The sequence below is a fragment of the Ostrinia nubilalis genome, chromosome 30 (assembly GCF_963855985.1).
Source record: "Ostrinia nubilalis chromosome 30, ilOstNubi1.1, whole genome shotgun sequence".
In the NCBI taxonomy this organism is placed as follows: domain Eukaryota; kingdom Metazoa; phylum Arthropoda; class Insecta; order Lepidoptera; family Crambidae; genus Ostrinia; species Ostrinia nubilalis.
The window spans coordinates 1,633,417-1,705,505 of record NC_087117.1 but is presented as its reverse complement, the minus strand read 5'-3'; the positions used below and the strand labels follow the sequence as shown (position 1 = coordinate 1,705,505).

Genomic DNA, 72,089 nt, shown 5'->3' with positions numbered 1-72,089 from the left:
ACAGTGGCTCCGATTGGTGAGTGCTGAAGCCTGAAGCGGTTCCTACCGCTTCCTGGTGGGTGCAATGCGATAGTCCTCCTGGACTATCGCATTGCACCCACCAGGGTGACGTCGCTGTAGAGTAGGGTCATGTCAATCACCAGTGGTGCCAATAAAAATAAAAAATATAAAATGCCAGTATAAAATCGATAGTCATTATTCATTATCCTCATCCATTATCATTTCAGCCATAGGACGTCCACTGCTGAATATAGATCTCCCCCAAAACCTTCAATGATTTTCATGTTGACTGATTGGTAGCGGCCTGCATCCAGCGCCTTCATGCTACCTTTATGAGGTCGTCTGACCTTTTAGATGGACGTCTCACGCTGTGTTTTCTAATAAAATCGTGTAAAGGTGCTATTCCGAACATGAGCTGTCAACTGCAACTGCCGACAGCATATGCACACAAATTTTTGTACTGCGTGGGAATCAAACCCGCGACTTCTGGCATACCTAGTAGTTCTTTACGAACTAAAACGGCCGAAAATAAATGACTTGATGGTCTCCTTTCCAGATAAAAGCCCACGGCCTAACAGGCCCGATAGAGTTCAAGAACGGCTCCCGTAGTAAGTTTAACCTCCAGCTGATGAGGCTGGCAGGGGGGGAGGATGGGGGGGCGGTCCTGGCTGGTCACTGGGACTCGGCTGAGGGGCTGACGATCACCGACCCTGCTGCGTATAGGAGGGACCCCCCGCCTAATGTTACACTGACTGTGGTCACTGTTGAGGTGAGATTCTTTATCAAATTACTATTTTTTATCTTGGCCTGCATCTCACTTGATGGAAAGTGATGATCAGGCCAAAGGTGGAAGCGAATTCTTTTTTTTTCACCGAGAAATTCTTTGCGCATACCCACTGTGGGAATATCCTCGCTAGGAGGGCGGAGCCTACCCACTAAAACCCGACGGTGTTCTCCGGGGCCGTTGTAACTATGCCGCGAGTTAGACCTAATATTGGACATTCGTCCGTGACTAATTAGTCTAACTACCTTAATATTGTTCTAAATAGAAATAGATTAAATTAAATTGAATATTGTGTCAAAATCAGCTGTACGTTTAAGTTTCACATTCTGTCAAAGTCCACTTTTGCATGCCGTGGCAGCCTGTAATTAAGATAGCAACTAGTCCTAAGACAAAATTATGTATGTAAACCCCTTTGCTTGAATTTGTGTCTGTCTTGTTGGTTGTCCTAATTAAATAAATAAATAAATATTAGAACTATTCTACTACTAGCTATTGCCCGCGGCGTCGCCCGAGTGAAACTAAGATCGACCTACCTACTTGAAACATGTTAATAATGATGTTGGTTTTTACAATGTTCTCATGTTTAGCAAGATCTACATCAGTATTTTGACCGATTCAATTCGGACATAGTGCGAAATCGCTCTAAAAGTATCCACTTTTTCTTCACGATGAAGCCTAGACTGTAAACTGTTTGTATGCTATGCTATGCTATAGTTATTTTTACCTTTAGACATTGCTATTCCCTTTAGACAGGGTCTACAATGTAAGGTATTGAACTCACCTTCATTCTTCCCACAGGAAAAGCCCTACGTAATGGTGAAAGAAGGCTGGAACCTCCAAGGCAACGCCCGGTTCGAGGGCTTCTGTATAGACCTGTTGGCCCGGGTGGCGGCGAGGGCCGGGTTCCATTACCGGCTGCGACTCGTCCCGGATAACATGTACGGGGCTAGAGACCCGGATACGGGACAGTGGAACGGGATTGTGAGGGAGCTGATGGATAGGGTAAGTTTTAAGCTTTTATTTCGCTTTGACAAACCTCATATAAGCTGGCGCAACTATCATCCGATAAAGAGTCTTTTTTTTTAATCGAAATGTATTTTGTTTATTATTATTGAATGTATATCATTATTGTTAATTAATTATTTTAGTTGAATTTTTATAGTCTTAGAGACTTATTTATTTGGACATAATTGTGTGCTTTCTGTTTCACCGTATGTTGCATGCCAATTGTCGTTGGTTAGATGTGTGAAACGGACATTCATTGTTTATCACTACTTTGTACCACATTTACCGCAATAAAGAAATTCTATTCTATTCTATTCTATTCTATTCTATTCTATTCTATTCTATTCTATTCTATTCTATTCTATTCTATTCTATTCTATTCTATTCTATTCTATTCTATTCTATTCTATTCTATTCTATTATATTCTATTCTATTCTATTCTATTCTATTCTATTCTATTCTATTCTATTCTATTCTATTCTATTCTATTCTATTCTATTCTATTCTATTCTATTCTATTCTATTCTATTCTATTCTATTCTATTCTATTCTATTCTATTCTATTCTATTCTATTCTATTCTATTCTATTCTATTCTATTCTATTCTATTCTATTCTATTCTATTCTATTCTATTCTATTCTATTCTATTCTATTCTATTCTATTCTATTCTATCATATCCTATCCTATCCTATCCTATCCTATCCTATCCTATCCTATCCTATCCTATCATATCCTATCCTATCATATCCTATCCTATCCTATCCTATCCTATCATATCCTATCCTATCCTATCCTATCCTATCCTATCCTATCCTATCCTATCCTATCATATCCTATCCTATCATATCCTATCCTATCATATCCTATCCTATCCTATCCTATCCTATCCTATCCTATCCTATCCTATCCTATCCTATCCTATCCTATCCTATCCTATCCTATCCTATCCTATCCTATCCTATCCTATCCTATCCTATCCTATCCTATCCTATCCTATCCTATCCTATCCTATCCTATCCTATCCTATCCTATCCTATCCTATCCTATCCTATCCTATCCTATCCTATCCTATCCTATCCTATCCTATCCTATCCTATCCTATCCTATCCTATCCTATCCTATCCTATCCTATCCTATTCTATTCTATTCTATTCTATTCTATTCTATTCTATTTTATTCTATTCTATTCTATTCTAATTTGCGAGGGCTCTTATAGGTCTAGCACATAATTCAGTTGCCTGCTGGGAGCGGCACGGGAGGGCGTTTTTTGTGTCTCCAAATGTCATAGAGACTTCTGATTTGTATGCTCTGTTATTGTCTCTGCTCGTTATAATACGTCAAAATCACCCCTCCCGTGCCACACTCATACCTCAAGCACTGACTGAGAAGCGCTAGACCTGCAGTTTACGGGACTATTCCCACCTCTCGTTCCACCGCTGCAACTCCTGTGTAGCCAGGATCTACAGCTTGACCTCCAATACCCCACCAGTGAAGGTCAAGTTTGTCCCGGGGGAAGTTAAACTGCCAGCAACGAAATTAATCAGAAGGACATGCGAGGAGTTCGAAGATAAGGTTCGACTTCGAGGGCTCTTGTTACTAACCAATATTTGATCCCTCGACGACGAGGTAGATCGACGACCTCATAAAGGTAGCAGGAAGGCGCTGGATGCAGGCCGCTACCAACCACGCGATATGGAAATTATTGGGGGGAGGCCTATGTTCAGCAGTGGACATCCTGTGACTGAAATGATGATGATGATGATTTTTGATCTCTTTCAGAAAGCGGATATTGCAGTGGCCTCCATGACAATCAACTACGCCAGGGAAGCCGTCATTGACTTCACCAAGCCTTTCATGAACCTCGGCATCGGGATTCTCTTCAAGGTTAGTAATGATGCCCTTTTTGACGTCACAAAATTGCATATTTTTTTTAATTTTTTTATTTCTGTGTACCCATTCACATGTAAGTAATTTATTTTTTAGTGTAGCAATAAAAAAATTTTCATTTTCATTTTCATTTTCATAACCGCCATCTGGGAGGCCATTGGGTTATTTATGAAAGCATCTTTGATAGAACAGAGTTATCCGTTATCCCACCATACTTTTCCGCTACTGCAATTCCTATACCAGAATCTACCACATGGACTTCAATGAAACGCAACCTAACCCATCTTTGAGAGAACGGAGAGGCAAAACCACTTAAGACTCATCAATAAATAAAGCATATTATGGTAGAGGGGTCTTTTGGTTGGATCCCTATACGTGCCATATTGATTTCCCTGTTTTGCATCCTGGCTTTTTGAATCCAGCATCTGCCAGCGACCTTTCCTTTCTGCTACTTTTTTTTCAGCAAAACGACTGTCTTAACAGCTGTTTATCACAAACCACCCTTTATTTATTGCCATCTAGAGGACACGTGCCCCACTATTTTTCACATAAATCACGTTATAGCAAATTCAAATTCTTTATTATTGTGTAAGTCCCTTTTGAATACTTATACACGTCCCAATATAGCTTGTCCTACTTCTACTTCGGAACAGCTTAAAGTACTGAGAAGTGGCAGAAGAAACTCAGTCACCTCAGTTAGCCTGGCACTGAAAAGTGCAGAAGAAACTTAAACTCAGGTAGCTAAAAATACCATTATCTTCTCTTCCAGGTCCCGACTTCCCAGCCCACCAGACTCTTCAGCTTCCTCAACCCGCTGGCGATAGAGATCTGGCTATACGTCCTTGCTGCGTATGTCCTGGTGTCCTTCACTCTATTCGTGATGGCCAGGTTCTCACCATACGAGTGGTAAGTAGGGTAAATCGACTAGTTACTGGCCACTTAAGCCTCTTGGCCAATTCAAAGCTTTACGGTTTCTTAGTGCGATAACTTATTAACAAAAAACAGACATCAAATTGACCAGGAAATCTTACTTTTTAACCTTATGGCTTTATGAAGTACAATTAAACACTTTTTGAATGTAGATTTTTATTTAATTCAAAAACATACGAATAATCCTAGTTATTGGCCATAAAATTCTGTAACTGGCCATATGCATGCTAGTTACTGGCCACTGAAAAAAATAATATATTACAGCTAAAGAAATCAATATAACATGAAAAACACAATGTTATCTAAAACTGTATGAGATCAGTCGTGAAACAATATAATTTACTCATAGACAAAGTGAATATTTCAAACCTAGGAGCTATAGTTTCAATATAAATCTCAAATAAACAAATAAAAACAAAACTATCTAATCAAACCCTTGTTTTTTGGCTTCTTTATAGACAGCAGCAAATAAATAATCCACTTCATCATCAGATGAATCAGTGTTACTCTAACTTTATCATCATAAATGACACAAAAAGGAATCGTCATCCTGTTCTGGTACATACACTCTATGAGCAATTGGAATACAATTCAAATGATACTTTTCTTGGCATTGATTACATTCTATAATTCTCTTTTTGATAGGGCACAAGCAAAAATCTCTACGAAAACGAATCCGTAAACGAATTAATGTCGCTGACATAGCAGACAATAGGCAGGGCATATAGTACGCAGAACTGACGGCCGATGGGGCAGCAAGGTTCTGGAGTGGAGGCCACGTACTGGAAAGCGCAGCGTAAGCCGTCCAGCCACAAGGTGGAACGATGACCTCATGAAGGTAGCGGGAAGGCGCTGGATGCAGGCCGCCTCTAACCGGCCATTGTGAAAATCATTGCGGGAGGCCTATTTTCAGCAGTGGACGTCCTATGGCTGAAATGATGATACGGAAGTAAGCGCAAACGGTAGTCTTTCTATTTGGCGTTTGTCCTGCCTTTTGGGCGAATTCAGTGTTTTTTGGTACTTCTTGGCACATTGAAAATATTTGCTGCTTGTCGAATGGATCCTTCCTTGTTTTCTATAAACTTCAAGGCCTTGTTAAGATCTTCTTGAGAATACTTTCGTCGCTTTGATGCAATCTTGTTTATTTAATGGATGTCTGTGAAACAAAAAAATGGTTAGTTTAGTTATTGACACTTTGCTTTTAGTTACTGGCCACCTATGCCAGTAACTGAAATTTATGGATAGAAATAAATGATTTGTAGCCAGTAGATACTAAACTTTAAAAACATTACAAATACGGTGTATTTCCGCAGAAATTCGATGAGCATAGAATAATTTAGTTATTGGCCGGTCTGGCCAATAAACAAAAATAAATACAAATTGTCATTCAGTTACTGGCCACCCCTCAAAACTGAGGTTTTATTAGATTAACTCTAAATATGCTACTGTAATATTGAAACTTACCGTTTAAAAAACACAATAGCACTGCAAACCACTGCAAAACACTGAAAACTACTCCATATTACTATTTTTGAAATAAATCCGTCCGTTAACAAATACATTACATAAATACTTCGCCGAGGGCGTCCGGGTACCAACTGTCAAAAAAATGCTGTTAGAATTGGCACTATGGTCAATAACGGGAAAAAAATGAACTAAAATGAAACCTGATTAATAAAGCAGTTCTTTATAAAAAATACAGATGGCCCGACCTGCCCCGTTTCTTATTTTGTGCCGACAAAGTGCAGTATGGCCAATAATTGACGTTGGCCAATAACTGGGTAGTTTACCCTATAGCTACGGGACTATTCCCACCTCTCGTTCCCACCGCTGCAACTCCTGTGTAGCCAGGATCTACAGCTTGACCGCCAATAAAAACCCAACCAGTGAAGGTCAAGTTTGTCTAAGACAGGTATGGCAAAGGTATAGATAGATAGATAGAAGATAAGATTAATATTATAGGCCAGCATCGCAGATCTAGCTTTGTTAATATTATAAATGTGAAAGTTTGTGTGGATGGATGGAATAGAAAAACTAAAATCCATACAGGCAAAACATAACTAGCTGTCATTCCGATGTATTAGCAACCTGAAGTGGCAAAGGCAGGGCACATAACACGCAGAGCTGATGGCCGATGGGGCTGAAGCAAGGTTCCGTAATGGACCACGTACCGGCAAGTGCAGATTGGGACGTCCACATAAAAGGTGGCCTCATAAAGGTACCAGGAAGGTGCTGGATGCAGGACCTACCAACCGGCCAATCTGTAAATCATTGGAGAAGGTTGTTGTTCAGTAGCGGACGTCCTGCCAGTGGCTGAAATGATGACTATTTCAAGATCATCGTCCTCCTTCAAGAATTTCCACAATGATCGGTCCTGCGCTACGAGCCAGGTACTTCCCGTGACCTTTACCAAATCGTCCGTCCACCTAGTGGGGGGAGATCTGCCCAGACTACATTTTCCAGCCTGTGGTCACCACTAAGTTTACGTAAATAGTGTTCCTCCACAGACTGCGGTCATAAGCTGTGTGGACCGCACGATGCAAGCTTCCGTCTACCGATTTCCTTACCGCGTCTGACCATCTCGTCGGTGCCCTATCCCAATAGACTAAGAGCTGGTGAACGCCAGATCTACGTCATTATATAAAAGCTAAAGGTTTAGGATAAAATGTTGTGAATTATGAAGTTTGGGTCATCGTGGCTTTGGCAGCTATTTTAAAAAACTGTCTGGCAAGGAGTTAGAACTGTCAAAACTGTCTGGCTGGTGGTGGGTTGAAGTTCCAACTCCTTGCCAGATAGTTTTTTTAGGATAGCTGCCAAAGCCACGATGACCCAAACTTCATGATTCCCCAACTCATTCTATCCTACATTGGGAGCATACGCTGACAAACTTTCAGCTTTTATAAAATGACGTAGGTCTGGCGTTCACTAGCTCTTAGTCTACAAGATAATTTGTGGCCGATAATACATTATTATTTAATTATTGAACATTGCAGGTCAACCAGTACCCACGTCTGCGGGCACGAGACGAAGCTCCTGACGAACCAGTTCAGCGTCTGCAACTCCTTCTGGTTCATCACTGGCACTTTCTTGAGGCAGGGCTCTGGTTTGAACCCGAAGGTAAGCTTCGTTTGTATTGTGAGCGTCACTGGCCACGGCTCGGCATAGAGAGATATTCTAATATAAGAGTACGAATACGGCAAAGAGAGATTCCTATATTACCTAAGGATTTGGGGCTAGGATTCTTAGGTAAATCCTTTGGCCAGACGGGTTGAAGAGGCCTGATATTCGCATATTTAATTTTGTTTTACGATATTCCCGGGAATAGTGGAGGTGGTCCTTATTCTATTAAGCTAGAACCGGGTGAATATCCCAAGCACGTTTTTTACGCGGCGGAGCTGAGAATCGATGGGAGAAATGTAACTAGAGCGATGATTTTTTTTCTGTATATAGTTTAAACAGCGTTTTACACGATAGCAAAGTCTTCAGGACAATAGGTAGTTATTTTATGTACTAAAAAAAATTTCAAAGACCCAAAATCTAATAGCGGTGGCGTGTCCTAACTCTATTTCTACTCATAAATTGTGTTATTCCTTCTTTCTCGGGGATTCTAGTAATTTAAGAATAGTATAGCCATAAAATACATTAAATAAGACTTCCAAATGATATGAAAGAAATGTGATATTTCATAATTTAAGTGTTTTAAATAGCCTTTCAAAACTGTCCCACGAAAAAAAGCAATTACAGTGGCTCAATTTCGACACTCTCTTACATCTCCAAAGAAGCTTTGAGAGACGTAGAGTTCTTCTTCCCTGCATCACACAGCTGTGTCCTCCTGATCGGGCTATAAAGACTTGCGACTTGTGGTATTGTTTTTCCAGCAGACCCGTAAATATTTGTATCAGCGGCACAGGAATACAAAATTTTTCAATTTCGCTGACAAGTGTATGAGTGAAAGCTACTTACTTAGATGCTAAACGATTCTTTAACATGATTAAAGTTTGGTGTTTTGTTGTATCTGCATACAGAAATTATTGATCAGAATTATAGTTTACTTTATAATTTGAATTTTGTTACAGTTTTTTAATTCCGGTGGCGCAATTTCGGTGGTTCCGGTGGCGAATCTATTGCCAGGATTGGTCTTATTGGCTCTGGAGCATTGTACCTAGGTCTACTAAGGTCTCAGTCATAAATACAATATCGTCAGTTAATCGAAGTTGTGTGATGTACTCGCCGTATCTTGATACTGAGCTCGGTCTAGCTCAGAAGCTTGAAAACCTCTAAGTGGGAGGTAGTGAAGACTTTAAGAGATTATGGTGTCTCCAACTCTGAACCCTCGCAGCAATCAGATAAGTTTCGAGTTGTGATCTTGGGGGAGGGCTGATATGATGAAGTTTTCATACAAATACTTCAGAAGTTGCATGTTCGTTCGTTCGTTTCAGCCAAATGACGTCCACTGCTGGACAAAGGCCTCTGCCAAGGTTTTCCATAATGAACGATCCTGCGCTGCCCGCATCCAGGCTCTTCCCGCGACCTTTACCAGATCATCGGTCCCCAAGTAGGAGGCCTGCCCACGCTACGTCTTCCAGCCCGTGGTCGCCACTCGAGAACTTTCCTGCCCTAACGGCCATCGTCTCTACGAGCTATGTATCCCGCCCACTGGCTCTTGATTTTAGCAATTCTGAGAGCTATGTCGGTTACTTTGGTTCTCCTGCGGATCTCCTCATTTCTGATTCGATCACGCAGGGAAACTCCGAGCATAGCCCGCTCCATCGCCCTTTGGGTGACCGTGAGCCTTCTTATGAGGCCCATAGTAAGCGACCACTGATTTCATAAGCTCAGTTGTGATTTCATTATCTCCTGGTTCATACCTTGTTGTTTTTAATAGGGCATTCTAATCTCGCTCAAGCTTAAGTCTAGGATAGCTTTGCTAAAGTGTCGGGATAATCTCGATCTTCAGCCTAATTACTAGTAGTGCTTCTTAATCTCTCCTAGCAGCTTAGGCATTTACCAAAATGGTTCTGCTATCCTCATTATTCATGTTGGTATATTCAATTTGGTCCTCGCAAATACATACTTTCGATTTATTACAAAAAATCGTCTCTATAATACACTTTGTATCAGCGTGAGGACTTGGATAGCTATTTATACATCGATACTAAGCAGAATCTTAAAAACAGATGAGAATAGTTCTGAAACAGCTAAAATTTCCCTAGACTCGTAGGTAGCAATCTATTCTGCCACTCGAGCTGAAAATTCGTGGGATTTTGGAGCTGCATTGGCACTGGTCGTGGCTTAGACTTCATCAGTCGACATCTTTTGAGCATCTTTTATTCGGCATTCTTCTATTTCGGTGATCACTTCTTCTTCTTCCTCAGTCCCTCACTGATGAGGATCGCGACCGCAGATAGTGTTCTTCCATAGACTGCGGTCATAAGCTGTGTGCTGATCGGAGAATGCACATGTGATTAAATTGCCTGTTCGTCTAAAAATGATTACTACATTTTGATTTTCGCAGTACTATTAGGGTAAGCTCAGTACGCTTTTACAGTTCTGGCATGTTTTTCTAGGCCTTCTCTCTCCATGAGGCTGGCTGGATTTAGTCCTCCGTTTCTTAATTGTACTACTTTCATTTAACTCACAAATATGTAATGTGTTAGTTCAGTAGCTGGTATAGATCTAGAAATATCTTCATACTTAATTTCCAGTTTGCATGGTCTTTAGCGAATAATTAGTTGCGTAATTCTGAGTGTAGGATAGGTATGATACCATCATGAAAACTTGGCTAGCCTGGACCAACATTTTTACTTATGGAAGATAAACCTAACACTAACCTGGGGCAGTTGGTCGCCCTCCCGGGACTAGAGTTGGTTTCTGGGTTTGAGGGTCATGTATGATGTCTTTGTGATGAGTCTAGAATAACGGGGCTGTTGGCGGCTAGAGCCAGAAAGTTTTGGATTTGTTCTCTATGGAGGGATTCTGCCGTTATCACCATGCTTAGCAGGCTGGTTGGTAGTGCCAGTATGGTAGTATAATACCTGGAAAGATGCTGCAGCCCACCCTCCAGTATTTTGATTGCTTAGTCGGCTCTTACGACTCACATGGGAAGATCTGATGCTTTTTTAGGGTCACTACACAGGCCTGAATATTGTTTTTAATTATAAACATCTTTACTGGATAATAATACTTACTTGATTACAAATAAATAAGTAATTTGAAACAATCATCCATAACATTCCGAATTCCACTGTATAAATAAATTTCGGTGGATTGGTTCTTAATTCCCGTGGCTCAAATACAATTTCGGTGGCTCTTGAGAATTTCAAATTAACATATTTCGAGAAGTATTAATAATATTTTGATCTCTACCATATTATTGAATAATACAAGTTATTTACTATTATTTCTGCCACAAAATAGTTTTGGAAAGTGGAAATTAAAATTCGCCACCGGAATTAGGCAAAAATCGAGTTTGTTGATATTCACCCAACCACATGATCAGTAACCTTGCTCACAATTATGTTTTGTAAACACAACGGGAAAGCGCTCGGCCTGAATCTCAATGAAAAACAAGATATTATGTGATGATGAAGCGAGCTTCACTCGCTATCCTCAATAACAAAGGAACATAATTTCTCCAACAGGCGAAATTAAAGGGGGAAGAAAGAATGGTGAAAGACCAGACGGAAAAGAGCTAGACATATACAGGGTGGAAACGATAATTTTAAGTGATGCCGTGTACGAAATTAGAAATACTATGTATTACCAGTATTACTAAATTTCTGGATAGGCCAAATCCTCGATATGCTTTTGGTGAATTGGAGGGGCTAACAATTTGCAGCCTAATGATAATGTTTATGTACATACTGGCGATTTCATAAGCATGTGTTTCCCAGGCGACCTCCACCAGAATAGTGGGCGGGATCTGGTGGTTCTTCACCCTCATCATCCTGTCCTCCTACACGGCGAACCTCGCGGCCTTCCTGACTGTGGAGAGGACAGTCCTCCCCATACAGAGTGCCGCGGACTTGGCCGCCCAGACCAGTATACAGTACGGCACTCTGAATGGGGGCTCGACGATGACGTTTTTTCGGGTGAGTTCATTTATTTATTAACTAGCGGCCGCCCGCGACTTCTTACGCGTGGATCCCGTTTTTAATTGTTCCGTTCCGTTGAAAATTGGAAATCTCGATTACGCTACATTTGAGCCAACCGTGGCGCCCTTAGGCCCGAAATCATTTTGAAGCATATATGGCATAAGAACATCTTTTAAACAAAACCAATACCATGTGAATCAAACATATTTTTACATATTTTATTTCATTTTAAAGTTGTATACCTCTAAATAAAACACCTTAAATAACTATCAAGTGTAAAGTGGACCGGTAAAATTATGCTTTGACGGCGCGGTGGCGGCGCGGCGGCGTCGTGTGCAGGAGCGCTTACACTTGAAAATTTCGACGGGTTCATCCAGTGTCTAAGTAGCTCAGTTGGAAGAGCAGTCGCCCGGCAAGCGAAAGGTCGTGGGTTCAATTCCCGCCTTAGGCAGTTCGATTGTATCAAGTTGTTTATTTAAAACTTTAATTTCTTTTTAGGACTCCAACATCGACATCTACCAGAAGATGTGGCAGCACATGTCCACAGCCTCCCCTCCTGCTCTCGTCTCGTCATACGAGGAGGGGGTGAGGAGGGTGTTAGGAGGGAACTACGCGTTTCTCATGGAGTCGACGATGCTGGACCATAGAGTCCAGAGGGACTGTAACCTGACGCAGATCGGGGGACTGTTGGATTCTAAGGTAAACCAATTAATTAATTTTAGTAATTACTTACTTCACCACCAACACCCGTAATTAGAAAGAAAGAAAGATACATTTATTACAATGGACATCACACAAATACAGGCAATTACATAGACATGACAGTGGCACAAAATAATGGAAGAAGAAAAAATAAAAACAAGAGTAAACTGAGCAGTGCCACCCTTCCACCAACAAGATGCCCACTGCCACGGGACCCCACTCAGCATATGCCGTGGCCCACGGTGACGAAGGCCACGGCGCTGGTTTTCAGTGTGCCCCATGCCGAGTGAGGGTCACAATTCAAACATTCACAGTAATTACAAACGATGGTTGCTTATGTGAAGCAGCAAATCGAATTCACAGTGTTGAATAGAGCTCTGTGATTGGTTTGTATGTGACCCTGTGCGTCCAAGCGCACTGTGAGACCTCATAGTAATCTTTACGTAAGTTGCTGATGGTGAGAGCAGACGTCCGGCAAGCGAAAAGTCTTTGGCTCGATTCCCACCTCAAGCAATTCGATTTCTTCAAGTAAAAGATGCGACTTGCTAGATTTTTTTTATAGAAATTCTATTTCGCAGGGCTACGGCATAGCGACATGGAAAGGCAGTCCATGGCGCGACAAGATTTCCCTGGCCATCCTGGAACTCCAGGAGAAGGGAGTCATCCAGATCCTGTACGACAAGTGGTGGAAGAACACAGGAGACGTGTGCAACAGGGACGGGAAGGACAGTAAAGCGAATCCTTTGGGTGTGCAGAATATAGGTGAGTAATATCTATTTTAGCACATAGCTCGAAGAGCTGGTATGGCCGCTGGGGCAGGAAAGTTCTTGAGTGGCGACCACGAGCCGGGAGACGTAGCGTGGGCAGGCCTCCCACTAGGCGGACCGACGATCTGGTGAAGGTCGCGGGAGGTGCCTGGATGCGAGCGGCGCAGGACCGGTCTTTGTGGAAATCGTTGGGAAAGGCCGTTGTCCAGCAGTGGACGTCTTTCAGCTGAAACGAACGAACGAATATTTATTTATGAATTTAAAAATCTTTATTTGTACAAACACAAAAAAGCTGTACAAAAATATCTTTTAACGGAGAATCTTTTTCTTGGTTGGAACCCCCTTAATACCCTCTTAGCTCTTGGTCTGGTGGAATCCTTTGACCACTCACTCACCCCATCTCACCTGATGGTAAGTGATGATCAGGCCGAAAGGTGAAAGCGAGCTTCATGAATCCTCAACCACGGAGGATAGATTGATTTAAGGCTTGATTGAGAGGACATCCATTGCTGGACTAAAGCCAGTCTTCCCCAAATATTTCCACAAAGACTTTCTTGCGCTGCCCACATCCAGGTGCTTCTCGCGACCTTCACAGTTCGTTCGTCTTATAGGTGGATATATGTAGATCTAAAGCCCGGTCTCTGAGCACGTCGAATTTTGTCCAATGACTCCAAGCTACCCATCCTTATCGCTCGCGCGTAATTATGTTGCTGTCGCGCTCGCACACTCACTGCGGGCGCCCGTCGCACAGTCGCGACAGCAATATAATTACGCGCGAGCGATAGGGATGGGTAGCTTGGGGTCAATAGACAAAATTCTACGTGCTCAGCGACCAGACTATACACGAACATAGCTGTGGCCTGCAGCTTTTTAACAGCAACGAGAAAGCTCTTTTCACCTGAAGGAAAGTGATGATCAGGCCGAAGGTAGAACTAAACTTCACCTCAAACCCTCAACCACAAAACTGGCTTTATAAACCTCCATCTGCAGAAACACAACTATTAATATATTGCTATAGCGGTCTTTTTTTTCTTTTTTTTTTCTCTTTATTTTATTTAGGAGCTTAGATCGATACAGTCGTACATGTCAGCTCCATCATAACAAAAAACTTAGTATCTAAATCAACTTAAGACTAGAAATAGCAAAGTTTATCACTACTCTGGCTGCCTCTGATGACGGCTCTGCTAGGAAGTTAGACAATAAACCAACATCGTGTTTGTTAACATTGAGAATACTATACACAGTGTCTCTAAGGTGCCGATTCCGGTCACACTCCATCAACAAGTGAAACACATCATCTATTACACCGCATATTTCACAGTTCGGGGTGTCTGTAACTTTCATCAAAGTCAAAAGTCAAAGTCAAAATTTCTTTATTTGTTTGGACTAATAAATAGTTCTTACAAATCGTCATTTGCTCTTAAGGAGCCTCTACATGTCTCATAATCTTTTTACCCTACCAGCGCTTCGAGACCAACATTTGGCAAGTGCTGAGAAGAAGCGCCGCAACAAACTCAGTCACCACTGTCTGCCGGTTAATATAAATAAATAGAAATAGTAGTAGTAGGTACATTCGATTCAGGAGCAGTTCACTGAATTTACCATGCATTCTTGTATGGTGTATCTTATAAGAATGGGTATACAAGATTGCGTGGTATATTAAACAAGGTAGTGACGTGCTAATATCTAGACTTACATATTAAGATACTAGTAGAAATGACTCGCATACATAAATTTGAATAACTTGGATTGACCAGTCCCCGAAAGCAGCGCCTGTTCACAGACATGACGAGTGAACCAGCCATCGCTTCACTCGACCATATTAGAGGGAATGTAACGACCCGCCTCACTACGCCACCACCCCAGAGACATTTTAGTGAGAATGACAATTCCAAGTTATCTCTTTAAAATAAAAAAACTAATAATAAAGCTAAGTAACAGTCCAGATTGAGAAGCATGACACTATAACATTTGAGAAATTATTATGAGTTTATACATTACTTTTCATTTTAATTCTTTTTAGTGCGAGCATGAGAGGACCATAATCCTACTCCCAGGATGACTTATCATTAAGAAAATCTCGAGTTGTATAATAGGCTTTTTTAAGCATGTGATCTTTAACTATATCTTTAAATTTATTATACGGTAGCTCTTTATATTTATCAGGGACTTTGTTATAAAAATGGATACCTTGTCCCATAAAAGAGGCAAACACTTTATTAAGTCTAAAAGCGGGTATAGCCAATTTATTTTTATTTCTAGTGTTAATTTGGTGAATATCACTTTTCTTTTTGAATTCAGTAATATTTTTTTGAATAAATAGAATACAGTTTAAGATGTATTTTGAAGCGGCCGTGAGAATGCCAATTTCTTTAAACAATTCTCTAAGGGATGCTCTTGCTTTCATTTTATACAAGTATCTTATCGCACGTTTTTGCAAAATAAATATTGTTTCAAAATCTGCAGCTTTGCCCCATAGCATGATTCCATATGACATTAGGCTATGAAAGTAGCTAAAGTAGACTAAGCGAGCTGTTGAAACATCTGTTAATGACCGTATCCTTTTTATTGCAAAAGCCGCTGAGCTGAGCTTTCCCGCCAGAGTTTCTATATGGGGGCCCCACTGGAGTTTTGAATCCAGGGTAATTCCCAGAAATACAGTAGAGTCTACCAGATCGATTGCATTATTATTAAGTTCTATTTGAGTACTAACTGTTTTTACGTTAGGCAAAGAGAATTTTATACATTTTGTTTTCTTTGCATTGAGTTGTAAATTATTTGTAGTGAACCAACTTAAAACTCTTGTTAGTGCATTATTTACATCGTCAAAGTTATTTTTACTTCTGTCGATATTAAAAATCAAAGATGTGTCATCAGCAAATAACACGATTTCGCAAGAGTCCTTAACAAAATATGGTAGATCATTAATGTATATAAGAAACAAGAATGGACCCAGAATGGACCCCTGCGGAACTCCCATTTTCACAGGTGACCCAGAAGACAAAACACCATTTATGTCAACTTTTTGAACTCTAAAGTTTAAATAGGATTGTATTAAATCCAAAGCTGAGTCCTTTACCCCATAATAGTGCAGTTTGCGAATTAGCGTTTGATGTTCTACGCAGTCAAAAGCTTTTGAGAGATCACAGAAGACCCCTAGTGCATTTTGAGAATTCTCCCAAGCCTCGAAGATATGTTTAAGAAGTGCAACCCCAGCATCGGTGGTGGAACGACCCTTGGTGAAACCATATTGTTCACTATGAAATAGTTTATTAGAGCCAAAGTGAATCATAAGTTGCTCCTGTATGATTTTTTCAAAAATCTTGCTCAGAGTGGGCAAGATAGAAATGGGTCTATAATTGCCAGGGTCGGTTTTGCTACCAGACTTAAATAATGGCATTAGTCTACTATGTTTCATGAGGTCGGGGAAGATTCCCTTCTCTATGCAATTATTGAATATTATCGCTAACTGTGGGGAAATTATATCAATAATGTGTTTGACTATCTTGACAGAGATGCCCCAGATATCAGTTGTACTCTTTACGTTTAAAAGATTAAAAGTTTTAGTGATATCTAATGGAGTAATATGTTTAAAAGAGAAGTGCGAGTCACAGGGTGTCACGTGGGTTTTCAATATTTCTTCGGCCTCGGAGGGAGATGACTTTAAGTTGGCAGTTGTTGCTGAAGCTATATTACCAAAAAAATTGTCAAAAGCTTCCGCTACATCTTTATCTGCAGATATCAAATTATCGTGAACTTTGAGAGAAAAGTCATTATCTTTTGGTTTTAGTTTACCAGTCTCTCGGTTGATAACATTCCAAGTTTCTTTTATTTTATTACTGGCGTTCCCTATCTTGTCCCGAATATAAAAGACTTAGCCATGAAGCAAACTTTCTTAAAAATTTTTGAATACTTTTTTACATGCTCAAGAAAAGATATACTATTATTATACTTTTTCATGCCATAAAGTTCATAATATGAACGTTATATTATAACGTATTTCGACTTTTGTATATTCCCTTGGTAGCCCAGTCACTAAACTTTGATTTGGTATTTGGTTTTAATGGCTTTACCGTAAAAACTTTGTCATGTTCGGTTTTAATACATTCGAAAAGGTTATTGTAAAGAGCATCTGGGTCTCCCTGCACATACGGGACTAAATGCAATTTATTTTCAAGATTATTTTTAAAACGTTCTAGACGACTAATGGTTACAGGTCTACATACGGCATTTTTTTTACTTTTGTTATTCAAATTATTACAAATAAATTCTACTTTAATACCACAGTGATCTGACGTAAGATTGTGTATGACAGCTTTATTGTCAGGGACACAGCTAGAGAAAATATTATCTAGACAAGTAGCTGTGGTTTCCGTAATTCTAGTTGGTTCCTTAAATTGACTAAACAAGTTAAATGACTGAAAAAGGGAAAGTAGTCTTACAGAATATGATGATGAGCTATCTAGTAAATTGACGTTAAAATCTCCACAAACTAAGACCTTTTTGTTGCTGTTACAAGTTTTATTAAGAGCATCCTCAATAGCCGCTTCAAAAATACCAAAGTCCCCAGAAGGGGGTCTATACACACATACAATGATGTAACTCTCAAGCTCGACACAGGATATTTCGACAACACGCTCAACTGATAGCCCTACTACATCTTTGCGTTCTTTATATTTAATATTATTTTTCACAAATATTAAGGAGCCTCCGTGAATGGCAGACTTCCTGAAAAACGCGCTACTTAGCTGATAATTATCTATATAAAAAGAGCTTTCATATTTCTTTAGCCAGTGTTCGGTAATACACATTACATTAATATCAAAACTTTTTAAGAATAGCTCTATTTCTAAGACTTTGCTGGCCAAGCCTTGAATATTTTGATGAACAATCTTGAATGTTCCGGGCTTGGCCTTTGTCGAGTGCCTCAGTTTAAACAACTAGTAGTAGGTACAGTCATAATATTGTTACTATTTACATACTGAGATATCAAATTATTAGTACCCTGACTATGATCAGTTTTATGAATATAATTACATTTAATATTGTATGCAAACAATGAGGCTAATTTATTCTTAAATTTTGTAGAGAGATACATTGTATCTACAGTCAACTTAAAGCTAGAAATAAATTTATTTACGTCAAAAAGTAAAAGTGCGTCGCTATGACGATAAGTCAAGTTATACATAAGTATATTTAAATCAAATATGTTCTTGTTTATCTTATTTAGATTATACCCTGAATTTACATAGGGTAAAGTACACAAAATTATCTTAAATTTTAACCTATTTTGCAAATTTAATAGTTGGTCAATATTTTGAATTATACTCTTTTTATCTACAGAGTAACTATTACCATACATTATAATTACATTGGAGTTCTCATCTAATTCTTGGTTTTTACCAATTTCGTGAATTATCTCTGTCAGAAACCTGCCTGGATAGCAATAATTCAAGACCTGTGTATTCAAGTGCTCCCTGAGCATAGAACCTAACCCCTGACCAAGCTGATCAGAATAAATAAAGGTTTTCCCTCCATTACCGGTATCACTAATTTTTTTAAACAAGGCAGTTTCATTAGTTTGGGATTCAATGAATAATATGTCCTGCGCCGGCTCAGTTTGAATAGACTTTGGTATTATAGTGGGCTGAAGGCCATTAATACAGTTACAAGACTGTTTTTTTGATACGGACTCAAAACGCTCAGTGTTGTAATTGCATAGGTCAACAAGTTTGGAAGTGGCCAGTACATGTTCATTGATTTGTTTCTGTGCAATTTCATATCGAGATTTGAACTGTTTAAGATAAAGTTCCAAGTCATCTATTTTCTCATGTAAGATTAAAGTATTATCATCGTACAACTTTTTGTTTTGTTCTATTTTTAAGTTGTATGATTTAAGCTTTTCTTTTAAAAGATTTTTTTCTTTCATTAGAATTGACTGTTTAGGTAAACTACGTTGAAATTTAATTAATTTTTTGCATTTTTTGATAAATTTCTTGATTTTAATATATTTTTTAAGTTTATTATTACTATTAAATTGATATTTTACTGCTGGACCGGAACAGGACACATCACAGGTCAAGTCTATTATGGGTATAGTTGGATTCTTCGATTCATGATCATTGTTCATCAATTCATTATACAGGCTAACGGTTGAGTTGAATTCTTGAGCCTGTTTTTCTTCCTCCATAGATTTTATGGTTTTATGTGACTCACATAGGCTCTTTTCGAGGTCATGGATGCGATCCAAAGCCTGCTCATGAGTGTTGTTGCATTCACTGAAGGAATTCACCGTTTGTTGCAATTTCAAACATTGTTCCGCGAGGTCCAGATATTTGCCATGAAGCTCGGCAAGCTCATTCTTCAGTTGTGAGTTCCTGTTTACAACTTTTTGAATCTCCTGTTCACTGTCTTCACGTTCCCGGAGAATCCCGTTCATCAGATATTTAAATTTATTAAGTGGAATGTGGCCAGATCGAAGCCTATGAGCAGTTATTGTATGTAATCTATCAAAACAAGTATTGGCAAACCAGGGCACCCGAGGAGGTTCTGACTGTAGCGTTTTGTACCATTGTAGCGGTCTTAGAACGTACCCTACCACCAACCAAACCGACCAGAAAATGCTCTTTTTGGGAATCGAATCCTGAGTCTGAGATTTGTCTTACCACCAGACCCAGGCGGTGTTACAAAATTATTGTTTGTTACAGGTGGCGTATTTGTCACACTTCTGTGTGGACTAGCACTGGCCATAATGGTGGCCATTTTAGAGTTCTGTTGGAATACGAAGAAGAACGCTTCGCAGGGGAGACAGTCTCTGTGCAGTGAAATGGGGCAGGTTAGTTTTAACGTGTGCATTTGTATTTTTTTTTATCCACAACGAGGAAGCTCTTGGCCTGTATCTCACCTGATGGTAAGTGATGATCAGGCCGAAGGTGGAAGCGAGCTTCACCCGGAATCCTCAACCACGGAGGAACTGGCTATCTTACCTCTAACTGCCGGAACACAACAATGCTGTTTACATTGTTGTTATGGTGACAGACTTAGGTAAGATGGTAGTAGCTAGCCAGGCGGACTTAGAACAAGCCAAACCGAACAGAAAAATCTGCCCCCACTGGGAATCGAACCCGGGAGCTCTGCGTCTGAAACAGGTGGTCTTACCACGACCACAGAGGCGGTTGTATGTCTTTTAATACTCGCATCAAATAAATACTTTCTTTCTTTCTTTCTTTGGTATCATACAGCTCTATAAACATCAAAGGAGGTAAACCATAAATCATCATCATCAGGTCATAGTCTCCAATACAGGAGCACGACCGTCTCCAATTTACCAGAGGCAAATGGAGGATTTGGCCTACACTCCCCACACTGGCCGAAAGGTCTTACGAAAACTGCTGAACATGGACCTCCCCCAATGATTTCCACAATCGCTGGTTGGTGGCGGTCTGCATCCAGCGTCTTCCTGCTACCTTTAAGAGCTCGTCGGTCCACCCTGTGGGTGGACGTCCTATGTTGCGCTTTCCGGTACGTAGCCTCCACTCCAGAACCGTGCTGCCCCATCGGCCATCAGTTCTGCGTACTATGTGCGACACTTCAGCTTGCTAATCCGTCGGGATATGTCAGCGACTTTAGTACCTACGTTTACGGATCTCCTCATTTCTGATTCAATCTAGTAAACTGAGCATAGGCCTCTCCATAGCACGCTGTTTGAGCTTATTTATAAGGCCTACATTTCCCTAATACCTAATTAATTTCCAGGAGCTGAGGACGGCCATGCGAGGCGGTTCTTCCAGCAGAACAGTCCTCAGACCTGGATGCTCGAGGTGTTCCCCAGCCACACACGTGCCTCCAGCGCCCAACCGATATGAGGTGCGTTTTGTTGCATGCAGAACTTTTATTTTGTATCTTTCTTCATCATCATCATTTCAGCCATAATATCGCTGTGCAAGCGACAAGTTGAAGTGGCAATGGGTAGTGCACATAGTACGCAGAACTGACGGCTGATGGGGCAGCAAGGTTCTGGAGTAGAGGCCGCGTACCGGAAAACGCAGCGTAACCTACAAGGTGGACCGACGACATCATAAAGGTAGCAGGAAGGTGCAGGCCGCTACCAACCAGGCGCAGTGAAAATCATTGGGGGAGGCCCATGTTCAGCAGCTGTGGACGTCCTGTGTCTGAAATGGTGATAATTTTATGAAGTTTTTATCATTTAATTTATTTTATTTGTATTGTTTTATTTATTTTAAAACAGGTGACATGGAGTCCCGATCATTACTGCCGAACGGAAAGGGTAGAATCTGATTTTGGAGTTTTGGAAGAGGTATACATAAATTAATAATGTATGGTTGCGTTGCTAAGCGTAGCTATTGAAGCAAATGGTTGGTATTTAGATAACTATGTTCACTCTAGATTTCGAAGGGATTATTACAAAAAATTAAACGGGCGTTAAATACTTGTTTAGTATGGAAATTACATTTTAAACACGCGTTTAATGTCAGTTGAATTTTTTGTATAACACTGTACTATGTCTTTAGAGCAGAGACACCTTTATTCACCAAAATAGACTGCTAGTACACAAAAGGTAGGAGTAAATGTACACAATTTTCAAACACTAGGGCTTATATGGTGAGGATTGGTAGAAAAACACAATACACACAGATGTTGATGCTATTTGCTAGATAATCACAAACACCAAATAAAAGTTTATGGTAAATGAGAACTAATCAGTACAAATCAGAACGAATTAGTACAAATCAGTACGCATTAGTATCAATAAGTACTAATAAGTACAAATCACTATCAATTAGTACAAATTACTACGACCGGTAGGAATTAGTACCATTTAGTACCTACTCAGTACTAATTAGTACCGTTTAGTACTAATTGATCTGTCTACCCCCAGATCCAAAACGCGCCGAGCAACACAGTAGAACTAAAGGAGCTGCGGTGGTCGTAGCGGAACACTTATTTCATTGAGAATTAGTACTAATGAGTACCATTTAGTACCAACTCAGTACTAATTAGTACCATTTAGTACCAATCAGTACTAATTAATCTGTCTACCCCCAGATTCAAGACGCGCCGAGCAACACAGTGGAACTAAAGGAGCTGCGGTGGTCGTAGCGGAACGCGCGGCGAGGTCCGGCCTCTGCGCCAGCCTCGCCGGCCCGCTGCGCGCACCATTCGTTCCGGCGCTGCCAGCACTACAGTAAGTTTTTAAGAGCCTTTAAAAGTCATAATAATCTCATAGAACTCATTTATTTTTGCAAATAGGCTTTTAAAAAGCACTTTTACACGTCCCAGTGTTAACCCTACCACTGCTTCGGGACAATAAATGGGCCAGTGCTGAGAAGAAGCAGCGCAAGAAACTCAGTCACTATTATTATTATTTTAAAGGGACTAATTCCACCTCTCGTTCCCACCGCTGCAACTCCTGTGTAGCCAGGATCTACAGCTTGACCGCCGGTATCCTTCCGTTTGGCCAAATTACTTTTCGCCAAATTTCACTTCGCAAACAACTTTTCGCCAAAGTTTCATTTCCCAAATGAACTTTTAGCAACTGTACTTTTTGCAACTAATTCATTTGGTCAAATTATCATTTGGCCAAATTTTACTTGGCAAATGTTTATATAGCAAATGTTTTATGTTGCCAAATATTATATCCCAAATAATTTGTTTGGTCAAATTGACAATTCACATACTTACCCACAAATCAAAGTATAAGGCACATGATCATGGTTTTCACAAGAATTTTATGTAAAACATTGCAGGATTTTATGTAGGTATGGTTGCAAAAAGTAGGTATTACAGAAAAAAGTAGGTTAGGTTAGGTTAGAACAGTGACCCTTAATGCGCGAAGGCGAGCGAAGCGTGCCGCGGCAGCGGCCGCCGAGCGCTAGAATCACCTCTATTGTTAATGAATCGTTTGGAAATTTCGATAAAAAGAATGAAATAAGGAAATTAATGTAGAACAAAAACTTTATATTAACTACCCACTAAACAAAATAATAACCACAAGCTAATTTGTATTCCATTCTATGCACCAATCAAATTGTTTTGTAAATAGTTTATCGTGAAATATTTTTGCCTAATGAAACATTTGGCAAACCATACTTTGCCAAACAATAATTTACTAAACAATAATATGCCAAAAACAACATTTGCGAATTAAAAGTTTGCAATAAGTTGCTTTGCCAAATGAGAATTTGCCAAATGAAAATTTGCAAAACGTTGTTTGCGATGTGATAATTTGGGAAACGTTTTTTGGCCAAACATTAGTAATCCTTGACCGCCAATAACCCAACTAGTGAAGGTCAAGTTTGTCCCGGTGGCGTATTTCGTCCCGGTGGAAAAGTTAAACTGTCAAACTACAGAATATAGACTTTTTGTCCACCGATAGTTGGGTCGGGCTGTTAATCAGAGGGATTAGTGTGAAATAGTGTGAATTTACATCAAACGTCGTCATTATAGAGCGCGTAAAAAAGTGACATTAAAATAATTACTGATTGTACAGCGCCCCTAGCGAAAACATTCAAGAACTAAAATTTTCCTATATTTTTATAACGCAGTCGATATCGAATGCGTTTGACGTAAACTCACACTACGCCCTCAAATCTAAATACAAAATTTTAGACACACATACGAGTAAGTAACCTACATACAGGGTGGAAACGATAAGTCGTGATAATCAATCGATTATTTCTAACTATCGAAAGACTGGTTGTTGATCATGAAAGTGCTTCACGAATCTATCAAACGGTACCAATAATAGGTTACAGAATAAACTGTATCTATCCGAAAATTCAATGTTTCAAGCTTTAGCCTTTTGACTATACTACAGTACTTATTATATTCTGTGATACTACTCAAAAACAGCGACGTTTCCTACAGGACCAATATAATTTTTTCCAATAAAATTAATACCCCTATACTGAATGACCTATTGGGGGAGGCCTATGTTCAGCAGTGGACATCCTGTGGCTGAAAATATGATACTGAATGACCGGTCCTGCGCTGCCCGCATCCAGGCTCTTTCCGCGACCTTCACCAGATCGTCGGTCTACCTAGTGGGAGGCCTGCCCACGCTACGTCTTGAGGGAGGCCTTTGGCTGCGGACGTCAATTTTGGCTGAAACGAACGATACTGAATGACTGATTTATGATGATAATTTGTATGGCAAGGTATTATTTTGTTTCAGATTCCGTTGGTTCCCTAAGGCGGACTACTTCATACGTTCTGAAGGAGCCAAGAGAACCAGTGAAGAAACATGTTCAGATCGTAGCGTAGTATTTACTTCACTTTTAGTTTCCGCAAATGGAGAGATAGATAAAGTTCGGTCGCCGAGCAGATAGAACTTCGTACAATGACCCCAAACTACCCATCCTTATCGCTCGCGCATAATTATATTGCTGTCGCGCTCGCACTCTCACTGCGGCCACCCGTCGAACAGTTGTGACAGCAATATAATTACGCGCGAGCGATAAGGATGGGTAGTTTGGGGTCATTGTACGAAATTCAATCTGCACGGCGACCGGACTTTAGATAGAACACAGAATACTGTACACCACACAAGACAAGAATAACAAAAAGAAAGAAATATACAACGGTACTATTTAGGTCTTATCGTTATAAAGGCGCGATCCCTCACAGACAACCTAAAGATCTTAATTTAAATTAAATGTAAAAAGTCGTCAGTACTTTGAAGATGTTTTAGCATAACCTCCTCCTTTATTTAAGTCGGTTAAAAATGGAATAGACTGGGACGTAATAAGACTCAAAAATTGTGTTTGTATGTTTGTGCTGACAATGCTGTTAATAAATTATGCGGGCTGCGTTCACTTTGACCTGACCGCAGACCGCAGAACGCATCCAATTGTGGCTAATCCTTAAATAATAATATTTGTCAATCTTACTGTGCTTACCATTTATAGCACTTTACAAAAATCTAAAATTAAAAGAAAAAGAAACATTCTCGAATTTTACTATATTCTCCATTTGCATAGTTTTCCCTATAGTCAGTTTAATTTGAAATAAATCTAAGTAACACTAAGGATATACAAAATACATTGTGTTCGAGTAATGTAAATATATTTATATTTAGCTATATTAATATTAAGCCTTAGTTATTTCATGTAAGTGTATTTTATACTAAAATTAGTAGGTTATTCAATATTTTATTAATGTCTAATTTTCCTTTTTTAACAGAATTTTAGATAACTGAGGACTTTTTTCAGTATTTATTATTTAAACAGTCAAGTTTTTTTATTTACTTTTTTGAGGGTTAGTATTGTATTGAAAATAATAATATTAATATTATAATATTATTGAATATAAGGTTTTGATAAAATGATTATGCTAGATAAATATTTATATACTGTAGTGTTCTGTTTTTGTATTTAAAGTTTTATACAAAATTCCAACCCTGTTTGACATTGAAAAGAAGTTTATTGTGCCAAGTAAAAAACTCCAGAGTTAAACTCAAATTTTATAAAGTCTAGAGGCCTACGTTAGAGCCACAGCATACGTGCTAATTTTAGCATCGACTATCAACAATTTAGCTGCTTTTTAGAAGCCGAATGCAGCGACCAGATCACACATTCTACACCACACACTTAAAAATGCCAAACACTGCAATTGAGTCGCCTTTGGGAAGTTAGACGTAGCAACAACACTCCGCAGTCGCTGAAACACGCGACTCCAATACCATGGCCGCGTCCGAACTCCTGTAGTCGCAAAATCGCGATGCTGCATCGATAGAGTCGCTAAAACGCGCGATTCCTACCTTGTCTGATTGCATGAAGTCGCGAAATCGCGATGCTGTATCGATATAAAAGTAGCATGTCTGCTATGGCCTTTTTTGGAAAATTTTCTCTTAGTACAGCTAGGTACATTAAAATGCCATCGTATTATGAGAGACATCGTCTGTATTTCTATAAAGTTTACTTACATTTACATAGTCAATCTCGGAGTATAAAAAAACAAAATCTGTCGTATTTGGAAAGTGTACAAAGCAGGGATATTATTATTATTGAAATATAATATAAAATATATATAAATTACTGTTAATTTATATTTAAAACAATTATAAATGTGTGTATACGTGTGTCAGACTGTTTTTTGCGATTTTTACTGTAAATATTATTGTATTTAATAGTGGAATGTTTATTATTAAGTTTATAATGTTTTGTTATTGTATATTAATGAAAACTTCGATTTTATTAATTACAAACAAGTATGGATTTTGATTATTTTGACTACAAATACCAAAGTTTGTTATAATTGACTTCAGGACTATTCCCACCTCTCATTCCCACCACTGCAACTCCTGTGTAGCCAGGATCTACAGCTTGACCACGATAAAAACCCAACCAATGAAGGTCAAGTTGGTCTCGGGGGAAAGTTAAACTGTCGTTGGATTTTGTTATTATTTTTGTGTTCTTTAAAATTGGCTCATTTAATTAATTATTTTGGTGTAATTAATAAATTCGAAATTTCATTTAAATGTAGCCTTTGTGATGTAATGGTGATATATTGTTTTCGTTTGATGAGAAGAATATTTAAAAGATTTTGAGTGTTTTCTATAAGCATGTATTGTTTCTTATTAAAATAAGCCTTTTATTCTACTGCCATTCTATTGCTCTATTTCTTACTTTAAATGATTTTTAAGAGAACATGAAAAGTAATGGTTTTTGTACATCAAAACAGGGAAAAAGTTTTTTTGGGTAAAAAAATTTTCAACAAAATCATTTTTTGATAATAAAATAAACATTGAATATTCTATTATGGAAAAAGACAGATGAATTAAGTACCTAATGAAAATGGTGGTGAAAACATGTTATAAGAGGGCAATCAGTATAATTCGGTCAACAATAACTTTAAAATTAAATAATGTTATTGGTAGTTATTTTCAAACTAACCTTAATTTTAATTCTCTACTACATTATTTAATTTAGATTCAGTCCAAAAGCCGACACTTTTTTCATAGTTTAAAAATAAATATTGAAATAAAAAGAATGTCCGCCATAACAACAATGTTAACACCATTGTTGTTTAGCCAGTTGGAGGTAAGATAGCCAGTTCCTCTGTGGTTGAGGATTCCAGGTGAAGCTTGCTTGCACCTTCGGCCTGATCATCACTTTCTATCAGGTTATTTTTTACAAACTATGTTGCAGAAAGATTCCATTTTTTTGTTATTGTACCAATAACAAAAATAGTTTTTATATTTTAAATAATTATAATTATTTACCAATGACCAGTTGTTATTGTTGATCGACAATCATCAACGAATTTGTGTGAAGTTTTTTTGTATTTGATGTTTGTGTTTATGTGAGTTTTATATATAGAGTTGTGATTGTATATAAATTCAGAATTTATATAAAATAAAATCGGAACGTTATTATATTTGCTGTTTTATTTCTTACTGACAGTAACAGTTGCTAAAATTACAGGGTATATTTTACGAATAGATTAAAAATATATTGGGCTTGCTATAAAATAAGTTTTTTATTTAATATTTTATTTTTCTGCAAATAATGTTTTAAAGATACAGGGTGTGTGTGGGTCTCAAAATAGCGTATAAGGACTTAAGTCGCTTTTGTACAAATCTTTGAATTGTTTTCGGAACATTCGCTTATTTTTCAATCCTTTTGCCTTCGGGACGAGATTCAGGAGTCTGGCTGGTATGTCCTGTAAAAAGAGAATTATATGATTTAAACTTTCGCGTTCCATTTCAACTAAAATAGTAAGACACGGGTCTTAACGCGACTTGCGGCTCGCGGCGTCGTCCAGTCAGTCTGCTTGTGACCACGGCTGCAGCATCGCAGCCGAAACGTCAAGCCGTGAGTACATAATGTAACTCATTAATAAACGTCGCGTTAAGACCCGTGTCTTACTATTTTTAAAGATAATTAATTGAGTACTAAAATACTACATTATTTAGTACCTACTATTACGATGACATTACACCAATTACCCTAAACATTACGTTATAAGACGAGTAGTTTTTTATCCTATACAGGGTGTCCCAAAAAGTAGTGGCAAGCTGAAACCCAGAGGTAGAGCATCACCAGGGCTACCCGAATTACCCCCATGTATGTTCCGCGATTTTTGATAGTTTTCGAGTTATGATTGTTTTAAATTCTTACTATGCACTTTTTTTGTCACTGTGGCGCGAATAGATAAGATACGTGGTACGTTATTCTGGGTTATAAAGAACTAGCTTTTGCCCGCGGCTTCACAGATCGGCCTATAATATGTTAATCTGGGTTACAAACAATAATACTGTAAAGTTTCAACAAAATCCGTTCAGTAGTTTTTACGTGAAAGAATAACAAACATCCAGACATCCAAACTTTCGCATTATTAGTAGGATAATACTGCAAAGTTTCAGCAAAATCCGTTCAGAAGTTTTTGCGTGATCTTTCACGCTATTCGATACTCTTGTATCAAACATCTAGACATCCAAACTTTCGCGTTTATAATATTAGTAGGATTTTTTTGCAGCCAGTGTGAAAAATCCTTTACCCTCACATATTTCCACCCCTGCCAGTGTACCGGAATAATTTCAAAAATAGCCCGGGCTTAAACCGCATTATTAACCCTTTGGCCGGCGACCCATTTTTTAAATTGTTCAAAAATAATCGCCCCGCATGGTCATTAAGTATAATTTGGTTGAGTGAGCCTAATTTGGGTAAAAAGCCAAGTGCGAGTCGGACTCGCGTGCAAAGGGTTCCGTATGACGCTTTTGTTGTTGTATGGGAGCAACAATTTAATTTATTTTATTTTATTGTTTCTTTTTAAAGTAAATAAACAGAATATTCCGTAAAATTATTGCCATTGTTAATTTCGAGAAAAAAATGGAAAAAAGTCACGTTTGTGTTACATACTTTACGGGAGCCCCATTTAATGTATTCTTTTATGCTGTTTTTAGTATTCGGCGGGACGTCCGCGGAAGGCGCCTTGGTCGTTTTCTAGTACCCAAGGCGCCGACCACTATGCGGCAGAGAGAACACCCCAGGTTTTTAGTGGGTTCGAGTCCCACACCCATTTTCCTGGGTAAAAAAAAGTCTTTGTAATAACCTTTCGGTTACGGAACCCTAAAAATTAGCTCAAAGGATTTAAGGGGCTGTGCAACTGCCTCTAAGTACTTCTGTGCTACCAGATATCCTGAGCTAAGATACACTCATCATAATAAAATATCACACTCATAGTCAAAGTGGTTTTGTTCCCCAGTCGACGAAGCACATGATGTCGTGCCCTGCGTGCCCAAGCACTGCACGCAGGAAGATTTAATGAAGGCTACTGACAACGCCATTCTTGTGGCGGAGTTTTGGGCCGATGTTGTCGACACGACAAGAAGAAGTAGTCAAAGTCAAATTCAAAATTCCTTTATTTGCATCGTCAAATAGTAAAATAAAAAAAATAAAACTATTAATAAAAAAAAGAACCAAAGTTTTGCTCTTATGGAGCCTTCACACGTCTCATAATCTTTTTGCTCTACCAGCGCTTCGAGACCAACATTTGGCAAGTGCTGAGAAGAAGCGCCGCAACAAACTCTAATTAGGCGCAGATCACCGACTTTTAGTCGGCCGATAGTTGGGTCGGGCTGTTAATCAGTATGGAGATGTATGAAAGTGCGCACATTACACCAATTTGGTATCGGCCGATTCTTCATACAAATTATAATCGAGCCCAACTATCGGCCGACTAAAAATTGCTGGTCTGCGCCTAGACTTAATGTTCATAAAATGGGACTAACCTCAACGTCAAACCTCTTATCCAGTGCAGCACCAGCTCGGATCCTGTCAGGCCTCGGGTCCTTCGGCTGCGGCAGCCTGTAGTCCTCGTCATCCTCATCATCCACGTCTCTAGACCCTGACTGCTTCTGGACTACGATGCATCTGGGTTTTGGTAGAAAAAATCATCATCATCATTTCAGCCACAGGACGTCCACTGCTGAACATAGGCCTTTCCCAATGATTTACCCTATCCTAACCTATGGAGGGGTTAATAGGAATATCTACTATACAGGGTGTTAGGTAAATGGGTATATGAGCCGACACTAGCCCAAGTTAACATGGGCATATAAATGGTATGGTGAAGTCAGAAAATTGATATCATCATTTTAATTTTTTTAATTTTCACACATAATAAATTTTATAAAAATCCGATTTGTATGAAAATTAAAATAATTAAAATGAAGATATCAATTTTCTGACTTCACCATACCATTTATATATGACCATGTTAACATGGGCTAGTGTCGGCTCATATACCCATTTACCTAACACCCTGTATAGAGATGTAGCGCATAACTAAGTTAATGCCTGAGGTATGGGAGCGGCACGGGAGGGTGTTTATGGGACGTCGACGTCAAACAAACGTCAGCGAGACTTCAGATGTGCTTCAGATTTGTATGCTCTGTCACATCATAATATTATTATGTCAATGTCACCCCTCCCGTGCCGCTACCATACCTCAGATTGAGTTAAGCTCTAGACATATAGTAGGTACTTTTTATCACAAGTGACTAGTATATTTTCAAACTAGCTTTCCGCCCACGGCTTCGCGCGCGTGGACTACATTATCCACATATTTTACGGAACCCTATTTAAAAAAAAATTTAGCCTATGTTACTCGTGGATAATGTAGCTTTCGAATGGTAAAATAATTTTTTAAAACGGTCCAGAAGTTTTTGAGCCTATTCATTACAACCAAACAAACAAACAAACAAAGTTTTCCTCTTTTTAATATTAGTGTAGATAAAAAAAAATGTCCTACTTACCTTTTTTGTCTAGATACAGTTTCTGTTGCGGCTACAAAAACATTAAATAATAAATTAGTTAAAGTCAAAAACATGTAAATGTCTACGATCACTCTCGCCTTGAAGAGGCCTAGATCTTATTTTAATAATAAAATATACTTACCAATATTAACCAAAATAATAATAAAAAATAACGCACAAAACACATAACCGCTTCTGGCGAACATTGTTGATAAATAGTTTAGTTGCAAACTATGATAAATCTTTTAAAGTAAAAAATATCATTATACAGGGTGTCTCATAAATAATGGATAACCTTGTAGTTCACTATCGATAAGTCACTATGGTCTCTCTAAATATAACATTTTGACCAGGTAAAATATCACGGATTTCGAGATTTTTAAGTTTTTTTTGTATTTTTGAAAATTGCCACCTGCTTTTGGGATGCAAGATTATGAATTATTAAATTTTACCTTTCTCTTTTTTTAATATTTTGGAATTATGTTGAATTCCATGAGAAAAATCACAGGTGGCAATTTTCTAAAAATACTTACATAAAAAATCCTATTTATAGTTGCAGGGTTATTTATCCGTCGTTTTTGGGACACCCTGTATAAAGTGAAGTGAGCGTTAAACGATCCCGTATCATTTGTAACTTTTGTATGTGGGTTCAATTAAATGATACTTAGAGCACTTTCAAAATAATTATTCAAAACTCCAGGTCTAGCGTTTAACTCAGCGAGACTTCAAATAAAGGAATAAAACGTTGACTTTGTTAAATTAAACAACGATTCACTTACATACTGTATATTTAATTAAATAAAAATAATTATTTACATTCATTACCTACACATTATTGATTGCATTAAGACTACACTTATTAATTTGTGCTATTATCAAAATATGGTCTACTATCACTTTTTGAAAGAAAGAACATACAGATTTGTTGTTAAGGAATTTTTTATTTTTGAGTTGTGCAATTCCATTTTTATGGGAAAGTAGTTTTACTTTGATATTTCAATGTACAATGCATGAAGTGGGTTAAACATTTATTGTAATTTAGCACCAAATCATCTCTTTTCGACCTTATTATTAGTGTTTCCCACAGATTCTGGCATCTGTGAGCAAAGATGCCACTCTATGCCCACAGATGGTATGAAGATGGGAGCTCTAATGTCCCACAGATTCTAGCATCTGTCGGCATATGACAGAGATGCCACGCTATCTTAATTAGTGTTTCCCACAAATCCTAGCATGTGATAGAGATGCCACGCTATGCTCACAGATGGCATGAAGATGCGAGCTCTAATGCCCCACAAATTCTAGCATCTTATGAGCAGAGATGCCACGCTATCCTAGTTATTGCCTGCCCCAGCACCCCTAGACAAGTGGAAAAACGTGACGTTTGCAACTTCGAATTTCCTTCACAGAGCGATGTACGAATAACTACAAACAAAAACGCCGGAGCGTAGGGATTTCAAATTACAACTGTCACGTCTTGTCACTTGTCTAGAGTGCAGATGCTATATAAGTTATGTCGACAGGGATGTCTCGATATCCTAGCTAGTGTTTCCCACAGATTCTGGCATCTGTGGGCAAAGATGCCACGCTATGCCCACTGATGGCGTGCAGGAGCGAGCTCTAATGTCTCACAGATTCTAGTCTAGCAACTGTCGACATAATTATGATTCTACATAACATTTGTCGACCGCTATGTTACGCTATCTTAATTAGTGTATCCCACAGATCCTAGCATCTATGGGCAAAGATGCCACGATATGCCCACAGATGGCGTGGAGATGCGAGCTTGGCACCAGGATCAGCATATCCTGGTGTCTGTAATAGACCTGGACGCCTGTGTGAGGCGAGGTGATCTTCACGCCGTTTTTGATTTCGGAGACCCTGGAAAAAAGGCATAGTCAGAATCGTTTGTAAGGAGAAGGTTCAGAAAACTCAGTATTGGTTGGGACAAAATGGGTATCAGTAGTTTCCAAATGCACATTTTACCACACCGAAATCTCAATGTCGAAATCAACAGGGTATAGAAGCTATTAGACTGACATGACGGGACAATCCCACCTCTTTTTGCGCTGCAACACCTGTGTAGCCAAGATCTACAGCTAATAAGCGCTCAACCAGTGAAAGACAAGATAGACATGGGGGAAAGAAACAAAAAATTGGACCCGCAACAAAATTAATCAGAAGAACATAGGAGGAGTTCGAAGTTAAGGTTCGACTTCCCTCCAGTGTAGAGTGGACGACAGGTCACAAAACAAAGGTTTAAGTAACCTTTATGAAAAAGTCGGTTTGACACCAGCAACCACAGTTGTTACAACTTACTTCTAAACCGGGACAAACTTGGTCTTCACTGTTGTTCACCCCAAGCTACCCATCCTTATCGCTTGCGCGTAATTATGTTGCTGTCGAGCTCGCACACTCACTGCGGGCGCCCGTCACACAGTCGCGACAGCAATATAATTATGCGCGAGCGATAAGGATGGGTAGCTTGGGGTCATTGGACAAAATTCTACGTGCTCGCAGACTGGGCTTTACACAGGATTTGCGGCGGTGGGAACGAGAATAGTCCCGTTTGACTTACTTCAAATGGTTGTCCGATTGCGTCATATTGATGAACATGTTCTGCCTCCCCGTCCTCTCCACCGTGACGTAGTACCCCCCCGCGTAAACCTTCAGCCCCCCCTGCTTGAGTTGGGTGATTGCGAACCTGTGGCAGAGTAATTTAAAAACAAGCTTTTTTAATATACTCGTCATTACTGACCAAAGAAGCCCAAACTCGATAGGGCTGTGTCGTTTTATTGGGTACCAGAAGATCTATCTACACATCAGCTCAATTTCATCATAATTGTTTCCCAATTTCCCATGCATGGATTTTCACGAAGACGCGCCCCACCATTCTTCCGCTAATGTTTGAGTGTTATCGGTACACGCTAAATCATCCATGAGTGCACACGCACACTACAATAATGACGCTGGGATTGCTCGGATCAAACTCCCCGCACCCCGCGCGACCGAGACCAAAAATTGGGGGGGCGCGTCTTCGTGGATGAAACGATCTAACTATATATTACCTGGGTTTCTCAGTACAGTCGCCTAGTAGGAGTCGTTCAGTGCATTCGGTGGTGCCTCCGTGGGGTCCGAACCTGAACCACGTCTCGAAATTTTTCTCCGCTGTACCGTTTTGCGACGGCGAGAATTCCTCTGGATAAAACAACATAAAAGATCAATAGAATTTAATTTATGGGCATCGATTTCCACACACAACTATTGCACAGTGGAAAAGCGTTCTATAGCAGTGAAACTTGACGGTATGAAGCTATAAAACAAATATTATTTGCAAAAAGAAAAGTCATTTCTGGGAATAATTGATAATGTTGCTATCTGTCATTATTTTTGTAACTTGTTATGAGCGAGACGGACTATGAACGATACTGCGCGAGCCACGAAAAGAAAATCATCAAAGTCGACTCCGACTCCGACTTTTCTTACAACTTTTTCTCACTGCTGCCACTCCTGTGTAGCCAGGATCTACAGCTTGACCGCCAATAACCCAACCAGTGAAGGTCATGTTTGTCGAAGGAAAGTTAAACTGTCATTGGAACCGCAACGTAATTTATCAGATGAACATAGGAGTTCGAAGGTAAGGATTTACTTACTGTAGTAGTTGTTTATCATCTTCAGATTGGTCCAGGCTTCGAAGAGTCTGTCAAAGCCGAGCGACACAAATTGAATCTTCGCGTCATTATTCACAGCCAACGATGCTATAGCGTTCTTCACCTGGAAATTAACTCATCATCATCATCATCATTTCAGCCACAGGACGTCCACTCCACCACCAAGGAAAACGCAAACGTGGTCACACCAAGCAAACTTGGTGGCGCACTGTAGCAGACGAGGCGAAGAAAATCGGCAAGACTTGGAGCGACATCAAGCGGGAAGCTCAAGACCGAACGCGATGGAGGACTGTTGTGGACGCCCTCTGCCCCATCTAGGGGATATAGGACCTTCAAGTCAAAGTAAGTAATTAATTTCACATTTAATAACCTTACAATACTTAAATTAGTTTAGTACATAATATAGAGCCACCTTGAATATGTACAAACCTCTAAAGTAACGTTGAATTGGGCTAGATCTTCAGAAGTACTGAACAAAGGTTTTTGCCTGAAAGTCTCCGCTTCACACCCCAGACCCAGATTGGCCAACATGTCACTTGGTAACTGAAATTAATACATAAATAAAAAAAATCGATGATCAGAATTTAAGATACATCAGCAGCTTGCTTATTACTGCTCATGTCACTATTGTTCTGGCATTCATCATCTTTTCAGCCACAGGAAGTTCACTTTTAAAACTCATTTATTTTTGCAAGGTAGGCTTTTAAAAAGCACTTTTACACGTCCCAGTATTAACCCTACCACTGCTTCGGGACAATAAATGGGCCAGTGCTGAGAAGAAGCAGCGCAAGAAACTCGTCACTAGTTGAACATAAGTAGTCCAGTCAATAAAGCATTATAGATGGAAAACTGTAGAACACAATTTCTGACTTCAGGACTTTATTTAGACTAGTTAGGAGGTGAACATAGTAAAAGTCCCCGTCCTTAGCCCTTGAGCCGGCGGGGAGAGGGGGGTTTAAAGGTGCCACTTTTCGGTTTTTCGCTTAATCCTCGGAAACTATGCGTCCTAGTGACATGACTACTTTGAACCAAAAAAAGCATATTCAATTTGCTACAGGTGAGATAATCAAGTTGAATGATGAGGAGTCAAAAGTGGCTCTAATTGGTTCGTCTAAATTTACGCACGGTGCAGTCCCCTCCCTGGAACTAGGCTTAACATGCTCCCGCATGTCTATAGTGTTTGCTCAATGTTGATTTAGTCGATTTTCTCCTGAAAAGAACATGTAAGACAAAAATAAAATTTCCAATTTTACAGACCTTCTAGAGCAGATGCCTCAAAAACTATACAAGATATAGAAAAACTTGACGGTCTCACCTGTAGCAAATTGAATAAGCTTTTTTTGGTTCATAGTAGTCATGTCACTAGGACGCATAGTTTCCGAGGATTAAGCGAAAAACCGAAAAGTGGTACCTTTAAACCCCCCTCTCCCCGCCGGCTCAAGAGCTAAGGGCGGGGACTTTTGCTATGTTCACCACCTAACTAGGCTAAATAAAGTCCCGAGGTCAGAAATTGTGTTCCACGGATTTCTCTCTACACCGTCGTTAAGGCATTCATTGACTGGACTAAAGCCTCTCCCATTGATTCGCAGATTGGTCAGTTGGTAGTTAGTGTCCTTTAGTATCTATAGGGCATTTTCGGCAGTAGATACCTGTTATCGCATTAACTAAGGTGCCTACTATTGCATTAACTTTAATATGATCTTGTTTACTTGTTTAAAGTGTTATATTTGCAACAAATAATTAGTTTAATTAAAAAAACACTTACATTTTTGTTAGTAATCTTCAAGTTGAGGAGTTTCCCCAAGGAGTATTTATTGTCACTGTATTCCACCTTCAGGACCCTGGCCTTGGATGACGTCACGAAGTTGACGGCGAAGCTGCCGGCGTAGCTGGTGCCTTGAGGCATGTTCTTGGCGTAGATATTGAAGTCCTGGTTCTCTATTAACAGCTGAAAATAATTTATTTTCTTTATTTGGAGAGCAAAAATAATGAAACAGCTCAATCACAGATCACAGAAATGTGACAAGGGCGCGGGGCTAAGGTTATTTTGATTTCTTTGTGTGTGTGAATTTCTGATGCGACACTGAGTTTCGAATTCAGCGCATTACTTAGTTGGCATCTCTCTATATCTCCATGAGATCAAATCATCACTAGATGCTGTCCATTCGTTTCAGCCAAATGACGTCTACTGCTGGACAAAGGCCTCCCCTGGGTTTTCACAACTACTGAACGAATAAGTGTTTCCTCCTCTCTGCTCCGCTCTGCTCCACCTTAGTGGAAACCGAGCCTTATTCTCTTCTTAACTTACCCTCCAGTTAGATCCTGGTGACTTAGGCCTGGATCCATTAGCAACCAGTCTCGTAGTGACTTTGTCGTCCAAATTGTTTATTTCGAACTCCGCATCCAGTTTGAAGATGGTATCATCTTCTGGAGCTTCGACGTCTTGTCTGGAATCAAAAATATACATAAACAGGCCGTCGGTCTGTCACAGAAAATTTTATTCGCTAAATAGATAAAATTACGTTTTATGTCTTTAGTATGAGCAATGAATGATGTTGTTTACTTTTGCAGGTTTTTTAAGAAGTTACCCACACCAATGTCATTTCATATCTCTTCCCTTATTTGCATCCCCTCATCATCATCATCATCATTTCAGCCATAGGACGTCCACTGCTGAACATTGGCCTCCCGCAATGATTTCCATGTTGCCCGCTTGGTAGCGGCCTGCGTCCAGCGCCTTCCTGCTACTTTTATGATGTCGGTCCATCTTGTGGGTGGACGTCCCACTTCGTCATTTTATTTCTTATAAACTATTTATTTTTTGCAAAAGTAAGATAATAAAATATTATTTCTGCCTACGCATTACCTATTTGTATTTCACAATATATCTATGATTAATTTTAAATTTCAATAGATAAAAAAATACAAAGCTCATCAGAACGTGTTCAGTGCGCTCAATAGTTGACGATGTAAAATGATATAAATCCTTACCTATAATACTTCAAAAGCAGCGTCAGTTTCAACTGCTCCTGCTGCCCTGATAGGAACCCAACGACTGATGGTGCGTCGTCTACCACCAGGGTGGCCAAGAGCCCCTTATCATCCCCCAAGGTCTTGGGAGGGTAGATGACGCCGCAAGACTTGGAGGGTGAGGAGACAAGGATAGGGAAACTGTTGAGGATCAATCTGGAGGAGCGCAGGGAATTGAGGAAGCTGAAAAAGAAGTTATAATTTTCAGTTATATGTCATAGCAGACTTATCAACTAGGGATCAACACCGTATCGCCTTTCGCGCGCTGTCATCGCATTTCGCGCGCTGTCATCGCATTTCGCGCGCTGTCAACCGCGAGGCGAGGCGTTTACATTACAGTGCGGATAAGTGTGCGTTGCAATGGAGTTTCATTTATAAAAATTTTGCTGCGTTAATGCACTCCATACAAAGAATACTGACCGCCTCGAGTTGATACGGTTACGATCCCTTTCCAAGTTAATAAGTGTGCTACGTCCTTAATGTGCAAACTACACGAAGCCAAAATCCAAACGAAAAAGGTTTTTTTTTTCAAGAAGGTTTGCTTTTTGAAGTTTTGAGATGCAGAACTAAATAATAATATGACAGGCTTGGGGTTTGTATGAGATTTTGAAAATCTCAATCTTTTTATTATTGCCTAAACTTTAAGAACTTACTCGTAGAAACTGGTGGTGAAGAGATCCTCGAATCCCAACCCTGCAGCGGAGTGGTCGCAGTCGAAATATATGCTCGATTCGTTCACCTGCGAATGGAGTTCATGTTCAAAATTAAATAAATTGTTTTAACGATTACATTATGTAAATTAGGCTACTTTCGCTTAATAGTTAAGACAAACGAAAGAACCACTTGCCAATGGCGTCAACTGGTGAGAGCATTTATCGTTACAGCCGAAAGACGTCCACTGCTGGACAAAGGCCTCCCCCAAGGTTTTCCACAAAGACCGGTCCTGCGCCGCCCGCATCCAGGCACCTCCCGCGACCTTCACCAGATCGTTGGTCCACCTAGTGAGAAGCCTGCCCACACTACGTCTTCCGGCCCATTGTGCCATATCTTTTGAATGTTTTTTTCTTTTTCTTTCCTTGTCTTGTGTGGTACAATAAGGTGTATTCTATCTATTTATTATTATCTATGAAGGAAGTGGCAATGGACAGGGCACATAGTACGCAGAACTGATGGCTGATGAGGCAGCAAGGTTCTGGAATGGAGGCCACGTACCGGAAAGCGCAGCGTGGGACGTCCACCCACAAGGTGGACCGACGACCTGATAAAAGTAGCAGGAAGGCGCTGGATGCAGGCCGCTACCAACCGTGCGATTTGGAAGTCATTGGGAGAGGCCTATGTTCAGCAGTGGACGTCCTGTGGCTGTAATGATGATGATGATGAAGTTTACCTCATAATCATGCCCGTCGCGTTTCAAAGTGAAAGCATCCACAGTCCCATTGGCTCGCTTCTCCACTTGTACTCTTGTGTGCATCACTATACCACCGCGTTGCAGGTTTGGAGATATAAAGCTGGATAAAATTATTTAATTTAGAACAAACATTGTTTTTATAACAAATCTAACCTTACGGCTGGAAAGTTCGGTAACATAGATGACGTCACGCTATCTCACAAAGTAAATTGAGGAGTGGAATAAAATTTACGTACAGTTGGACTAGGTGCCATAAATTTTTGTAGGCACTTTACACCTTCGTTATGAATGGCACTCCATCATAAAACCTTTTGAAAAGCATAAAACTCATAAACCTAATTTTATTTTTACAAATAGGCTTTTAAAAAGCACTTTTACACGTCATAGTATTAACCCTACCACTGCTTCAGGACAATAAATGGCCAGTGCTGAGAAGAAGCAGAAACTCAGTCACTAAACTTGATTGCAAAAACTTGATTTTAATGTATGCTCGTCATTAGATGTGAAAGTTGCTTGAATACTTTAGTCTGAAAGATGCGCATTATTTCGAAAAACATAGCACCTCTTCAAACACTGGCTATGTAAGTGTTGTTTTACTACTTACTTGACCACTCCAGTGGGTCCAGCAGTGACGTTGAACTTGATGGGCAAGTGAGCTACCGTGGAGGTCTGCACTCGCATCGTGTGCTCAGATTGGAAGAACGCGCCGAAAGATGATAAGGATGTCAGGGTTACGCCTTGATACCTATAAATTCATGATTATCATCATCAGATCATCAGATAGCCACGATAGCCGAACGGTGAAGGGGTCGGAGTGGCCGACTCGAGATCCGAGGAACGTGGGTTCGAATCCCACCGCCGCTCGACTATTGAGGTGAGGCCACTCGTAACACAAGCTTATTTAGCTTAACACGAGGGGCTAATAAATAAATAAATAATAAATAAATATCCTTGGACATTTTACACTGCGCCTCTAGTCCCAAACTAAGCAAAGCTTGTACTATGGGTACTAGACAACGGATATAAACATACTTATATACTTTTTTTTTGTAAATACATACATATTATACATAGCTAATGGGACTATTAGTAATTTGGACAATACAAATTGCTCATAATCTTTTAAAAAAAATAATTAAAAAATTAAAGGACGTAGCGCACTTATCAACGCGGAAAGGGATCGTACCCGTATCAACTCGAGGCGGTCAGTATTCTTTGTATGAAGCTGCAACGCACACTTATCCGCACCGTAAAGCCGTAAAGCGGTTGACAGCGCGCGAAATACGATGGCAGCTTAGCAAAGGCGATATGGTGTTGATCGATGAATAGTGTTTTCTTTGTCTTTTCAGAATGATTTATAATGCGTACTGTATGGCTATTAAGGTTTATAATAGGTTGGACGAAGAAATGAAAACTTTGCCGTTAAATGTTTTTAAAGGAAAATTAAAATCATGGCTGATTGGTAAGGGTTTTTACACCATTAAGGAATACTTTGATGCTTTTAAGTTTCAGTAGTATGTACCCACATGTTTCCTGTTTTGTTGCATGTATCTATTAAATTGCGTAAATTAAGTAGTTGTAAGCTATTTGCATGCCAGTTGTGGTGATTTGTGCGAACTAATTTTATATTGACATCTGCTGTACCGCTTATCAAGCAAATAAATGAATTTTGATTTGATTTGATTTGATTTTATTATCCAATAAGTATCGAAAAAATACCGTTTTCCTCAGCAGACTTACCTTATGTGCAGATCCGTCGATGGTGTTGTCAGGTTTCCTCGGATTGAAGTGAACGATAGTGTAGTCGTTTGTAGTTTCACTGGTATACCTATTAATTGAAAAACAGTAATTACCTATTAACTTTAATTAATACAGACACGAAATTTGTCCCATTTAGATAATTCATCACATGATGTTATTTTAAGTTTTGTTTAAGTAATTTGTGCCCAATAAACCTTTCGTCTTCCTTTCCATAATGTAAGTATTTAGTTGTATTAGAAGCTATCAGCAATACACTTTACTTGGTCACGTAAAAAGTGCGGTGCGGTGGTCAAAATAGGAACTAACTTTTTCAGTACTATTTTATGTGTTCCGTGGAGACAAGCAGCGCCACCCTTCAGCGCTCTTTTTAAATAATGAAAATTATACTTAATCAAGCAATTAATAATAAAACTTGGGAAAATATTTACACTTTCCCTAGCCTAACATAAAAATACCAGTACTAATGCTACTTTCATTTTACCAAACACTCCCAAACGCTAAACGTACAAAATGACGGTGTAACAGCGAAAAATGGGGGTAATACGGAACACTTACCGAGCTCGTTTGGGAAAATCAACTCCTTATGCGTCGGGCAGTAGACGAGCTGCTGATTGATGTGGCTGCCGAGTCGTAAAAATTCGTTTACTGACTTGGCCACTGGAAGAAAATAAAGATTTAGTAAAAGCCTCTTTCCCACGGCAATCCAGTCCAGTTTTGCGGGACCCAGTAATGCTGGAAAATAGCTTTTTTACGGGATATTGCAAACGGGATGTACATGTACGTTCACATGTTAAAACACATTATACTACTAAACGTTATCCTGCATAAAAAACCGATCCTGCAATAAAAGGGATCTTTTATAATTTCCAGCAACTAAACTCTTTTTAGTAGGCAAGCTAATGAGGGTTTTCGAATGAAAAATCCGCCAGATGGCAATACGTAGACGCGAGGTCCAAATGCTGCATGATTGGTTATTTTTGACATGACATTGACAGATATGTCAAAATCCACCAATCACGCAGCAGTCAGACCCCACATCCACGTCCCGCCATCTAGCGGATCTTTTATTCGCGAAAACCCTCATTGATAAAATAATGCATTCATTTCTTTTTATTTAAAATATGATTTACAAAGAAGTTAAAAGTATTTTTTAGAGAAAGAGTGCATTATTTTAAAATATATTGGTTAATTAATAAATTGGTTGTCAATTTGTATCAAAATAGTCGTCTATTGGAATGGAACATCTTTATGTTACAGTCCATATTATGTATCTAAAAGATCATCCAAAATACTTACATTCCAGCAAGTTCCAGCTGTCAAACCTAGTTTGATTCATGTGCGAGACGAAAATAGCTTTCTCTTGGATTTTGACTACGAAATCTATGTGCACCTGTAAAAACAATTATTTTCAATTAACATTTATTTTGTAACACCATAGAAATACATAAAAGACTAGCAACACACTTGCTTTGGTTCTTTGGTTTTTTAGTTCTGAAGGATGCCAATAGATGGCGTTGTATGTCACTTACATCGCGGTGTAAGTTTTCTCTCGCCCCCTTTTAAGGTTTTTGGCGAATTGTTGCAGGTTTTTCATGTTTTCAAAATACCCTCACCTCTTCCGAAGACTTTGTGGCCCACACCTTGAACTCTTTCAGGAGTTCCACCAGCTTCTCCATCTTCAGCTCATCCTCGTTGAAGTTGTGCATCCTCTTGTATATGTTGGAGGCTACGCCTTCTGCTGAGATGTAGACCTGCAGGAAAAATGACATTTTTAATAAGTTTATACAAGACCAAGCGAATTTCGTACCGCCTGTGTCCATCAGAAATAATGTAGGATTCTAATGACGAAAGACTATAGGTAGTTGGTTAGATTGGAGATAGGATGAATCCAACTTAGGATTGAAGCTAATTAGTTTTCTAAAGGTCATAGCAGACTTATCAACTCGGAAAGGGATTAACACCGCATCGCCTTCAACCGCGAGACGAGGCATTTAAAGAAAGAAAGAAAGAAAGAAAGAAACATTTATTGCCATGGACATCACAAATGACAAAAGAGGTAAAATGAAAAAAAAAAGCAAATATGACAGAGGTGACATAAAACATACAATGAATGAGCAAGTAAACTAAGCAGTGCCACCCTATCGCACAGCGATGCCCATCGCAATGGGACCCCACTCAGCATATGCCGTGGCCCCCGGTGAGGGAAGCCACGACGCTGGTTTTCAGTGTGCCCCATGCCGAGTGAGAGTCACGGACACTAACCTATACTGCATAAAATATACATACATAAATAATAATAATAGTGCGCGTATAAATTTAAGTGTAAATACAGACGTAGTAGAAAATAACAATATACGATATAGACGAAGTAGAAAAGATGTGATAAGATATTTATAAATAAATAAAAAGATAAAATAAATTTACGTAGGTACACGTGCGTTGCAGTATGGAATTTCATACAAAGAATACTGACCGCCTCGAGTTGATACGCTTACGAACCCTTTCCTGGTTGATAAGTGAGCTACGCCTTTAAATGAGCCAGTGCTGAGAGAAACCAACGCAAGCTCAGTCACTATTCGACTCAGTCCTTGACGCTTTCATTTATAATAGTTCTAAACTAAGGCCGCTTTCACATTAGGGCGTGAGAAGCGCGACAGCAGCGCGGCAGCGGCGTTTTTATAATGTGAAGGCAGGCATCCGCTGTCATATAGTATGAAATTATCGGCAGCGCGTCTGTAGCGCGTTTGTCGCGCTACTAAGTCGCCTAAAATAAAAAATACCCTTATGTCCAAACTACTACAAGGTTCGAGACTATATTGATGACAAGGATGCGTGGTCAGTTCAGTCTGCACATATTCGATGTACTTAAATTTGACTATTCTTACCGTTAGATAATTCCTGGCAATAAGTGGTGACTGAGTTTGTTCCGGCGTTTCTTCTCAGCACTTGCCATTATGTTTGTCTCGAAGCTCTGGTAGGGCCCAAAAGATAAGGAGACATGTAAAGTGCCCCATAAGGGCTACCTTTTCTTTTTTTTTTTTTTTCTATTGACGTTCATAAGTGCTACTTGTGGTCTAAACTGAATAAATATTTTTGATTTTGATTTTTTGATTTTGAAATGTGAAAACGTTCTACAATCATGACTTACAGAAACTCTATTTCCTCCCACCGACAGCCTCAGACCAGCGAAGTTGGGCAGTTCTCCAGGGTTCCCAGTGGACAGCAGGTGGAGGGTGGACGACTGGTCGGCGGAGCTGATGATGAGGTTGTTGACCGACCAGAAGTCGGTGTTGAGGTAGTACTTCAGGCCTGATACTGCTGGGACGTACATTGAGCTGAGTGGGAGACAAAGTTTGGTGAATCAGAGTGCATCTTATGTTGTTTGTAAGAAATGTATTAAGAAAATCCTAGTAAAAAGGATGTTGTACAGTTCATCTTCATCATAATCATTCCAGCCATAGGACCTCCACTGCTGAACATAGGCCTCCCCCAATGCTTTTCATGTTGATTGGTAGCGGCCTGCGTCCAGCGCTTCCCTGCTACCTTTATGATGAGGAGATCCGTAAACGAACTAAAGTCGCTGACATAGCCCAACGGATTAATTAGCAAGCTGAAGTGGCAATGGGCAGGGTACATAGTACGCAGAACTGACGGCCGATGGGGCAGCAAGGTTCTGGAATGGAAGCCGCGTACCGGAAAACGCAGCGTGAGACGTCCATCCACAAGGTTGTACAGCTAATAATTTATTTTAATTAGCTCAATCGAGTTGTAGGTAATATCATTTTTTCAGTGGTTTACGCATAACGCTCATAAGAGGCTTATCAATTCGGAAAGGAATTAACACCGTATCGCCTTTCGCGCGCTGTCAACCGCGATGCGAGGCGTTTACGTTACGGTGCGGATAAGAATGCGTTGCAGTATGGAGTTTCATAGAAATAATACTGACCGCCTCAAGTTGATACTGTTACGATCCGTTTCCGGGTTGATAAGTGTGCTTCGTCCTTTATCCTTTATGCATAAAACGCAGTTACTTTCACATAATAAATTGTATTTAAACATCAACTTACGCCAACTTATATCCATCGAAGTTTTTATTCAACTCTAAACTCTTAATAGCCATGTACCAAAACCGATACAGAGTCTCATCTCTGACTAAATATCTTTGGATAGTCAAGAAATCATTCTGAGTAATCGCTGTTGATGTCAGAAAGACGTGGACGGCCGCCATTTTGATTTGCAGGTCTTCGGTGGAGTTGGTCAGGATCGGGAGAAGCAGGTCTACTATCTGTAAAATAATTCATAATTATATGTCTAGAACATACCTCAGTCAGTGCCTGAGGGATGGGAGCGGCACGGGAGGGGTGACATTGACATTTATGACGTGACAGAGCATATAAATTTGAAGGAGATCAGTGGGTCTAGTCAAAATGCCATCGCTAACCAAGGAAGCTTTCGATAATTTCAGTCGCCGCGTCACTAGTAATTCGTTTCGATCGTAAAATGGCAGCCAAAATGCACATTGAACCACGATCGACGTGGCGTTTTGTAGTTCATTCAAAATCGAATAAAAGTTAGAAAATGTCTATGACTTTGCGATTGTTTCTTCGGAACAGGCTAAGGTCAAAGACTAGTGGTATACTTTTTTTTACCAATTGTCAAATTAAAAAAAAAGTTAAATATCAATTATTATCAGTGGGTCTAGACAAAGTGCAAATTATAATCGCAAACCAGTCGAAAAGTGGTCGAAAAGCCCCTTTTTTGTATGGAGTTTTGACGGATTCGATTTGCGATTCGATCAAAAAGTGCGTTTTGTCTAGGGGGGCTGTCTGAAAACTTTACTTTTTTTTGGTTTTCGATCGAATCGAAGCTTATCACCGGGGTTTTGGTAATCGCAATGAAAATGGCGGGTGTTTCGATTCGATTTTGATTGATTGATTGATGCATGTTGGCTAAGCCTTTGTATGGCAAATTTCAATCCAGTCTTTCGATTATCGATAGGTAAGGCTTTGCGATTTGATTTTTTGCCGTTTGGCTAAGCCTTTTTTGTTATCGACCACTTTTGCGATTTGTTTATTTGTTTGAGACTGGTTTGCGATTTTATTAAAGTGCATTTTGACTAGACCCACTGAAGTCCCGTAGACGTTTAACAAAAACTCCCTCTCGTGCCGCTCCCATATCTCAGGCACTGTCTGAGTTAAACACTAGACTTATAGATAGAGATACTTATAGATATAGGTAGAGACAAGATATGGGACTATTTCCACCTCTCGTTCCCACCGCTGCAACTCCTGTGTAGCCAGGATCTACAGCTTGACCGCCAATAACCAACCAGTGAAGGCCAAGATTGTCCCGGGGAAAGTTTAACTGTAACCGGACAGATACGTACCCGAACTTGTCCATCAGTATAGTACTGGTTGTCGATGTAGTTGGTAGAGAATGCAGCCCATAACCTTTCGTTTCGTTTCTTGGAGGTGTCAGTGAATATTTCCATCGTGTATTTCTGCGCCCAGAAGCCTATGTTGCTGATGCCTTGCAGCCAGATCAGTCGGTCCATGTAGTGGGGACAATCTAAAATGCAGGTTATAGATCGTTTCATCCACGAAGACACGCCCCACCATTCTTCCGCTAATGTTTGAGTGTTATCGGTACACGCTAAATCATCCATGAGTGCACACGCACACAACAATAATGACGCTCGGATTGCTCGGAACAAACTCTCCGCACCCCGCGCGACCGAGACCAAAAATTGCTGGGGCGAAAAAAATAACACAGAGCGGGATAAAATAACGTCCAATCATAAAACAAAATGCACCACTTCCCGGATTTGTCGAACAAATCTTTGAGTCTTTAACAAAAAGTCTTTAAAAGTCATTAACAATCTGTCTTTGTTTTATAAGAAAACAACTTCATCATCATCATCATCTCAGCCATAGGACGTCAACTACTGAACATATGCCTCCAACAATGCTTTCCATGTTGCCTGGTTGGTAGCGGCCGGCGTCCAGTGCCTTCCTGCTACCTTTATAATGTCGTCGGACCACCTTGTGGGTAAAAACAACTTGTAACGGGACCATTCCCACCGCTGCAACTCCTGTGTAGCCAGGATTTACAGCTTGACCGCCAATAACCCAACCAGTGAAGGTCAAGTTTGTCCCGGGGGAAAGTTAAACTGTCATTGGACCCGCAACGAAATTAATCAGAAGAACATAAAACTTGTGATAAGTGAAAACAGTTTAGAAGTGAGTCTAATGACAGATATTGTCCCGACACAGTAGTAAGGTTAAAATTCTACTGGGATGTGAGAAAAAGTCTACGTAATTCAAAAAACTAACGACTTTTCGAGACGCATAATGGAGTTACTGTATACTTTTGTTTTGATTTGATTAGGTTTTTCAGCAGAATGCCAGCTCTTGTTTGGAACTCACCACTGTACATCCTGACGTATTTCACCACCATATTGTCGAAGTAATCGTCCCCTACTTTCCCATCCCTCTTGGTCTGATGCAGGAGGGTAGAGAAGCTAAGGATAGCCGAGTGTCTGATTTCCTGGAGAAATAAGTAGAAAAATTAAAAACAAGAGCAAATGTTTGGACTAGCACTTTGTTAAGGTGATCTAAAATCAAAGTAATAAGATCTACTTATTTAGTAGAGACAATTGTTCTAAAATTATCAACTTATTTCTTTAAAGAAGCTTGTCATGATGTTTATGTCCTAAAAGTAGGTCGTGAAAAAAAAACTAATTATGTTTTATGACACCTTTTAAGACGGCGGGTCCGGGTGCTCAGTGGTTAGAGGGGGGCTCAGTGACCACTGAGCACCTTGTTAGGAGCTAATATCATCACCACTGAGGTACCGACTAGGATCTATCGATATATTTTATTACTAACTCCCGATTCGACCAAACTTTTATTCGAGAATAACTCCTGGTATAACTGACACATTGACAGTTTCAGTATGGGAAATACATAAATTATTATGTCAAAACGGACGATTTATTCTGAGATTAATATTTACTCTTGGTTGGTCAAATCCACCCTAAATGTACTACAATTTACTTTACTTATGCGCCACTACCACTACCTACACACACACCCCTAATAATTTTAATATTTTCAGAAGCGCAGTTGCAGCGCCACAGTACGTTGCATTTTTCACCGTGGCACAACAGTAGTCCTTTCTCACGCCTCTAATTTGAACCCTATATTTAAAATAATAAAGACTACCCCACCTGTGGGAAGTCCAGTCCCAATTTGGTGAACGGCTCCAGCTCTTGCAACAACTCTTGGGTGTAGTTTGCTCCAGTGAACGGCAGCTTTCTGATCATTGCAATCAGCGCGGAATCTTCTATTTTCTCCTGTGAAAAGAATAAAATAAGAGGCAGGTGAACAAAATGGAATAATCCTCACAAAGGCAACTGAGTTTCTTTCGCCACCTTTTCAACATCAGAATAATTATGTTGTCCTGAAGTGGTGGTAAAGCAAGCATTAAGGGACATGTACTTACGTGTATAAGTGCAGTACGACAATGAGTCAGACCTTCAGCCTAAGAAGCAAGAGAGCCGAAGTCGAAGTGACGCGGTCAAGCGTCAAGTATGACACGGAGAGCTGTCAAGACTTCCGCTGTGGAATCATAACAGTTACCCAGGGGCATTTCAAGAAGAGGACCTTTGAAGTAAGACGACCTTTTAGCTGTCAACCCGCACAACGTCTCCGCGTTCGCCCCGTCCGTACCAGAGCGTCTATATGACGTCACGGCAGCCAGGTGCGCAGTTGACGCAGTTGATTGAACCTACCTTCTCCTCAATGACTAAGTGCTTCACAAATCTGACTGAAGCATCTGAGCCAGCGTACGGAAGCATCTCCAGGAATATATTTCTAGAAGTCTCCAGCTCGTAGCTAGTTCCCAAGACCAGGTCCTCGAAGATTCTCTTCAGGGTTGTGTAGTTCAGTTGGGATATAGTGCTGTAAGAGAGACAGTAATGTGATCCATAATTTAATGGGCCGTAAAGGCATTTTTTTAGGAAATCCGACAAACAAGATTATAGACCGATAGAGAATTAAATTCTGAGTAAAACTGTATAGATTGTTTCATTTACGAAGACGCGCCCCACCAATTTTTGGTCGAGGGAAGCGCGAGGTGCGGGGTGATCCGAGCAATTCAAGCGTCATTATTGTAGTGTGCGTGTGCACTCATGGATGATTTAGCGTAACACCGATAACACTCAAACATTAGCGGAAGAATGGTGGGGCGCGTCTTCGTGGGTGAAACGATCTTACATTTTCGGTATTTTGTCCTTTACGCCCTTTGATGAGCCCAGATGCACCAGAAGTATCGATATAGTTTTCACACTATCTTTTTCACGTTCTTCAATCAAAAACTTTATTAATCATCATCATCCGATCATTTAGACTCCACTGCAAGAGCACCTTCTCTAATTTATCAGAGGTAAGAGGATTTGGTCTGCTCTCTCCACGCTGGCCAGACGGATTGTGGAGGTTGATGATGATAATGATGATTTGTATTTATGTTGATCAACAGTTGAATGAATAACTTACCTCAGTAGATTTATGAAATCAAGGCTGTGAATCATTGATGAGTTTCTCACTATGTTGTCAGCGTCAATTCCTTTTTTGGCAATCTTTAATAATATCTGTAACAAACGTAATAATGGTAGAATTAGAGAAAAATATTTATTTATTATCACATAGGTACATACAAACAATAAAAAAAAAGCTTCACGGATTCCTCAAGTAGGTACAAAGGATGCCGGAATACAGAAATGTAGTTATGGTGACAGACAGATAAAATGGTGGTACTAGCTAGCCAGGTGGACTAAGAATAACCCAAACCAGAAGGCCTAGGATGTGAGCCGCGATAACCGTTTATCACGCCATTTTATCGATTTTACACGATAAGTCCATACATTTGTCGTCTAAAATCTGCGATAAGATTTTATCACGGTGCGCAACCTAGTCCGGCAGGTCGAGCAATAAATTTTGCTCCCACAGGGGATCGAACCCAGGACCTCTGGGTTTGAAGCAAGTGGTCAGACCACAAAGGCTAAAAGGTCGTCTTAAGAGCTTACATACGAACGAATTTATGTCGGCGACTGCTTGAGATAATAGAGTAGGCGACGGTCAGCGACTGTCGGCGACAGTTTACAACTTGCGCCTTTCGCTGTCATGACATGTTCACTCTGAGTATACGTTAGTGACTGCCCGTCATCGAGTGTCGCGATGCATCGGCAACTGCCGGCGACCATCGACGGTATTCGCGATGCATCGGCAACGGTCGTCTAATTTGAATATCTGTCGTTGGCGATCGGCGACTGCTTGCGAATTAAGTCGGCGACAGTCGCCGATAAACCTAGATACTGTCGCACGTCTATGAGCTCCTTACCTCAAAGGTCCTGTTCTTCAAATGCCCCTGGGTGACAGTCATGATGCCACAGAGGGAGTCTTGACAGCTCTCCCTGTCATACTTGACGCTTGACCTGGTCACTTCCAGGTTCTCCGGCTTCTTAGGCTGTAGGTCTGGCTCATTGTCGTACTGTATTGTCAACCTGGAATTGACAATATAAGATTTCAATTCCTGTACTGTTACTGTTGTGATGACTATGAATGGACAATGGTTGTTTGTTGTCACAATAGAAAATTTGTTATTAATTTGCTTAAATAAACGACAAGAAAGATGTCTTTCGACAAAAGCTAGTGGCTAACTTTTTTTTTTCATATCGTTATTTTTAATTTTTAACTACGCAAATGAATAAAATAATATTTTCTCCCCTGATAGCCAGCAAACAATTCATTGTCAATATTACAGTTCTTTGCCAAAGTTATTCGTGCTTAGGGTACTTGGTTTAGGGAGGGTACCCAATTGAGATGATTAAAAACTACTCAGGGTGGATTCGACCAAACAAGAGTAACGCCCGTATTCACAAACGATGCTTGTTTATGTGAAGCAGCAAATCGAACGCACAGCGTTGAATACTAGAGCTCTGTGATTGGTTCGTGTATTACCCTGTGCGGCCACGCGCACTGTGAGACCTCGTAGTAATGTTTTTGAATACGGCTGTAAATATTAATCGCAGAATAAATCGTCAGTTAGTCGACGTTTTGACATATTTCCCATACTCAAACTGTCAATGTGCCAGTTATACCAGGAGTTATTCTCGAATAAAAGTTCGGTCGAATCGGGCCTCAATTTATCAGTTATAAGGGCAAGAATTAAGTGTTTTTTTTACGAAATTGTTAATTTCGACGAAAATGTTGAAAATTTTGACGGGTTCATCCAGTGTCTAAGTAGCTCAGTTGGAAGAGCAGTCGCCTGGCACAGCGGATGGTTGTGGGTTCAATTCCCGCCTTAGGCAGTACGATTTTTCAAGTTATTTATAATTTTAAATTGTTAATAACCCTATCTGCTATTTCAATTGCAATTGCAATACTCACTCAGTTAGCACCTTCAGTTCTGTGTCGTCCAGCTTGTATACTATGAATTCTGACATAGATATATCTGTCAGACCGGTTCTGTCATTCAATCCGTACTCCCTCTCAGTGGAAACTGAAGTTGTGTCGGGCTGGAAACGTAAGTTTCTGAAATTAGTATCATCATCATCATCATTTTAGCCATAGGACGTCCACTGCTGAACATAGGCCTCCCCCAATGGTTTTCACAGTGGCGGGTTGGTGGCGGCCTACGGGACTATTCCCACCTCTCGTTCCCACCGCTGCAACTCCTGTGTAGCCAGGATCTACAGCTTGACCGCCATACCCAACCAATGAAGGTTGAACCCAACCAATGAAGGTTAAGTTTGTCCCGGGGGTAAGTTAACTGTCATTAGACCCGCAACGAAATTAATCAGAAGAACATAGGAGGAGTGCTACCTTTATGAGGTCATCGGCCCACTTTGTTGGTGGACGTTCTATGCTGCGCTTTCCAGTACATGACCTCCACTCCAGAACCATACTGCCCCATCGGCGGTATAGAATAGGTATAATTTATTCCATTTCTGGAATTAGTATGATGTTTTATCGGCAGAGTATAATAGGACTATTATTCTTCCCATGGATGTTCCGAGGGACAAAATACGAACATCGGCCTCCCCAAACCGTCTGGCCAGCGTGGAGGTGTAGACCAAAAATTTATTTTTTATGTGACAGGAGGCAATCGAGCAGACGTATCACCTGATGGTAAGTGATTACCGTCGCCCATAGACGCCCGCAGACCCAGAGGCGTTACAGGTGGGTTGCCGGCCTTCAAGGTAAAGATATGCTCTCCTCTTGAAAGCTTGCAGGTCGTATCCGTCCGGAAACACCGCAGATGACAGTCCATTCCACTGTTTGGTTGTACGGGGCAGGAAGTTTCTAGAGAAACGTACTGTTGTGGACTGCCAACCATTTTTCATCCATATCTTCCATTTGCCTCATTAGAGAGGGGCCTAACCAACTCAGTCATACACACTAGACTTATTTTCAAAAGACAAAGACATAAAATACTTGCAATAGAGTTCCACAACGCCTGATCTTGGCGATATACCGGGTCAGTCCACGGCACAGATCGCCAGCTGTTCCCGAACTTGGGAGACGAGGGTGAGGATGTAAACTTCTTGATCTTGTTCTTATCTGTGACGTAGGTGGTGAGGCAGCGGTAGTCGTGGATGCAGGGCTGGAAGAAACATTGCAAAAGAAAGACCATAGTTAAGCGTATTGATGGCGTATCACGTATAGAGTCCAAAACCGATGAAAAAATATAATTAAAAAACAAAAATATCCCGATAGAAATTCAGTTGTTTAATTTATGTGCGTACGCAGGCATCGTAGTTACCATAGCAACCGAACAAACGAACTCCATGCGCTGGCGCCGCCGTGTCTGCGCCACTCTCCCCGCTCACTTCGTACCTTCCCGCGTCAGTCCCCGCCGGGTAACGGAAGCTAGCGCACGTCGACTTGACGTCACGCGGTCCGACTAGTCGAGTAATTTAGTTGTTTGTCGGACTGACTATATACCAGCGACAAAAATATTGTGCAAATGCGGGTGGATATAGAAAACTCATCAGACGACGCCACATCTCTTCAGTCTGCCCGCGACCATGACTCGTGCAACCGAGTCGGAACGTCGGGAAGGTAACTAAATATTTTTTTACCTTTTTAAAAGTGTTTCAAGTGTGTTGCCAAACCTGAACGCGGTTGTAGTGTTTTTCACAAAGAATTTGTCTTTTGTTTCTGATTGAAGTTTGCTATTACAATACGATATTTGCGATTGTACTCGACAAGAAGAAGGTAGTTTTAGCATTGAGCGAGTGGGAACAACTGATGGTTGTGACGTCATCGTGGGTGTCGTGAGTGAGGCCTACTGCAGTGCAACACGGGACAAAATGAAATGTAAGTTTAAAAAAAAATACAATTTTTAAGTACATTATTTCAAAACTTTGTAATATTTTTTATTTCGCAGTTTAAAAGATACGACTGCTTACGCTATCATCCTGTACAACCTGATCGAGTTAACTGCGCACCTGGCAGCCGTGACGTCACATCGACGCTCTAAAGTCTACCTATCCTTATCGCTCGGGCGTCGTCTCGCGCTGTCGCGCTCGCACACTCACTGCTGCCGCCCGTCGCACAGTCGCGACAGCAATATAATTACGCGCCAGCGATAAGGATGGGTAGCTTGGGGTCATTGGACAAAATTCTACGTGCTCGGCGACCAGACTATAGGCGAACACAAGGAGGTGTGCGGGTGAGTGCGAGGGAGAGTCGCATTCACCGAGGTGCGCAGTTAATTCAATTGGGTTTAACGGGACTATTTCCAGCTCTCGTTCCCACCACTGCAACTCCTGTGTAGCCAGGATCTACAATCTTGACCGCCATAAAAACCCAACCAATGAAGGTCTAGTTTGTCCCGGGGGAAAGTTAAACTGTCATTGGACCCGCAACGAAATTAAACAGAAGAACATTTAGGAGGAGTTCGAAATTAAGGTTCGACTTCCCTCCATTGCAAAGCCGATGACAGGTGACAAACAAAGGTTTAAAACCTTTAAGAAAAGATTATGCACCACATAATTCAATTGGGTTGTATGTTTATCTACTGTGCTTTTACTTACTTCATAGCTGGTGTAGATCCCTTCGCCCTTCTTCAATTGGAAGTTCAGACTGAGTGCGCGTTTCACATTTGAGACCCACGTGGGTTCTGCCGGTAGAAATATGGCTTCTATGAGGCAAATATCCTGCGAAAAACGTATTTTATTTTATTATACTTAACATCAATGGCAGCGTAGGACGTCTATCCACAAGGTGCACCGACGACCTCATAAAGGTAGCAGGAAGGCGCTGGATGCAGGCCGTTACCAACCGGGCGATGTGGAAATCATTGGGGGAGGACTATGTTCAGCAGTGGACGTCCTGTGGCTAAAATGATGATGATGATGAACACCAATAGCAAAAAATTGATAGGAGTAGAAGACAATCTACATACAAAGAGCGCTCGGTCAAAGACTGAAGAATGTCACAATATCACAAACCAGTCTAAACCACTAGCTCATTAATCATAAACCAGTCTAAACCAATGCGAGCGCGAATGCTACCCGCTTGAGATGCGTCTGTGTGCGTATGCAAAATGAAGTACATACTGGTGATTGTCTTTTATTAACATCTATTTTGGCTTCTACGTTCTGTCGTTTCAGCCAAATGACGTCCACTGCTGGACAAAGGCCTCCCCCAAGGATTTCCACAAAGTCCGGTCCTGCACTGCCCGCATTAATGATGATGATGATGATGATGATGATGATGATGATGACAGCCAAATAAAACCCACCTTATAATATTCTACGATCCATGGTAATTTCAATGGTGCGAGTTCGTTATCAAATTGATAGGATATGTGGCCATCAGTTTTGCTTGTTACATGGACCTGGAAAAATTTTATACGATTAGTTAATAAATTAATAGTTTAAATAACTAAAAACGCGCTTTTAATGGCTGCACTAAAAGGCAGGATCCTGGACATCATCTAGCACTAAAGTGCTCAAAAAGACAAATTCAATGAACCCAAACTCGATGCAATTCAACCGTTTCGTTTAGGAGTTCCTATGGCCACCTTCCAGTCCCATCATCAGACCAGCTCGATGGTACCATAATATTGTATTGTCATCTAATCTACATAGTATAATTGCCAAGTTTCATGATGATACAAGAATTAGAAGTGCGTGTAATTTAGATTCTTAGATTCCATTACATTACATACCTACACGACGACCTAATAAAAGCGTGTTAAAAACATAACCCTCCTTCTGGCGCAGTCGGGTAAAAAGTAGGTAACACTGTATCATTTTATCAAAATCGGTTCGGTTATGAGCCGTACACTACAATAATGACTCTCGGATTGCTCGGATCAAAGAGATATAGAGAGATGTCAACTAATGCGCTAAGTTCGAAACTGTGTTGCATTAGAAATTCACACACACAAAGTAATCAAAATATTTTATGTGCTCATTATCCACTGCGGTATCAGTACTCAACGTTCGAATAATCTTTAGTACTACGCAAGCAATGTAAACTGTTTACATTATGACGTCGCTGCTGTCATCATTGCTTTCACGAGCAATGTGTTCTGTTTTTGGGCATATTGCTGCGACACCAGCCACGCCCCCTTGTCGACATCTCCCTTTAGTTTCTGTGATCTGTGATAATTAGGTAGGTGTTTACCTTTATGTCGTCCAATTCGTATCTCACATGGCTTTCGTTATCGAAGACTTGGGCCTTCAGGCGGCCTGTGAGGCTCCAGGAAGTGTCTTTGTAGCCTGAAGTAAAAAATATAGTCATTATAGCGCTTACGGGCTATATTTCACCGGGACACCATGGCGGCGCAACCAGTCGCCGCTACCAACAAAATGTTAGAGCTTTGCGCAACCAAACGGACACCAGGTGGTAGCCAGGTTGCGCCTCCATTGTGTCCCGGTGAAATATAGCCCTACCAGTTGGCGCCACTGTAGAGTATGGTCCTGTGACTTGCTAGTAGCGCCAACTGGTGAATGGTGAAGTAATAGAAGGACTATCGCATTTGCACACACTAAGGTGGCGACAGTGTAGAGTAAGGTCGCGTCATTTACAAAACTTTCTAAAGGTGACCGACTCTTTTCCACCACTTATCAACAGCAGCTGGTGTTGTCTCGAAGGTAGGGCAAGTTATATTTTTGATGTGACCCCTAGAAAAGGGCCTACATACTATAAAGATTTTCATCATTCATTATCATCATCATCTCAGCCATAGGACGTCCACTGCTGAACATAGGCCTCCCCCAATGCTTTCCATGTAGCCCGGTTGGTAGCGGTCTGCGTCCAGCAGGAAGCTGCTACCATTACGATGTCGTCGGTCCACCTTGTGGGACGTCCCACGCTGCGTTTTCCGGTACGCAGCCTCCACTCCAGAACCTCCAGAACCTTGCTGCCCCATCGGCCGTCAGTTCCCCGTTACGCCCTGTCCATTGCCACTTCAGCTTGCTAATCCATCGGGCTATGTCGGCGACTTTAGTTCGTTTACGATAAAGCTTTTGGTTTGATTGATTCTTAAGAACTTACCATCACTAGCGCTTGAGAGGGTAGACAGAGAGGCGTGGACCTCGTATACGTACTGCTTATCAAGAGGGAATAGCAGGCGGAGGTCTTTGGTAGAGAATACTGGGGTTGATAGAGCTGGAAAATAGAGAAAGAAAGAAAAATGATTATTTAGCACCAAGAAACCTATTCAGAAAAAGACTAAACTAGTAAAGTATTACACATTTTATTATTATCACTCACCAATAATAACAATCAAATACACTGCTCTCATTTTTGGAACTTTCTGAAAACAAAAAATATTTAATTAGATATTACGATGCCTAGCACTTAATTATTTTAATACTTCGGTACTAGATAGTGCTTTGTAAAAATTACCTAGAATGTACTAGATTTTGCACGCGGATTCGCTCGCGTGAATTCGGTAGGTATGTCGTGAAAAGATTATAGCGCGTGTGGCTTTCAAAAACCGGAATAAAAACCACGTTTCCATGATTTGCTAGATCTAAAACTTCATCAAAATCGGTTCAGTGGCTTAAGCGTGAAAGGTAACAGACAGACACAAACAGAGTTACTGGTCGTATATAAAATATTACAAATAAATAAGAACGAATAAATAAATACCTATCTGAAGTAGGTATACAGGGTGGAATTTTGTAATGCCACCTGAAGGGAAAGTACTCTTTTAATACTGTAGATAGAAATTTTAACTAAAAAAAACCATTCCTTTATTTTTTTTTAAAGAAATAGAACTGCAATCAATGATTTTCGAAAATTTACTACCATGCCATACAATTTTTTGTACATAATTAAATAATTTAAGATTTCATGGTTTTCCTTTCATTTGATTTACCAAGTTGTTAGAGAGATTTTCATCCTTATACTTAACCTTTAACCGACGACGTGCGGTCTCACAGACCGCTCCGGTTTTTGAAATTTCTAGATTGCAATGTTCTACTTACTCCCGTATCCCGAGCGTCTCAGTACCTTCGAGTTTAGTTACCCATACGCCATTACAGGTAGTGGTTACATCGATGAGGGCAGTTTTAATAAGATAATTCGATTCAAAGTTCAATAGCGGTCTGTGGGACCGCACGTCGCAGACTACGTTACATTTTTGTACCATACTAAAACTTGCGTTTTTGTTTTAGACAACAGATTTTTTGTAAAAATGATGGATCCTGGGCCATCACAACCTAGGGAAAGACATTTCCTAATGATATATTGAAATTAGGACATAATATTATGTAAAAGATGGTAGTCTGTAAAAAAATACCGCGGAACGGGTGGTAAAGCAAACAGTGACATGATTATTGGCTCTGACATGCCAAATCAACCTGATTTCATTGCAAAAAAGACGTATATTTTAGTCTACCTAAATTGCAAACGAAATTATCTTACAGCTGTTACCTATGCATACCGAAAATGCTTGGCATGCGGTAAAAAATATGTCCAGATTGTGCCTAATGTTTACCCTACGTCAAAATTTATTTATGCACAATAAATTATTTGATATTGATATTGAAAATTTTATTTGTGCATGTAATGTACATGTCATTTATTTTTATTTCATTCATTATGTTCACTATATTTAGGAAGAAGTATAGTTTTTGTTGATTTGGTTAAAATTTATAAGATTTAAAGGTATTATTGAGCTCTAGTGTAATTTCAATGAAATTAAGGGTCAAAAAAGTTTTAGCCATATTTAAATAAATAATATACATTATTTCCTCACAAATTATATTATTAGTATGTTTATTTGTAATACTATAATGTTCTCAAAAAATATAAAACCAATATACTTTTATACAAAAAATGATTATTTTTTGAGTAAACAGTATAGCGGTCCCACAGACCGCACGTCGCAGACGACGTGACAAAAAAATCACGTCGTCGGTTAAAGGTTAACCCTAACGATCGATGCAATAAAAATAAAGGGTGTAATTTTTAACAGATTTTAGTTGGTTTGATTACCGGGTGTGGCAAGCAAATTTTTGGAATGTTTGAATGCAGTTCTCTTTCTTTTCCAAAATAAGGGAAGGTTTTCTTTGAGCTAAAATGTATATCTACAATATTAAGAGTATTTTCCCTCCAGGTTGCATTACAAAATTCCACCCTGTATAGGTAGGTAATACCAATACTGCCCCACGCAGATATCAATCTCAAAACTTGATGTTATGAGTGAGACGTACCTACACATTGTTGTATGTAATCTATCTATTGATTGGACAAACATCAATTAGATTATGTTTTCATAGTAGGTAAGTTCTCTATGATAATAAGAAGGCTGACAATAAGTAGTGACTGAGTTTCTTGCGCGGCTTCTTCTCAGCACTGGCTCATTTATTGTCCCGAAGCAGTGGTAGGGTTATTATTGGGACGTGTAAAAGTGCTTTTTAAAAGCCTATTTGCAAAAATAAATGAGTTTTATGAGTTTTTATAATTTTATTATTATGAATAGCTATTCCTGCGGTTTTGTCTGTTTTTGACTTATTGGCTCTATGGGACACACAGGGATGATGTAGCATTATAATGGTGAAAGAATTTTTGAAAACGGTCCGGTAGTTTTTGAGTTTATCCGTAGCAAACACACAAATCTTTGTTCTTTATTTATTTGTACGTTATTTATGTAAATGTTGTACAATTCACAATAATAAACATACCTACAATTAAAATAATGGTTTAGATTACAAAAAGGATACATTTTAGAACTAAAATCCTTAGAATAAAGTAACATAAGATAACATAAGATTTTGAACAATAAAAGAAGCTGCAAGTTACTTACTAATTATATGATAGTCTTTAATAATTATTAATAATCCTTGATTATTATCACACTATCCTTGGTATAACAAATCGCCACAAAAAATCACCAAAAATACACAAATTCACTCACTTTATTCTGTTCTAACAGTTAATAGTAATGATAACTTTCCCTACTGATTAATAATTATTATAATAAACACAACAACATGTTGTTTGAAGACGGACGACTCTCTGAGTCAAATAATTGTTCTCTCTTCAATTGATTAAGCTAGTGATGTACACATTGTGTTAAAAATAATAGGTATTTTTTTATTCGTTACTTTTTTGCGTTATCGGGACTACAGAGTATGAGTTATTCGTCATCTCGCACCTCTAAAGATGCTAGTTGGCACCTTCTGTTTTTCCCATCTCTCGTTCCCACCGCTGCATCTCCTGTGTAGCCAGGATCTACAGCTTGGGCTTGGTCGTCAATGAAAACCCAACCAGTGAAGGTCAAGATTGTCTCGGGGGAAATTTCTATGTACTTTTGGTTGTAGAGTAGAACCTATTCTACGGCATCCACGGGAAGAGTGGGGGGTTAGAAAGAGAATAAGGGATCACATCTCCCTCTCCAACCCTTTATGGCTAGTGTGGGGTGTGTCCTCCATTTGAATCTGGTAAATTGGGGAAGGATCCTGCTCCTGCAGTGGACACTATTCAGCCTCCTAGACAAAGTAACATTCGTGATAATAATTATCGATTTTCCTTCAAACGAACCGATTTCGATATTACAATTGTCAAGTGTTTGAATACCAGTAATTTGTATTGCAAAAATTCTTAATAGTCTCGTTAATCCATCGTAGTAGCTAATTAAAAATGTGTCACGAGTGGGTTCACCACAAATAGTCGATCGGCGGCGGGTTCGATTCGAACCCGCGTTTCTCGGATCACAAGTCGGCCAGTCCGACCCCTTCACCGTTCGGCTATCGTGGATTTTTTATTGAACCCTAATACTTTATTTGAGTTTGAATACCAAATCAAATGACAACTCTCGTGCACGTCACTACATCCTTATCAGAACGCGTGATAAGCATTTGACCCGCGACCCCGGTCTGTATCGGCGTCACCTGACCAGAATACGTTGAGCTCTGACTGTCACAGTCAAATGACACATCAGTAAGTAGTCATAGCTCAACAATTTATTGTGGGTAAAGTGAAGGTTAGACCAAAGTACCAAGAAATTGATTAATTAAATTAATCTACACTAATATTGTACAGAGGAAAACTTTGTTTGTTTTTTTGTTTGGTTGTAATGAATAGGCTCAAAAATTACTGGACCGTTTTTTTAAAATTCTTTCACCATTCGAAAGATACATTATCCACGAGTAACATAGGCTAAATTTTATTTTGAAAAAAAAACAGGGTTCCGTAAAATATGTAGATAATGTAGTCCACGCGAGCGAAGCCGCGGGCGGAAAGCTAGTAAACTATAAAAAATGTGTAAAAAGAACGGATTATTTTGTATGACATCACTAGTTAAAATGGACTATACAATTTTTGACTAAACTGATAACAATGGTACCTACCAATAAGTACAAATATCTAAGGCTGAGCTGCACCATCCTACTTTAACTTTGACTAACGCTAGAAATCTGTCAAAGTCAATACAAAAAGCACCGGTTAACGTTATAGTTACGGTCAAATTTAAGATGGTGCAACTCAGCCTTAGTTAAAGTTGGACTAACCAATATTTGATGATACTCAAAACAACTTTACCCCAATCACGAATAAGGCCCAGTTTTTTTATTCGTAGTTAAAATAACCAATAGTTAAATTTGACGGATGTTAAAAATGATGAGTGGTTAAATATCAGAAAAATATTTTTAGAACAATGGTTTGACTTTTAGTACATTTTTTAACTACTTATTCGTTTACATTTTTTAATATTTAACCATTAGTAGCAAAACAATTAGTTATTTTAACTATGAATAAAAAAACTGGGCCTAACTCTCGTAATCTGAAAGTAATCGTAGACCTGTAATTGTCATAGCAATGGATTGTTTGTTGTCACAAGAGAAAATATTTTTATTTTTTCGCAAATAATGAACGGTACCTACATGGTCTCCGTGAAAATTAGTACCTTGGAAATAGTACCTAGTTGACGTCCACTGCTGGACAAAGGCCTCCCCCAAGGTTGTCCAGCAGTGGACGTCATTTGGCTGAAAAGAAGAAGAAGAAGAAGTACCTAGTTGGACTAAGTATCTACATTATAATAGGTAAGTATAACCAGGCCTGTTCATCTCCGCGAGTTTACATCGAAAACAAAACACGCACGATGGCCCACCTACAGGATACTATTCGACAATGCCTCACATACGAGTGAACATTGACTCACGCACGCGTATTCTTGTGTATGATGGAAGAAAATAAAGAAAATGGTGTACTAAATACTGTGCAGTATTTAACTGCCTAAATAATAATAAAAACACAGAATGTACTTTTTTAAGTTGCCTCAAGACACTGAGAGGTAAATAAGTAGTTAATATTATTCATGATAATTCATGCTAAATCATGTATTTCCTCCGCCATTCATTCATATTCATATTCATTCATATTCATTTATTTGCTCACTAAGTGTAGGTACATAAGGTCTTATAACTAAATACAGTGCTTAAAACTTAGTAACCTAGTTTAGGTATTGCAAATTTTTTGGAGAGCTGCATGCATGCTATATAATTATTTATTTTGTAGGTAGGTAAGTATAATATTATATTTTAAGTATTTATTTACAGTCCAGAGCGCCATTAAAAGTTATTCAGTTTACGTTAGTGTATTAGTTTTATCACAAAATCAGTCCTGTATTATTATTTTATTTATTATTTAAATATTCATCTAATTTATAGTAACATTTATTTATTAAGTATTGTTTCAACTTTTTATTGAATATTGTGTACTTTTGTTCATTTTTTATTTCTTGTGGTAGTTTATTAAATAACTTGATGGCCATGTAATATGGGCTGGTATTTAACATTTTTATTCTGGAGTATGGGAGGCATAGCTTTTCTTTGTGTCGAGTATTAACGTTATGTGTGTCTTGCATTTTTTTGAATAAATGTGTATTTCTATAAACAAATGAGCATAGGTCATGGATATATATTGCTGTTAGGGTCATTATTTTGTATTTTATGAAATAAGGTTTGCAACTCTGTGTGTTATCTATTTGGGCTATGATTCTTATACACTTTTTCTGCAATAGAAATAAGTCATTGGCATTAACGCTGTTGCCCCATAGCATTATTCCATATTTAAGCCAGGAGTATGCATAAGCGTAATACGCTGTTAGTGCTGTTTCTGTGTTTGTGCTGTGTTTTATTTCAAATAGGGCGTATGTAAATTTTGATATTTTGGTTCTTATTTGATCTATGTGCGTTTTCCAGTTAATGTTTGTGTCTATGTGTAGTCCTAATAAATTAAAAGTTTCTACTGATTCTAATTGTACATTTTTTCCAAGTGTTATATTGATGTCTAAAGGGGCTTTTGTATATGGTCGGAATTGTATTACTTTTGTTTTTTTAAGATTAATTTCTAAGTTATGTAGTTCCAGCCAATGTGTAATATTTTCTAATGTGTTACTTATAAGGATGTCGGGGCTCGAGTTTTGTTCGCACTTAATTAAGATTGATACGTCATCTGCAAAAAGTATAGGTAATAATATTTCTTTGTTTAGTATTTTTGGAAGATCGTTAATGTATATTAAAAAGAGGACACAGCCTAGTACACTCCCTTGAGGAATGGAACAGGTCATGTGTCTCTCTTCGGATGTTATTGTTTCTATCTCGTTAGTTGTAGTGTTGTGGAAATCAATTTGGACTATTTGTTTTCTGTTTGACAAGTATGATCTAAACCAGTTAAAAGCTGTACCTCGTATACCTGAACCATATAATTTTGACAATAGGATGTTATGTGAAACTTTATCATATGCTTTGGTCATATCTAATAATATGCCCAAGGCATATTTTTTATCATTTAGATGTTGCAGGGCAGCTTGGATGTATTTATATACAGCCAAGGTAGTTGATCTAGTTTTTCGGAATCCATTCTGGCAATCATCTAGAATTTTAAACTTTTCTAAAAATGTGTACAGTCTATTACACATGGCCTTCTCAATTACTTTTGAAAATGATGGTAGGATTGCTATTGGTCTATAATTTTTAGGGTTGCTTTTGTCATCTTTTTTATGAACCGGTTTGACTATTGATATCTTTAACAGGTTGGGAAATTCTCCGTCGCGAAAACTTTGATTAATTAAATAGGTAAGAGGTTGTGATAATTCTTCAGCACACTGTTTTATTAGTTTAGGTGGAATCCCGTCTACACCATAGCTATGTTTGTTTTTTAGATGGTTTATAATTTTAATTACTTCTTCGCGTGTTACAGGGTTTAGGTACAATGAATTTATTGGGGGGTCAATTACAGGTTGCCCTATATTGATTTTATTGTTATTATTTTGGCCAACGGTAACAAAATATTTGTTAAATGTTTCTGTGATCATTTTTGGACATTCAATGTTTTTATTATCAATTACCAGTTTCATGTTTTTGTATTTTTTCTGTTTATTTTTTCCAGTTTTACTATTTATAATATTCCACATGGTTTTTATTTTGTTGTCAGAGTTTTTCATTTGTTTTATGTACATTAGCTTTTTAGATGTTTTGACACAACGTTTTAATGTTTTAGTATATGATTTGTAGTATTTTTTTATGGTTTCACTATTTGTTTCATTTACAAGTATGCCTAGTGCTCTTTTATGGATGCAAGATTTTTTTATTCCTGTAGTAAGCCAAGTTTTTTTTATAGTATTTTTAATTTTAATTTTTTTCAATGGAATATGTTTATTTAGGTTATTTTTTACTACTGCTATGAATGAATTATAGTTATAGTCTACACTTTTATTTTCGTCTATGATCTTATCCCAATTTTGCTCTTTTAGTGAATTTTTAAACATATTTATATTGCTTTCTGTAAATATTCTTTTTTGCTTGTAGAGAGTGCAGTTGTCTTCATAATGCCACTTTGAATTTAGTTTGACTTGGACGGCTTTGTGGTCAGATAGTCCATAATCCTCAACGTAAGATTTTTTTACTAGGCTGGTATAGTTTGTGAATACTAGGTCAATACAGGATGAAGTTGTTTTAGTTACTCGCGTGGGTTCGTTAATAAGTTGTTTTAAATTAAATGAATTCATTGCATTTATGAGCTCTTGAGATTGTTTATTGTTAACGTGCATATTTATATTAAAATCCCCACCTATCACTATGTATTTATTTTTGTCTTTTGTATTTAGTTTTTTTAGAAGTTTATTGATTTGTTCGTAGAATATATCTATATGGCGGTCTGCTCTGTATAGTCCTATTACAATTGTATTTAATTTAGGTATTTCAATGGCACAAAATTCAATAATAAATTCTACAGAATAGTTAACAATATCTTTTCTGTCTATAAAATCTATGCTGTCTTTTATCATTAAACAGACACCTCCTCCCTCATAATTTTCTCTACAGTACAATGAACCCAGTTTGTAGCCTGGTAAGTTAATAGAGTTACAATAATTTGTGTTTTTCCATATTTCTGATAGTAACATAATGTCAATATTAGAATCTGTCAATAAGTGTTCAATCAAATGTAATTTATTTCCTATACTTTGGATATTTTGGAATGTTATCAGTAATCCATTATCGAAATGTCTGGTTGGGTGTAGTTGTTGTTGTCTTCTTACTGCTGTGGGCGTGGCGCTGGTGGGGCGCCGGAGTGGGGTGTGGCTGTGGTGTTTGGGACGGCTGGGCCCGAGACGTCTGGGCCTGGGATGGCTGATCTCGGGACGACTGGGCCTGGGACGACTGGGCCTGGGACGACTGGGCCTGGGACGGCTGGGTCTGGGACGACTGGGCCCGGGACGGCTGGGCCTGGGACGACTGGGTCCGGGACGGCTGGGCCTGGGACGACTGGGCCCGGGACGGCTGAGCCTGGGAAGACTGGGCCCGGGACGGCAGGGCCTGGGACGGCTGGGCCCGGGACGGCTGGGCCCGGGACGGCTGGGCCTGGGACGGCTGGGCCTGGGATGGCTGGGCCTGAGACGGCTGGGCCCGGGACGGCTGGGCCTGGGACGGCTGGGCCCGGGATGGCTGGGTCTGGGTCTTCTCTTGTGTTTTAGTGATGCGTGTTTCCATTGCAGGTGTTTCTATACCATTTTCCGCAGTTTGGCACCTCACGTCATATCATTTTACCGAAGTCAGCCCTATAGCTTCGGCGCAGTGCCGATCACTGACGTTTGTCAACAAAATGATGCTTGACTCTTGAGACAGGCTAAATTACACCATATTGTTAATGATATTGAGCATACATTTTTTTAAATACCTTCGCGAAGTAAAACTTCTGTACGTAGTACTTATTATTATTCTGTGGTATAACTCAATTAAAATTGGGTGGGTTATGACACAGAAACAATAAAAGAGTGTTCAAAAACTTTCGAGTTCCATTTCAACTAACATAGTGAAATACGGGTCTCAAAGCTTAATTTTTTACATGAGTTATAGAATGTACTTACGGCTTGACGTTTCGGCTGCTATGCTGCAACCGTGGTCATAACTACAATGCAGTATTTATCTATTTTAATAATAGAGTGATAATAAATATAAGTGACAGACATAGCTCGCAGAATTCCTAAAATCAAGTGGCAGTGGGCGGGGCACATAGCTCGTAGAGACGATGGCCGTTGGGGCAGGAAAGTTCTCGAGTGGCGACCACGGGCTGAAGGACGTAGCGTGGGCAGGCCTCCTGCTAGGTGGACCGACAATCTGGTAAAGGTCGCGGGAAGAGCCTGGATGCGGGCAGCGCAGGACCGTGCATTGTGGAAAACCTTGGAGGAGGCCTTTGTCCAGCAGTGGATGTTATTTGGCTGAAACGAACAAACGAATAATATTTTAGACTTCGTTACCGAATTAGAATTACTGAACTACAAAATAAGCTATGTCCCAAAACCTTCATCCACACAATCATCATTTGTGCTGTACCCAACGATGCAGAGGTCCGGTCAAGCTGGCCGTCAATTGACAACTCTTACTCAGCCATCACGGCAAGGTCAGAACTTCAGATATTAGTGGGGACTTTATTACAATACTAGCTTTCCCCCCGCGGCTTCGCCCGCGTGGAATTTTGTCTGTCACAGAAAAACTATATCGCGCGCGTCCCTGTTTTAAAAACCGGGATAAAAACTATCCTATGTCCTTTCCCGGGACTCAAACTATCTATACCAAATTTCATCAAAATCGGTTCAGTGGTTTAAGCGTGAAAGTTAGACAGACAGACAGAGTTACTTTCGCATTTATAATATTAGTATAGATATAGAGTTTTTGTGCAGGACGACTACTAATCGGCGAGCGGAACCCTAAAAATATCAAAAGAAACCGCAGTAAATACGTATACGCAACTATAGCTATAGATATGTAATAAATCATCGGCACTCGGCAAGTACCAAAAAAGACAGAGACAGTGCGAGCGTGCAAAGGACAGCGATAGTACGCGCGCCCGCGATAACCGCCCTTACGATCTACGAAATAAGGCTCATATCCGGACGCCATATAGTTTGTTTACTACTCCCGCGAGTTCGAGTAAGTACTTGCGTATTCCCGAATACGGGCGGACCGCGAATTGTTCCAGAAAATAGGCGGGATTTTATGGGTATATAAACCGACTGCCGGGCCGCACCTAGTATAGTCTCTCATAATCAATCGAAGTGAATAGTCTTCTGAAGTAAACCGAAGAGAATAGTCTCCGATAGTACAGCGAAGAATAGTCTACGCAAGAGTCTCAAGAGCGCATAGTGAAGATAGTGAATAGTACAACGACTACAGCATAGACCTCGGACACCGTATAGCATAGCAACTTCGGATACCGTATTGACCGGACTCCTACAGCGTGTGACATCGACCGCACCGTATTCACCGTTTATAGCGTCACACCGCACATAGTATAGAAGCCACGAGGTACGAAGACGTGGCAACGATCCACCCACCGATTATAGTATAGTCGTGCAGCGATTGGAGACACCGTCAGCGGAGCTTCTACAGTCTACAGTTCACCGCTCTCCGTTTCACCGCATCCGTACAGCCCACTCCGCTCTTCTACTCCAGTCACAGTTATCTGGCTCCGACAGTTCCGTACAGTTTTTAGCCGGATAAATAAACAGTCCTGCACAATTTTTCTGGTCCTTCGAGCCGGATCGTTGTCTACCGATCCCGAAGTTATAGAACCTTCGAGAACACCGAAGCGGCCTTCGTGAAGTGGCATAGTACAGCACCGATAGAATGCCTGTGACTAGATCAAGGAAAGGCAAATCGAAATCATCGCAGCCCGCTACACCGCCCATGACGTCATCACCGGAACCGACAGCGCAAGACATGACGTCATCACAGTCCGCCGTTACCGCGCAGGAGGAACTGATGCAGTTGGAGCCTCCACCCGTAATAGACGTCACAGGACAGCACTCGACGGCTTCACCGCGAGCAACGCTCGCGCATACCGATTGCGCCCGTCGACTAGCCGAGGCGGAGGCAGAGATAGCCCGCCTTGAGTTAGAGCTTGCCATCGCCCGCCGCAAGCTTATAGAGATAGAGTCCGATGAAGAAGATGACTTGGCAGTCTCAAAACAGGAGCACTGCGACTTACAACCGCAGTTGCCTTCTACCGTAACCGCACCGCAGCCGACGTCATCGAAGATAGATCTCACAGAACTCGCATCCGCTATCGCAACAGCAGCGCGCGCCGGACAGCAACAACAGTATGTGGCAGAATTGCCGAACTTCAGTGGCGCGCACTATGATTGGCTGGCTTTCAAGGCAGCCTATACAGAAACAGCAAGTTCCTTCAGCGAGTTAGAAAACATCGCACGACTCCGGCGGTCACTCACAGGAAGAGCAAAGGAAGCCGTGACCTCCTTGCTGATAGTTAACGCGAAGGCGCAAGATATCATGCGCACATTAGAGATGCGCTTTGGCCGGCCGGACTCAATCGCATTGTCCGAGATAGACACTTTGAGAAGCCTGCAGAGACTCACCGACTCGCCGGAACAGATTTGTGTATTCGCAAGTAGAATACAGAACAGCGTAGCGACTCTTCGTATACTTGGGCGAACACACTACCTCTACAATCCGGAGATAGTGTACAGTTTAACCGACAAGCTAACGCCAGCGCTTCGCTACCGCTGGTATGACTTCGCGTGGGAGCACACGGAGGAGGAACCGGACCTTATAAAGTTCAGCCGCTTCATCGAGCGAGAGGCCGAGAAGTGTGCCAAGTTCGCCGCTCCCGAACCGATCTACAGAGAACACAGCTACCCACATCGGGAAATACAGAATACCCAGCGTGTCTTCCACATCGAAGAGAAGACAGTACAGAGATCCTCGTGCCCAGTGTGCGACGGCAACCACCCCGTCACTGAATGCGGCAAGATAAGAAAAGCAGCAAGTAGCGAACGCTGGGACATCGCTAAACAGAACCGCCTTTGCTTCCGCTGCCTTCGTCCCTGGAATAGAGCACACAGATGCCCAGGGATACAATGTAGAGTAAATGGGTGCAGAAAGACACATCACAAGTTACTGCACCATGAACCCGCTGCGCCTACAGAAAAAATACACGCAATAGTTTTGCCTACGCACGTCGATAAAATTGCGGATAAAAATCGATCAGGCGCTAACCGAAACCGTCGTTCAAAGGCAATAAAAAACCGAAGATCATCGCATAACCGGCGGGAGTCATCGAGAAATAGAAACCAGCGAGAGTCATCGCACCTTCCATACCGGCGGGAGGCTTCGTGGCGTGAAAATAGAACAGAGGAAAAACGTAGAAAGTTCGACAACCGCACATCGTCCGTATCACGCCAAACACCGCGAAGTAAAGACAGACGGCGTTCAACAGCAGACTTCTATAGACAACGCCAGACGACAACAAACTGGAGAGAGAAGACTCCAGCACCGGCGGGAGCTACAGTACCGCAATATAGTCATCGAAATAGTTATCTCCGTCACCATTTCACCGGGCAGAAACAGCAGCCGTCCTGCTAGCTGTTTTTCTGCATCGACGAGTCCGTCGCTGCACGGCGGGAGTATGTGCAGGACGACTACTAATCGGCGAGCGGAACCCTAAAAATATCAAAAGAAACCGCAGTAAATACGTATACGCAACTATAGCTATAGATATGTAATAAATCATCGGCACTCGGCAAGTACCAAAAAAGACAGAGACAGTGCGAGCGTGCAAAGGACAGCGATAGTACGCTCGCCCGCGATAACCGCCCTTACGATCTACGAAATAAGGCTCATATCCGGACGCCATATAGTTTGTTTACTACTCCCGCGAGTTCGAGTAAGTACTTGCGTATTCCCGAATACGGGCGGACCGCGAATTGTTCCAGAAAATAGGCGGGATTTTATGGGTATATAAACCGACTGCCGGGCCGCACCTAGTATAGTCTCTCATAATCAATCGAAGTGAATAGTCTTCTGAAGTAAACCGAAGAGAATAGTCTCCGATAGTACAGCGAAGAATAGTCTACGCAAGAGTCTCAAGAGCGCATAGTGAAGATAGTGAATAGTACAACGACTACAGCATAGACCTCGGACACCGTATAGCATAGCAACTTCGGATACCGTATTGACCGGACTCCTACAGCGTGTGACATCGACCGCACCGTATTCACCGTTTATAGCGTCACACCGCACATAGTATAGAAGCCACGAGGTACGAAGACGTGGCAACGATCCACCCACCGATTATAGTATAGTCGTGCAGCGATTGGAGACACCGTCAGCGGAGCTTCTACAGTCTACAGTTCACCGCTCTCCGTTTCACCGCATCCGTACAGCCCACTCCGCTCTTCTACTCCAGTCACAGTTATCTGGCTCCGACAGTTCCGTACAGTTTTTAGCCGGATAAATAAACAGTCCTGCACAGTTTTTGTAGTAGGTAGAGATCTAGGGTTCGAATCTCGGTAGAGACAGTAAGATGGCGACCTCCCGTTTTTTGCAGGAACTATTTTTTGCAAGATCCCGTTTATTAGTCTCATAATATTAATATTAACACGAACATCCCGTTAGCAGTGTCCCGCAAAAACCGGTCGCTTCGATCCGGCATCCAAATGCAGGATCCTACATTACTGGATCCCGCAAAAGCCTTAGTAGTTATGTAGAAAGTAGGATGTCACTAAACTATACCACGGATACATCACGTTTTTTGCAGGAACTGTTTTTTGCCCGTTTATATTGTCCCGCAAAAAACACATTCGTTCAATTTCAAACACCATTAAAATAATAATATAAAATATGTGTGTTTATTTATAACAATTTGTAATTTGGATTTCAAGCACATGAGTGTTCACATAACAGTCCAGTTTTGCGGCCTTCCTATCCTTCCTATCCTTAGGTCTTCCTATCCTGCATTAGGATAATGTTATTAATTGTACCTACCCAACGATGCAGAGGTCCTGTCAAGCTGGCCGTCAATTGACAGCTCTTACTCAGCCATCACGGCAAGGTCAGAACTTCAGATATTAGTGGGGACGTTGTTACAATCTAGAGAATTTGTTAGTCCTTTTGAGTAAGATCTTGGGTTCGAAATTTGATGAAGCCAAGTGAAAATTTCTTTTAATGTATTTTTATGACTGTTAAAATATTTTTTATTTATGTTTATTTTACTTCATTCTTCTTCTTCTTCGAGGTAACTTGATATCGTTACCTTTGAAATTAATATTTTTTTATAATTTAGGTAAGTATCCAGATAAGTAAAGAAATAGTAGGTATTATAGGCCCGTTTATCACCAATAAAAACCGTATTATTAGTAAACATGAGTATCTACGCACACTCGCACACTTTTATGAAAATCACATTCAATGACTTGAATGTGATTTTCTGAAATAACTTGAAAAATTGAATTGCCTAAGGTGGGAATCGAACTCACGACCTTTCGCTTGCCAATGACGGGTTCTCCCACTGTCTAGAAGCTCAGATGGTTAAGAGCAGTCGCCCAGCAAGTGAAAGGTCGTGGGTTCGATTCCCACCTTAGGCAATCAGATTTTTGCAAGTATTTCAAATGTAGTTAGTTTGGGATGCGACTCTTAAATCCAGAAACTTTTAATACCTGTTGAATGTTTTTTAATATTGATAGCTACCGTCCTGTTACAAATTACCTGCGTGCATGGGAAATTTCAATTCCCATGCATGTTCCAACGCCACCCACCGTGCGTTCACGCTCGTCGCATATATGCTCAGTGAGCACTTTGAAACCTTTGATCACAGGATTAGCGCAGGTTCGATGCTTGGTGAGGCCTGTGGGGTTATTGAACTGGTGGGAAATGAGGACGTGTTGAAAATAAAATAGAATAATTTCCAACTTTGGCGATTTTTTCAAGTTATTTAGAACTAGCGCTTCGTAGGTACGCGTGGTCCGCATTTTACCCCCTTAGGGGTTGAAAATCCCGTCTTGATGAGCACATACGTTCTAAAAGGAAGCCCCATGCACAATTTGGGACTCCTAGCACTTGTATTTTCAGAGATTTCGTTATGAATGAGTCAGTCAGTGACCTTTCGCTATAGATTTGGTTTAAGATGCGACGCTCTTAACGCTAGAAAATTTTAATAACTGGGATAATATAGAATTTCTGATAAAAAGTTTTGGCACGGGACTATTCCCACCTCTCGTTCCCACCGCTGCAACTCCTGTGTAGCCAGGATCTACAGCTTGACCGCCAATAACCCAACCAGTGAAGGTCAAGTTTGTCCCGGGGAAAGGTAAACAGAGTCATTGACTCCTTAAAGCCCTACCACTGCTTCGCGACAATAAATGGGCCAGTGCTGAGAAGAAGCAGCGCAAGAAATTCACGCCCGTATTCACAAACATTATGAGGTCCCACAGTGCGCGTGGAC

The 72,089-nt window shown here is 40.1% G+C and overlaps 4 protein-coding genes and 1 non-coding gene across 5 annotated transcripts in view; 3 read left to right on the top strand and 2 right to left on the bottom strand.

The window, feature by feature from the left end:
- Nucleotides 1-22,371, top strand: part of LOC135086207 (glutamate receptor ionotropic, kainate 2) — a 45,666-nt gene extending 23,295 nt beyond the window's left edge. Inside the window, exons 6-16 of the mRNA XM_063981006.1 lie at nt 557-769; nt 1,583-1,786; nt 3,572-3,676; nt 4,449-4,585; nt 7,603-7,726; nt 11,503-11,700; nt 12,202-12,402; nt 12,984-13,167; nt 19,880-20,007; nt 20,928-21,038; nt 22,239-22,371. Coding sequence (XP_063837076.1) covers nt 557-769; nt 1,583-1,786; nt 3,572-3,676; nt 4,449-4,585; nt 7,603-7,726; nt 11,503-11,700; nt 12,202-12,402; nt 12,984-13,167; nt 19,880-20,007; nt 20,928-21,038; nt 22,239-22,292 — 1,659 coding nt within the window. The 3' untranslated portion in view covers nt 22,293-22,371. The remainder of the gene's footprint in view (nt 1-556; nt 770-1,582; nt 1,787-3,571; nt 3,677-4,448; nt 4,586-7,602; nt 7,727-11,502; nt 11,701-12,201; nt 12,403-12,983; nt 13,168-19,879; nt 20,008-20,927; nt 21,039-22,238) is intronic.
- On the top strand, nt 12,082-12,154 carry Trnaa-ggc (transfer RNA alanine (anticodon GGC)). The gene has a single exon. It is a non-coding gene; the product is annotated as a tRNA-Ala (tRNA).
- Nucleotides 22,372-31,721: 9,350 nt separating the features above from the next.
- LOC135086151 (uncharacterized) lies at nt 31,722-51,391 on the bottom strand. Its single transcript, XM_063980956.1, has 24 exons — nt 51,270-51,391; nt 50,221-50,383; nt 49,377-49,471; nt 48,614-48,782; nt 48,050-48,175; nt 47,247-47,367; nt 46,208-46,389; nt 44,889-45,106; nt 43,970-44,156; nt 42,435-42,572; nt 42,118-42,211; nt 41,377-41,478; nt 40,801-40,888; nt 39,665-39,805; nt 39,040-39,160; nt 38,306-38,391; nt 37,614-37,835; nt 36,931-37,069; nt 36,388-36,570; nt 35,052-35,165; nt 34,605-34,725; nt 34,020-34,149; nt 33,530-33,655; nt 31,722-32,832 (listed from the first exon to the last, which is right to left on the bottom strand). The coding sequence occupies exons 1-24, from the start codon at nt 51,323-51,325 to the stop codon at nt 32,661-32,663; spliced, it is 3,294 nt and encodes a 1,097-aa protein (XP_063837026.1). The 5' UTR covers nt 51,326-51,391; the 3' UTR covers nt 31,722-32,660.
- Nucleotides 51,392-51,818: 427 nt separating this feature from the next.
- On the bottom strand, nt 51,819-56,651 carry LOC135085894 (uncharacterized). Its single transcript, XM_063980678.1, has 7 exons — nt 56,613-56,651; nt 56,394-56,507; nt 55,521-55,615; nt 54,631-54,726; nt 53,921-54,043; nt 52,317-52,485; nt 51,819-51,829 (listed from the first exon to the last, which is right to left on the bottom strand). The coding sequence occupies exons 1-7, from the start codon at nt 56,641-56,643 to the stop codon at nt 51,819-51,821; spliced, it is 639 nt and encodes a 212-aa protein (XP_063836748.1). The 5' UTR covers nt 56,644-56,651.
- A 10,826-nt stretch (nt 56,652-67,477) lies between these two features.
- On the top strand, nt 67,478-69,232 carry LOC135085893 (uncharacterized). Its single transcript, XM_063980677.1, has 2 exons — nt 67,478-68,734; nt 69,212-69,232. The coding sequence occupies exons 1-2, from the start codon at nt 67,478-67,480 to the stop codon at nt 69,230-69,232; spliced, it is 1,278 nt and encodes a 425-aa protein (XP_063836747.1).
- Nucleotides 69,233-72,089: the final 2,857 nt, after the last annotated feature.

Excerpts from the sequence above, each read along its gene's own strand:
- LOC135085894 (XM_063980678.1), bottom strand. The coding sequence starts at position 56,643 with ATGAGAGCAGTGTATTTGATTGTTATTATTG. Across the intron at positions 54,044-54,630 it reads GGATCGTAGAATATTATAAG|GATATTTGCCTCATAGAAGC; the intron begins GTGGGTTTTATT and ends CGTTTTTCGCAG. Across the intron at positions 52,486-53,920 it reads GGATCTACACCAGCTATGAA|CCCTGCATCCACGACTACCG; the intron begins GTAAGTAAAAGC and ends TGTTTCTTCCAG.
- LOC135086151 (XM_063980956.1), bottom strand. The coding sequence starts at position 51,325 with ATGTCAGAATTCATAGTATACAAGCTGGACGACACAGAACTGAAGGTG. Across the intron at positions 44,157-44,888 it reads TTCGATGGATATAAGTTGGC|CTCAATGTACGTCCCAGCAG; the intron begins GTAAGTTGATGT and ends TCTCCCACTCAG. Across the intron at positions 41,479-42,117 it reads CAGCTGGAACTTGCTGGAAT|TGGCCAAGTCAGTAAACGAA; the intron begins GTAAGTATTTTG and ends ATTTTCTTCCAG.
- LOC135085893 (XM_063980677.1), top strand. The coding sequence starts at position 67,478 with ATGCCTGTGACTAGATCAAGGAAAGGCAAATCGAAATCATCGCAGCCC. Across the intron at positions 68,735-69,211 it reads GCCCAGGGATACAATGTAGA|AAACAGCAGCCGTCCTGCTA; the intron begins GTAAATGGGTGC and ends TTCACCGGGCAG.